The following is a 67,562-nucleotide window of genomic DNA, read 5'->3' as shown; positions in this document are numbered from 1 at the left end:
ATCAATAGTAAAATAATTGAATTTATCAAATTTAAATTTTGAATATACTGATTATAACTCATAAGTCAAACCTAACATGATGGCCTAAAAAATCTATATATAATGTTAGTGCACACAACTTGCACTAAAAAATAGAGTTATATTAATGCTTAACCTGCTTGGGTCATGCAGTGGTTTGGCTGGCAAATACTTTCTCCGTCCTAAATTATTCGTCCCAAATTTTTTATTTTGATTTTTCATTTTATTTGTCCTTTTTCATTAATTAAGAAGAGACAATTTTTTTTTTACATGTTTTATCCTTTACATTAATTACTTTTTTCTTCAAAATAAAATATAAATATCATTTAATAGGGACACTATGGTAAACTAGTCATGTTATTAATTATTTTTCTTAATTAATGTGTCATCTCAATTTGGGAGAGAGGGAGTATTATTGTATTATAAAGTGTTTAAACTTGTCCTACGGCTAATAGTTGGGTGTACAGTAGCCTCTCTTTTTGTTCATGCAGCTTTATTATTGTGTCTTATAAATAGCAAAGAGATTAAAAGATCTTTGGATTATAGGTTTATAATAACAGAAATCTCTTCAGCCAGCCGTCCCACCACCGAAATTCCAACTTCGAAGATTAGATTCTTTAGTACTTTCCACTTTGTCTGTGCTTATTTTTTAACTGGGTGGTTTATATGCTAGTTCTGACTTTTTTCATCACTTAAAATTCAAGTAAAATACATCTTATTCTAGTTCTTTAAAAAAAAGAGTTTATAGAACCAGTGGTTGAGCTACCTTATACCCAAGACTGTCTAATCACACACATTCACCGAAAAGTTAGGCCAAAATTTCAGTCTTTGTATTTGTGACACCCCAACTTAGAAGAACGAGTCTTACACTACATTGATAAAGAAATGGATCTTGAGCCTAACTGAACCTCAAAAGCTAGCTCATGAGGGGAGGATTGCACAAGACCATATAAGGAGACCAAGAACCCTTTAACCCACCGATGTGGGACTCCAACACTTCCGCACGCCCAGGGATGGACATCTGGAGCGTGGACAATATAAGACGGGGGGTCCAACATCGGAAACAATGAACTGGGTGGGCCTGACTCTGATACCATGATAAAGAAATGGACCTTAGACCTAACTCAACCTCAAAAGCTAGCTCAAGAAGGGAGGATTGCACAAAATCATATAAGGAAACCAAGGACCTTTAACCCACCGATGTGGGACTCCAACACACATCGGCAAAACGCGGAAGGGATGCTAGGTATATAAGTAAGCAAGTCTTACTCCCTAGTGATACGTTTTAAAGCCATGCGGTCATAAGCCCAAAGCAGACAAGATCACTAGTGGGTTGGGCCGTTACCGGGTCTCTGGCAAATCCCGGGGTATGCTGGGTATATCAGTAAGCAAGTCTTACTCTCTTACAGTGGTCTTGATGGTTCGGGATGCCCATCGCGGTTAAGACCTCGGCTTGGGTCATGACAATACTAAATGTTGACTATCCTTATTTTTTTATGTGTGTCTACTCTATTTCATATCGTGACATTTCTTAGTAAAATTTCTAGCTCCATCACTGTATGGTACACACTTATTGGTAGGAATAGCTTTTGAGGGAGTTCATGATTAGTTAGCTAGCTGTTGAAAGGTTAAGATTCCTAATTATGATTGCCATTATTTCATTTGTATACTTTTTATTTTTCAACTGTTAGAAAAGTCTGTGGAGGCTAAGAAGGTCGCTTTCTTATAATCTACTGAAAGTGGCTTTCTATGAAAAAGCCCGTTCTGCTCCTTTTCTCCCTCTCTTTAGAGCTCATTCTTATATTACATTACTCCTTGTGATACTTTGATCTCCGGCTGATGTATGTCAAGAAATTATAAGTTGAAGAGTATTTCTCGTATAATAATATTCATTGCTAATTTATATTAAATGATAAATAACCTGTTATAGCAATTTAAATTATCCTATATATCTGTGAATATACCTTTCGCCTATTGATGCATATTATTTTTGCACAATCATTACTACACATTGTAGAAAGAAATTCTCCATGTTGATGCTAAATTATTAATACATATATATTCCATATCTCATTGCTTTTAATTTTTCCTTTCTTGGGACTTAATTAACTTATCTCAATTGCAAGCTTCTTCCCTTCAATTGGCAGCTACAATTGATAGAATAAATTTCCCACATGGTGAATAATGGAATCTTGAGCACACCTTATCAGGTATGACTAGTCTTTCTTCCTTTGAGCTAATTTTTGGGTCGTAAAATAGATTCAATATCTAATTTTATATGGTATCTAATAAATAGCTCGTTGCTCCAAAGTAAAAGCACCAAGATATATGCGCCGCACGGGTGCCATAGAAATATCAAATATACATGACTATTGTTAAGAGGAGCACCTACCACTAACGAAAAAAGGATGAATTAAATTACTAATGGATGGTCTAGAGAAGCTGCTAATGAGAGTTGACTGATCATCAGCTAAGTGATCATTACTCTGTATTTTAATTTGTTGTGGTCCTTTTCATTTACTATATCTGTAATGCTTTGACTCTTCCTTAAGTACTTAACAAATTCAGGCCACTTTCATCTATTTTAGGATTTTTCAAATTGATGTGACATCTATATGTATGTTCTCGGATACTTTTACTTGCTACCACTTAACTCTTTTTAATTTATTTGTCTCATTTTAACTTAGATGAATTTAAAAACGAAGAAAAATTGAATTCTTTTTAATATTATGATTTTAAACATATATATACCATGTGAAAATTAAACTTAAAAGAGTTGCAAATAAATGAATGAAATGTTCTTTTTGAAACATAATTTAAAAAAAAAAATCAGAAATGAAAATAGCCACCTAGTGATATGGGGCCCTAGCACTCCTCTTTGTCTCAAATAGGTTATTGTACTGATTAGTTGTATCAAATAAGTCAAAATAAACCAAAGAAGTGGGATAAGCAATTCCATTGACTGTCCATTTCTCTCTATGGACTGAAAGTGGAATTAACGGAGAGGAGATTCTTTCCATAAGGACATCTTAAAGTTGGCTCCTCGAGTCCTGGAAGCCTCTCTTTAGCAATGGCCCACCAAATTGGGCAAAGACATAAAACATAGACTATAATATTACTCGAAAATAGAAAGCATGTCGTTTCAGCTTTGTTAGGCTGTGATACATAAGTGCTGTTGGCAGCTCAAATGGCTTTTACAGTACTCCATCTTTTCAATTTATTTGTTTGCTTTGACTTTAATATGAAGTTTGAGGAATTAAAGAGAGCTTTTGATTCTTATAATCTTGAATTAACGATATACAAAACATATATATTAAAATTATAATTAATTTTATAATTTTAAGCATATTAATATCACTTCAAATTAAAGAATTGTTAAAAACAAAATTAAAGTGATGCAGGATAATTTTTCAACTTACTCCTATCCCACTTTTATTGGCATGATAGTCTTTTACACCGGCATGCAGTATTTATTACCATTATAATTTTTCTTCCTCCTTTGCCTATTCTCAAGTTATATGGTTGATATTAGTTACGTCTAGCAGTTTTGGTAAAATATTCGGAGAAAAACCAAATGCCAAGCCCCAACTAACAAGGCACATTTTCTTAGAATTTTGTAGTGAGCAAATTTATTCAACTACTATATGTGGACTTGGTTTTCTGCTCACGAGAACCATCATTTTTAATGTATTTCTTTTCTTCCTATTTGGATTTGCTATACTTGAGCCGGTGGTCTTTCAAAACAGCCTCTCTACCTCCCCAAGGAGTGGTAAGGTCTGCGTACACTCTACCAAGAGACTTTTTTTCCAACATCGGCCTCGGGTAATTGCTTTAGAAAATATCACCATAATAAAGGTGATGTAGAATAATATATTATGGAGATAACATTGGAAAAACATGTTGATCATGGTATTTTGCATGCACTGACAAAAATCAGGGATGAAACAACTTCAATTTTTGAGAAGTATCATGATCGCCCAATAAGTACATAAATTGAACCGATATAAATAAGAGAGACCACGATTCAATTATGGGATATAAAAGTACAGTAAGTAAGTAGGGGGGAAAAGATGATCGAATATATCAGTATCTCATAATAGACTATTATTCTGCAAATATTATGTGAAGAAATACTAAAACTAAACCAGCCCAAGAGCTTCTTTTCAGAATTTCCGAATTTTTGACAGAAGTTTGAGGGGAACTATTTATTTCATACAATGATATCGAATATTATATTATAGTCTAAGTATTGAGATAATATATACTGTATATGTCCATATATGTAAAGTTTTGTGGACTTGTTTCGTGTCTGTTTTAAATATTAGTAATTAATTAAATTGCTCATTTGGACTGACTTATGAAGAGTAATGGGCAATTTAACTTATATCCACAGGATAAAGAATTTCAGGCTGAATTCATAGAATGTGATGTAACAACTAATGATACTTCCATTGAATAGCACATTTTTTTTAATAATAATTAAAAAGAAAAGAATTACATTGATACATAAATACAAAGTATGTATCTTCTTAGTTCCGTTTAAGAGAGTGACCAATACCAGGGCTATGACCAGGTCCTCCTGAAGACGCGAAACCGTCGGGATGACCAGGGGGTGGTGGCTGAGGCACTGTCTGAAACGGACTTGGTGGTGTTGGTGCTACTGGGGTTGCAAATGTGGCCACATTATTGTGAATTTGTGCCTTCTCTGTTGCATATTCTACTGTGTGAACATAGTGTCTAGAGGGATTATCATTTGTATCTTCGAACTTCAAGTGTCTTGCCTCAATAGAATGAATAATGTGGGTGAAGATCATGGCAAGGAAAAGGTTAGCAATAAGGATCAATATGAATAATTGAGCCATGAAGAGAGTGATAATAGAGAGATCAATGTAGTTGTTCTAGGTGTGCTTAAACTCTATTTTCCTTGTAGCTATTTATAGAAGAAAGGTAGCAACATGAGGGTTATTGAGATTATATTTCACATGCATTACACAAAAGAATGGACATGTACAATAACCATTTTCTTTTTTTTTTTTTTCCACAAAACGTGTAATATGGAGTTTTTTCTTTTTGTCCTTTTGTTAGCATGATGGTATTCAAACAGGTCCATTGGTACTGACGAATTCAGATTCGCATCAGGTTGGTGTTCTATAAAAGTTCTCTTTTCATGAGGTTCGAATTTAAGTTATGAACTGAAGCAGTCAGATGATTGTAATTGAAAGAGCTATTTTATTTAGCTTCAAGCAATCAGAATAAATAAAGTAGCAGTACAACTAAAACAGAAAAATGACGCTGAAAAAACTGCATAATGCCCAGAAAATAGGAATAACTAAACTAGGATAATGACTAAAAATAAACTGCTATCCCAAAAATCTGTTGAGGTCTTTTGACCCATTCCTAACAGCTACTGAAACACAGTAACATCTCCTCCTGGATCAGGAGCTGCAAATTTCCAGCTTTTCTCTAAGAAACTCGAACCTGCTAACATGAAATGACTTGGTAAAAATGTCCCCTACTTGATTATCTGATTTGCAATAGAGTAAAAACACTTCACTGTTCTTCTGCACTTCCCTCAAAAAATAAAACTTGATGTTGAAGTGCTTGGTCCTTCCATGAAACACGGGATCTTTGGATATGGCTATGGCAGCTTGATTATCCACAAAGATCACAGTGCTTTCTTCTTGCTCCAGCTGCAGATCAATCAAAATTTTCTTGAGCCATATTGCTTGATTAACAATAGCTACTGCTGCTATGAATTCTGCTTCAACTGTTGACTGTGCTACTGTTTGCTGTTTCTTTGAGCACCATGAGAAACACCCTGATCCAAAAGTGAAGCAATGACCGGAAGTATTTTTCATATCACCAGTTGAGCCGCCCCAATCACTATTAGAATATCCATAGAGTTTGAAGTTCTGACTTTTGCCAAATTTGATACCATAGGCTAGAGTTCCTTTAAGATACCTAACCACTCTTTTGGCAGCTATCATGTGCAACTCATTTGCACAATTTAAAAATCTGGATAAAACACTCAGAGGAAACAAAATGTCAGGCCTTGTTGTCGTAAGATACATCAAGCATTCAATTAAGCTTCGATGTGCTCCTTCATCAACTAGCTCAGCTCCATCATCCTTTTTCAACTTTTCTTTTTGATTCATCGGAGTACTCATACTCTTGCATTCTTCCATCCTAAATCTTTTAAGAATCTCCTTCATGTATTTCTTTTGACAAATAAAGACTTAATTTCGAGTTTGCTTGATCTCCATTCCCAGAAAATAAGTCATCTCGCCAAGATCAGTCATCTCAAAGACTTTCATCATCTCCTTGAATTCTTCAATCAAAGTTATATTATTTCCTGTCACAAGTAAATCATCGACATACAAAGAAATAATAATGATGTTAGAGTCAACTTTCTTGACATAAAGAGTTGATTCACTTAAGCTTTTTTCAAAGCCTAAGTCTAGCAAATGGTTATCCATTCGACTATACCAAGCTATAGGAGCTTGCTTTAGCCCGTATAAAGCTTTCTTTAATAGATAAACCATATCTTCATGTCCTGGTACACTAAACCCTTCTGGCTTCTCAACATAAAATTTTTCCTGCAGCACACCATTCAAGATGGCAGACTTCACGTCCATTTGAAAAATCTTCCAACTTTTTTGTGCTGCTATAACCAAAAGCATTCGAATTGTATCCAATCTAGCTACTGGGGCAAACGTATCAGAAAATCTACTCCCCAAACTTGTGCGTAGCCTTTCACCACCAATCTAGCTTTGTGCTTGTTTATCGAGCCGTCAGGATTGAACTTGGTTTGGAAAATTCATTTAACTCCAATCACTTTTATATCTTGTGGTCTTTTCACTAGCTTCCAAGTTTGGTTCTTTTCTATCATGGCCAACTCCTCCTTCATTGCATCTATCCATTTTTGATCAATTTTTGCTTCCTCGTATCCTGCAGGTTCAAAAATAGCAACATTGCATCTTTGATAAATATTAGAGAGTGACCTTGTTCCCCTAATAGGCTGATCATCCACCGATTCATCATAATCAAGCTTTAAATCATCATGTTTAACTTGAGACTCTTCATTCCAGTCCCATTGCTCATCTTCAAGGAATTGAACGTTCTACTTAGCACAATCTTGCCTGATTGAGGTTGAAAGATCCTATAAGCTTTAGAAATCAAACTGTAGCCAATAAAAACCCCCGGTTCAGTCTTCTCATCAAGCTTATCTCTTTTGACCTACGAAACATAAGAAAAACACATACATCCAAATATTTTGAGATTTTTTGCAATAGGTTTAACACCATACCAAGCCTCAAAAGGAGTCTTCTTTTCCACTGCCCTTGTCGGCAGTCTATTCAACAAGAAAATAGTTGTGTTCACTGCTTCTGTCCAGAATTTCTTCAGCAGGTTCTTCTCATGCAATAAGCACCTGTTCATCTCCATTATTGTTCTATTCTTTCTCTCACTCACTCCATTTTGCTGTGGAGAATATGGGACAGTGAGTTGGTGCTCTATTCCAGCTTCTTCACAAAAAGAATTGAACCTATCTGATATATATTCAGTTCCATTATCTGATCTAATGACCTGAATCTTGCAGCCGCTCTGATTTTTTATCCAAGCTTTGAACTTCATGAAAATTCCAACAACTTCAGACTTAAACTTCATAAAATAAATCCAATACATTCTTGTTAGATCATCAATGAAGATAATATAATACCTGCTTTCATTGAGCGATGGAGTTCTTTGTGGACCACAAAGATTGGTATGAATGAGTTGCAACTTCTCTGTAGCTCTCCATGTGAAACTTTTAAATGAAAGCCTAATCTTCTTGCCAAGCAAACAAGCTTTACAGCTTGAGAGATGCTCCTCCAAGTTTGGTAAACCACTTACCATTTTGCTTCTTTGCATAAACAACAAAGATTTGTGATGAAAATGCCCCAACCTTTTGTGCCACGTTTCTGCAACGGAGGACTAACTTGTAAAAGCTATTTGTTCCTCCACTAATGGATTCAAGGAAAAAAATTTTCCCTGCATTTTGATTCTAAACATTTCCTGACCACTAGGATAGCTAATTAGACACGCCTTGTTTTCTAATAATAATTTGAATCCATTTTTCAGCAGTCGTCCAACACTTAATAAATTTTGATCAAGTTCAGGAACAAATAAAACTTCGTAAATAAGTTTTGTACCTTTATAACTCTCAATTGCTACAGTCCCCTTTCCTGCCGCTGGGAGGTATTCTCCATTTCCGATCCTGATTCTTGATTTAACTGATTTGTCAAGTTCTCTAAAAATCTTTTCATCACTAGTCATGTGATTCGTACAATCACTATCAATAAGCCAGCTTTCACTTGAACTTTTGCTTGCGTAACAAGTACCCACAAATAATTGCTCCTCTCGCTCTTGATCTGCAATTTGTTCTTCATTTTGTTGTTGTAAATGCTTCTCTTTGCAGATAATCTCGGCATGACCAAGTTTTTGACACTTTCGGCATTTCATATCAGGCTTTCTCTAACACTTGAAGTGTGGATGATTTCTCCTCCCATAATGTTGACAAGAAGAATATTTGCCTTATTTGTTGTTAGCGGTGGCAGTAGCATTTTTTCCAGATGTAGCTTCATAGTTTCCATAATTTCCTCTTTCCTTTTCCTTTATTACCCTTAACAGCATCTGAACCAAGCTGCAACTTTGTTTGCAGGGCCCCCTCGATGGATCCCTCTTGCCTCATCATCCTTCGTTGTTCTTGTGCCTTCAGAGCACTCTATAACTCTGCCAAGGTAAGCCTTGACAGATCTTTAGTAGTTTCCAATGAAGCAATAGTTGCCTCATATCTTTCAGGTAAGGTTACAAGAAACTTTTGAACTATTCTATTGTCATTAAGTTCAGTTCCAAGTATCCTTGCCTTATTTGCAATCAGAAGCAACCTGTCAGAATAATCCTTAATGGTTTCGGATTCCTTCATTCTCTGCAGCTCGAATTCTCTGACCAAGTTCAGTACTTTCATTCCTCTGATTCTTTCATCTCCCTCGTACTCTTTCTTGAGGAAATCCCAAATTTCTTTGGCTGATTTACATGTCAGTACTCTACTGAAAATTATGGCAGAAACTGCAGCAAAGAGACATGATTTAGCTTTGGACTTTATTGTCCTCTCCTTGTAAGCTCTAATCTAAGCCATGGTTGGATTCTCTGGCAAAGGAACCACTTCATAGTCTTCCTCGACAGCCACCCACAAATCGCAGGCCTCCAAATAAGCCTGCATTTTTACTGCCCATGCTTGATAATTTTCTCCGTCGAAAACTGGCGGAGCCATAGCAGAAAAAGACCCTGCATTCTCCATTGTTTGAATGGTGTTTAGCAGCCATAAATTTGGATAAACACTCAGAAAGAAAACACTCACAAGTCTCTCACAAGTCCCTTAAGAAGTCAGACTCTGATACCAATGTTATGAACTGAAGCAGTCAGATGATTGTAATTGAAAGAGCTATTTTATTTAGCTTCAAGCAATCAGAATAAATAGAGTAGCAGTACAATTGAAACAGAAAAATGACTGCTGAAAAAACTGTATAATGCCTAGAAAATAGGAACAACTAAACTAGGATGATGACTAAAAATAAACTGCTATCCTAAAAATCTGTTGAGGTCTTTTGACCCATTCCTAACAGCTACTGAAACACAGTAACAAGACCGTTGACTAAGGGCAGAGGATGTCGACCATCCCATTACACCTCCCCAATGGTGCAGAATTTGTATAGTATATTGCTAAATGGTCCAATAACAATATTAATGCAACCACAAAGTACACAATGTAATCTCACAGTGTAATTCGCTGAATGTTGTTATGAGCCATGCAAGATTATATATCCCTCTTTACTGAGATAACTTTTTCCCGGGAGATTCAATAATAATCTCACATCATTTGGAGAAAGTTGAAATTCTTAATTTTATGTATTTAAGAACAGTACATACTTTGGTGGGCAAATTAAATTAGACTTCTGAGAGCCCGCCAGTCATGGAATCAAAATATTTTCCTTATTACTACTATATAGTATATGGATTGTTTGTATGTGCTCCACTGACTACCCTCTTTTTCAGTTCTTTATAGTACTATATACTATCAGTGAAGCATGCTCACTTTCCAACTGGAGAATCTCATAATATTCTGGTGTACTTTGCGGCCTACCTACTACTATTACTACCTCCCTTTCATTTTATTTGACACTCGCTTTGAAAAAGTATTTATTTGAGGTTTATTTTATTAAATCAATCTTGTTAGTTAAGTTTTGAAAATTTAAATACAAGTAGTGGTATTTTATATAGTTATTTAACGATGAGGATAGTATTGGAAGAAACTGATCAATTTACCTTGATTTGTTAAAGTGAACAATTCAAAATAATATTTTTGATATGAGGGTCAAATAAAATAAAACGGATGGAATATATTTTATTAATGTTCAACGAGCTCTTTGAATTCGCTAGTGGCAGAAATTGAACAGGCCGGAAGAGTTGCTTTAATTTGAGCTTGAAGGTGGGAAATTTTAATAGCTCAGTTGGTTGATTACCTGAATACTTCCTCCGTTTCATAGTAGTTGGCCCCTATTGATTTGACACACTCATTAAGAAAATAATAATTAGGGGTTTATTTTACCAAATTAACCTTATTAATTATACTTTGAAAATATAAATTTGAGTAAATACACTTTGTTTAGTCATTTAATGTTAAGGGTGATATTGGAAGAACATAATAAAATCCATAACAAAATCCTCTTGATTTCATCAAATGGACAACTAAATTGAAACAAATATTTTTAGAAAGAAGGTCAATTAAAACGAAACGGAGTAAGTATTTGCCTTGTTGGTGGGTAATGGCAATTCACTCCCCCATTTTTCATACCCCTGCCTCCAATTTATTTATTTATATTTTAAAAAAAAAAACTTGGAAGGAAATGTTGGCTGTAGTAACATGTGAAAAGTTCAACCAGAAGCACACTATATGGGGGGATCAACACGTTGGGCCAAGTACATTCTTGGCCCAGAATCAAACTGAATGTGGATAACAAAGTTGGGCTCGGCCCAGAATCAAACTGAAAAAAAGCTGGAATTTACGCTTACTTAACCGTACCCCTTCGGCCAAATCACATAAATACACAATTTTAGAAACTATATTACAAAATTTACCGCTATTATTTTTTATTTACAAAAGGTAGCTTTTATTTACAAAATCTATCAATTATTCAACTGTCATAAGTTATTTTGAAATAACTTTTACAAAACACCACTTTCTATACCATATTTATATTATAATATTTTAATATAGTTAAATAATTTTTAGAGAACACTAATTTCTATATCAATTTCATATTATATTTACAGAAATACCATTTTATAAATCATTTTTATATCATTATTTTAGAAGGTAATTATACCTCATAGAAATATACCATATTCAAATGTAGGTTTTTGACATAACCTTTATGGAAAATCAATTTCTATACTATATTTATATTATATTTTTAGGATATAGTTAAATAATTTTTAGAAGACACCAATTTCTATATCAAATGTATATCATGTTTATAGAAACATCAATTTCTACATTATTTTTATACCATTTACAGAATATATAACCTTTATGAAACACCAATTTCTACATTATTTTTATACCATTTACAAAATCTATAACCTTTATGAAACACCAATTTCTATACCATATTTATATCATGTTTATAAAAATATCCAAAAATATGTAAATAACCGGAGAAGATATAACAGCCACGATCTCTATCGCTACAAATCGGATATCACCGATAACAATGTACCCCCCCCCCCCCCCCCCGCCCCGCCATCGCGAAAAAAATCTGAGAGGGGGAGAAATCGGAGAGAGGAGAGTGAAAAATGACGGAAAACGAACTATTTCTCAAAGAAAGCAATCAAGATCTTGGAAAGTTATAGTAGCATCTAGTATTGCAGCTTTAATGGGAATAACTTTACGTATCAATTCATGATTTTGCCGGAATTGGCTGCACTGTTAATTCCCATCAAACAAACCCCCAAATCCGCCCCTAATCTTGGTTTTTCTAGTGATATCCATCGGAAAAAGGCGAACAGCAGCAGCGCAGAAACCATGTCCATCTCACACCAAAAGAAATCACACACTGAAAACACATAGAGACAAAGTGTTGGTGTAATATAACCAACATTTCAGCCACCACCATATTTTGAAATCACTTGTTCTTGATGAAAGTGAGGGACTTCAATGTCAAGCCTGTGAGAAGCCTATTTTTTAGCCCTTTCATGGTTGCATCTCTTGCAATTTCTACCTCCATGACAATTGCCTCAACGCGCCTCGTTCTCTGGTGCACCCTTCTCATCCTTCTCACCCTTTAACCCTTCTTCCAACTCCCAATTATTCGAGCCGATCTTTTACCTTTAACGCCTGTGGATCTGAAGGAAGGTCAAAATAGAATTTGTGGTATATTTTGTAATATAGACTACGGTATATTTTATAAAATAGAATCTTGTGGTATATTTTGTAATATAGACTCTTAACATTGTATATTTATGTGATTTTTCCTTAACCTTAAAGGTGGGTAGTCTTGAACTTTTGATCGGCTTCTCCATGAGTGAACTTTCAAAGTGTAAAGTCAAAACTTATCGAACTTGAAATTTTGCCCACAGGACAAGCAAGATTAAAATATAGGTAAACAGGTTGGGCTAAGTTCAATTCGTTCTTTCGTAATCGCATGGTTGATGGTCCTTTATTTTAGTGATGAAAATGGTTATTATTAAGAAGTAGATTTTGAACATGCCCCAACCTTTGGAACTTGGAAGGTGGGAAAAGGTTTTTAGGATTAGTATCAACATTTGGAAGGAGCAAAAGAACCAGAAAGCACATGAAAGAAATGAACATTTATCAAGCACACGATTCAAAAGGCCTTTTTTACTTACACTATTTGCCCAGTGGAAATTACAAAAATTGTTGGACCGTTAACAAGACTGCATTCAACATCATAAAGTACAATGCTAAGTAGAAAATAAGCTAACTACTTTATCAAATAACAGATAAAAAGGGGGGAAAGGAAAAGAACAAAGGAGAAAACAAGGAGAGAAATATTGCCTGCAAATCTATGCCTACTTGCCTTTGGCACTGCCCAACTTTAACTACTTCGCTATACACACTTCAAAGCGGAATAAAGTAAGTAAATAAAAAAAGGCTACAGATACATGAGAGTGAAAACTTGGTGCTACGCTGATTTCGACTGATCTTCAGAGGCAAATGCAGCAGTAAGCTTTTCCAAGTTGAGTGTATACCAGTCAGCTTTTGCAAGAAAAACAGCTGATATCTACACCTCCTTCATCGATCAATGAAAGTGACAAGTCAAAAATAATTAATAGTCAGCTCGGAGGAACTTCTCATAAGCTGTTCCACTCAAGGTCTTGTTTATGTCATCCCAGTTCTTGATATGCTTCCACAATGGCCCGTTATGTATCTTGACTTGACGGCTACTTAGATCCATATTTGGCAATCTTAGAAACTCAAGAACATCTACCAATTTCTGCATTAAAAGCACGAAACATGAGCAACACAGACGAAACAAGATTGCAGAAAATTATTGCTTTAGACGAGGCAAAAAGGGATTTGGTCTCTCCAGCATAGCAAGCTATGGAAGTTGGTCATCCAAAAAACTACTGAAAATACCCTTACTTTTTTCAGGAAGGGAAAGTAAAGAAGCTCGACTAAATTTACAGTATGAGTAAGTAATTAGGGAAGCTCCCTAGATTTTTTGAGGATTTAGAAATGTAGGACAAAAGTATTACAAGTTTAAGTTCTTACAGCTCGATTTCTGACTATATCTTCGTAATACAGAATCATATGCCGAGTGCTGTTAAAGTACTCCAGAGCCTCCGTGGCTGTTACCTCCATTCTCTTCAAATCTGTGATCAACAATGTTGTATTGATTTCTGGTTTATACTTTGCAAGAGTACCAGCCTAAGCAAAGCAGCAAAATGATTAGATTGTATAATTTTTTGTCCAAGTGCCTGCAGTGGTAAAGTGGGAAGGATGCAAGAAGATACCTCTTCAGGTGAGTGTACATGTGACTTATGTGTTCCGTTCAAGAGTTTGGCATATCGATCATAGGAATTTGAAAGCACAGAAACCATGCGTCGCAGTAGATTCTTTCTAAAGAGAAATATCACAGAAACACCCTTTTTATTGAAGTACTCAGCAATTTCCTTATGGTGTGCTATTAACCCCTGCAATTGCGATTATTAATCAAGTCAAATAACAACCCTCTTATTTCAAACAATCATTATTAAGTATCAAGTTCTTTATGACTATTACAAGAAATATAGCCTTCTTAATGAATTCTTGTGCTTTACATGGGTATAGCGCTTCCTGTAAACAAGGAAAACAGAAATAGTGGCCAACACCTCCATGAGTGCGTGAGTGTTCGGCTATCATCAATCCAAGCCATATGCAGAACAACGAACGAACAGTTTTAGGTGATAAAAGCATCTATTAATTGCAATATCTTGACAGGTATAGATGTTCTTAGCCCTTTTTATCTCTCAGATCATCACTAAACATGTCATTTAGACAATTAGTCTTAACAGTTTGGTGAAGCTTTCCAGTTTCTCGATGGAATGCATATGAGTTTCCTTGTGAATGAGTTCGCAGGTTCCTTTAAGTCGAGTGTAGCAAAGGGATTCTCCAAAGAGAAGCTCTCTTGTAATAATTAATTCTTTTCAACAAGTAAAACTTGACCTTCTACCCCAGGCTACAAGTTCAAGAGGACCTTTCCCCTTTTCAAAAGGGGAAATACTTTGGCGATGTGGAGTCACAGTTAACTATCTGGAAAAACTCTGGAGTCGTAAGGAGTTCAAGAGAGGCCTTAACTACTCCATATTCATCTCTACCTTCAAGCTTTCCAACATATAGAATCTGAAGCATGACAAGGGACACTTTTAAGGTAACAAAAAGTTATTACCTGATTAAACATCCATTTGAAGCCCACTGCAGCCGAGCAATGATTTTTGGAAGCACTCGTAAAGAAGTCCAAATTGTAAACTGTGTCCAATGTCCTCAGGATTGAAGAAGCATTTTCTCTCCTATCTTTGACAGAGAATATTTCACCATTGGAGCTTACATTCATATGACTATTCAATAGTGTCTCAAACCATCCACTCCCAGACCTCTGCATTGAGAGAATGGCAAAGAGCCGTACAGGATTACAGCCACATTCGTTCCTAAATCAAATAAAATGGAGGTGAATTGAGTCCAGGCAAATTCGTGTAAGACGAAAGCTTAAGAATCAAACCGAAATTTCTCAACTACATACCGGCTAAAGGTTTTTGGCTTCGGATAATGCACGTATGGAATTTGGGATCGATCCATGTCATAGTTATGACAAGGCCTTTCTATGACTTCAATGTTCAAGTATTTGCTCGTTTTCTCCATGTTAGTTTGTTTAAGACAAATTGAACAGATATAAATACCAAAGATCAGCGTAAAAGCTACAACCACCATCCTTAACAATGCTGGAGACTTCTTGGGAGGTTTTATGATGATACTATCCTGTCATTCAAATACAAGCCAATATTCAATATGAAACTGGAAAGAAAAAGACAAAGGCGAAGTTACTTATCACTTTAACCTTATACCACAGATTAAGCAAGATACAAGTTACCTTTGGGTTTATAAGCTCAATTAAAAAGCTACAACATAAGGAACAATAAAACCATAACCAAATTGTAAAGAAAGGTGATTTATTTATTGAAAGAAGAGATAAACAATCCCAATTAGTGACTGCAAAGGGAAAAACAGAACAAGTATTTCAAGGGAAAGCAATACCACCGGCACAAATTAGGTTACAAGATAAGTTATACTCAGCTAGTTGTCTCTGAAAGTATATGAATAAGTAAAATTTATATCTACTTGAACTTAGAAAACTCAAAATTTCTACAACCAAGGGTGTGACCCAGTCGTCCAATGAAGTGGGTTGCACACCATGAGGTCTAGGTTCAATTTCCAAATGAGACAAACACCAGATGATTTCTTCTCATCTGTTCTACAATGGTATACAGAGTTAGCTGGTACCTGTTGCCGGGGGGAGGAGACAGGTATCCAATCTGGCCCGGACACCACAGTTAAGTTATCAAAAAGGGAAAAAAAGAGTATTCAAAATTTCTGCTGAAGTTGAAAACGTTTTAATCAGAAATCCGAAGAACAAATACAAGAGGATGCACAAGTTTTTCCACTGTTTCCACACGAAGTACTGCACAAATAATAGTGAAATTATTTTTGTCAACAAGAATATACTCCAAGATAACTTTAAGTTTGAATCCACCAAAACATTCACTGTGGCACCAACAAAGAACCCAACAACAAGAGGGGGGAGCTGTGTTTCCAGCTCAAACAAGAATGTAAATTACCCAATTCCAAAGAACAAATTTTCAGCTGGATCTCAGCTTAACATACTCAAAAAGAGCTACAGAAAAGGAAAAGGGAACACAAATGTTTAGAATGAAAAACTAGAATGGAAAAGTTAAAAGCACAAACCTTTGCAAAGAAACAAATTTCCTCAACCATCTTATCTCCTACTTGTAAGTAAATAAACAAAGAAAAATGAAAAGGGTGTATAGAAAACTCAAAATCTTGAACTACTGTTGGCCCCTTTTTCTCACAGTATATATATACTCAGCAGTTCAAATGCCTGTGCTTTATGTATGTATCAGCTGTGTATGTAATGGAAGCAGAGGGTTTGAGGAAGAGGGCTTTAAAGGGTCAACAGCTGGAAGTGCACTCGCATCAAGAAAGAAACACCTCTCAAGTTTTGCTGCTGATGGTCTCTTTCAATTTAGATTTTCTAGGACAGAATTATGTGGAAACATGTCTATAGTCTCCTCCTTCAAATTTACTGTTTACTTATTCCGTCCTTTTCTTTTCTTTTTTTCCAAGTAGCCTGCGCTCGATAATTACGAGACTAATCCTTCATTCTTCAGTCAGCACATTTTACAGTAGAAAACTTGACATAGAGTTTACTCTATTCGCTAGTCTAGTCGCTAGAGATGAGGATCAAACCCTCGATCTCTTGCTTAAAAGACATAGCGCTGAACCACTATACCAATTTTAATGGTTATTCCGTTCTTTTCGTTTTAATTCATCATCTTGTTAAAAGTTTGTTTTCAATTAATTATTCTATTTAAAAAATAAAAAAAATATTGATATTCTTTTATTAAAATAACTATATAATGTGTATATAATTAAATTTATATTTTTAAAATATAATTAATAAGACTAATTTAATTAAATAAACTCCTAATAAATATTTTCTTAATAATAGTATAGAGTCGATTATTTTGAAATAAAGGAAATATTTCCTAATTGAATTTCCACTAACTTGTCATTTTTGACATATGAAAAAAGATAAAAAAATAAATAAATAAAATCCATTTTACCTTAAGTTTTTCTTGAATTTCCTACCTTACTTGGATTCTACCATAATTGTATTTTACTTCAAAAAAAATTTAGTGAAAAATATTTCCTAGTAGAAAAAGATCTCTTTCCTATTAGATTTCTATTAGGTTTATTCGTTCGTAGAAGAAGGATTTTGTAACCGAAGATTTCTCTTATCAAGTCATAACACAACTCTATCACAATGTAGTCTTTAAAAGTTTTGTTTAGAGAAAATTTTTCTCAATTAATTTTTATGTTTTTTATTTAGATTTTTAATATGTAGGCCTATTAGCCTAATCATACCAATAATATTATGTTTTAGTATATTTTTCTTGCCATTTTATTTATCGTCTCAATAGTCTGCAGCTATTAGCTTCTGCATGATGCACTCTCGATTTCGAACCTAACATATTCCTCAAACTAATTTAAGACACAATAACAATCATCAATTAATAGGAGTATTATCATAAAATGATCAGAACTAATAATTATTTTCTCAATGAATGTATTAAGTGAAATATGATAAGTAAAAATTAAAGTTTAGAATGTTAGCCAGTACACAATGACTCACAAAAGCAAAATAGAGAAAATGAATTTATAATTATTTAATTAAGGTGTAGCTAAGCTTAATTGTCGCACAAAAATAGAAGTTGGGAAAGTTTTTAACCATAAAAGGAAAAGGTAGTCACAAATTTTATATATAAATTGCAAGTAATTTCAAACCTATAAGAGAAAGATTCTTCAATTTATGTTTTTCTTTCCAAATTTACTAGGACAAGAAACTTTCTAAATCAAAAGAAATTATGAATTTTTTAAAATATATATAAAAAAAAAAGGTTTTTCTATCTACAAAGGCAATATATTATTCTTTTCCAAGTTTATTCGGACAATAAAATATTCCTAAACTAATAAAAATTAGGAATTTTCAAAATATAGAAAGGAAAAAATCAAAACACAACTAACATTAAATTATTGGTGGGGTGCTTCTTAGGTGCACTACCACTAATATAATGACCCCAAGAATGTGTATTTGAGTACTACTTGATTACTTGTCGTCATTCCTTTAAATTTTTAACGAGAGATTATCTCACTGAGTTTAATGAGCAAATATATATGCCTATTATCTATCAATTAGATATTTAAGGGGGAGTATTATAAATGTATCATATATATAATGAATATCTACTTTATCATATATAGTGAATACCTACTTTAACATATATTTTGTATGTCTATTTATGAAAAAGTTACAAACTCAAGATTAGTTTTCTCCTATAAATAAAGGTTCCTCTCATTGTAAATGATCCTTCAAGAGAAATGAGAATTATTCTCTCTATTCTCTCTACTCTTCTTCTTTATCCTTTAGGGGTCGTTTGGTTGAGTGTATTGGATTGTTAATGCATGCATTAGTTTAATGTATATTAGTAGTACCTTGTTTGGTATATTTTTTTACCCTATGTATAACTAATGCAGGTATTAGTTATACACTCTATTGTGTATTGGGGTATGTATTACTAATACCTCAAAAACCATGGCATTGGCAATGCAATGGATCTAATGCACGAATTAACATGCTTAAAGACCCTATTACCCCTCAAAAAAATTTTTGCATCCTTTCCAACATATATATTGAGGGTATTATGTGAATTTTTTTTAATTTTTTTAGAAATTATGTTATTCATGTTTTTTTAATACATTGAACCAAACACTACATAAGAAAAAATACAAGTATAACTAATGCAAGCATAACTAACATAAACATTACTAATACACCATATTTTACATTATTCTTATATACTCTAACAAACGACCCCTTAGTTATTTCATAACAACTTGAAATATATTGAAATAAATTTCTTCCATTTTGTAGTCCAAAATTACCATTTGAGTGATCACATCTTTTTCATAATATTTTTAATTTTAGAATAACACTTTGATTATTATATTTTTTTCATGTAATTTGTTTGATTACTAACTGATTATTCTCTTAATTGATATTTTTGATACTTTCTTGATTTAGTCAATTGTAATCAAATCATAAATGTTGATTTAGTCAATTGTAATCAAATCATAAATATTCTTTTTTATATAATATTATTATTTAAATTAATTATACACATATTTGAGTGATGACATTTTTTTCATAATATTTTTAATTTTGGAAGAACTCATTTGTCATAATAATCTTTTTTATATAAGTTACTTGATTATTAATTAGTTATGCTCGAATTAAATTTTTTGTAATACTTTCTTGATTTACTAAATTGTAGTGAAATCATAAATGTTTTTTAAATAATATTATTATTTAAATTAGTTGTGTATGTTTTTTTAGGGATAAAATCTTTTTCATAATATTTTTATTTTGAAATGACTTTTTGATTATTATAATCTTATTCATATAAGTTACATGATTACTATTTACTAATTGATTTATTGTAATATTTTCTTGATTTACTCAATTGTAGTAAAATTATAAATATCTACTTTTTATAATATTATTATTATTTATGTTGTTTAAATTAATTATTCACATATTTTAAGGAATGACATCTCTATTGAAATATTTTTTATTTTGGAATGACTTTTTGGTCATAGTAATTTTTTTCATACAAGTTGCTTGATTACTAATTGATTATTCACCAAAATAAATTTTGTTCCAACAAAATAGATTTTTGTTGCCAAAATACCAAGTGGTTAGTTCTCAATATGCCACTTGGCTTAATTTTAGGCTAATTTCTGTGCTTTATATATATATAGAGAGAGAGATTATTATTTGTGTTGTTTAAATTAATTGTTCACATATTTTAAGGAATGACATCTCTATTGAAATATTTTTTCTTTTGAAATGAGTTTTTGGTCATAGTAATTTTTTCATACAAGTTACTTGATTATTAATTGGTTATCCACCAAAATAAATTTTGTTGCCAACAAAATAGATTCTTGTTACCAATATACCAAGTGACTAGTTCTCAATATGTCACTTGGCTTAATTTTAAGCTATCTTCTTTGTTTTATTATACATATAGATGCAAGTAATCTAAATATGGAGTACATTTAATATTTTTCATCTCAATTTATTTGATCTATATTTTTGTTATTTTATTTAAAAAATAAAAAATTTAGCAATTTTTCAGTTGCTATATTTAAGATTAAAATTTACAAATTTTTGGAGTAATATATATTTTAGGTTTTGGATTCTCCTTTTTGGTCGATGTCCATGTCCAACTCATAAAGGCAATAGGAACTTAATAAAAACGCCAAAATTCTGGCATGCTTCAGGTTAGGTTTATGCCACCCTCTGACTTCACTTTTGTCTTTTTTTCAACTTTTACCATGTTTTTTGCAAGGAGGTTTATTTTTATACGTTTGATATGTTAAGTAAAGTTTCTATAAAAGTGCTATTAGTATTAATTATTGTAGGTGCAAATAAAATCAAAATTGATAATTATGAAGAAACGAAAGTAACATTTATGTGAGATGCATGAATACTCTTATGACTCTGTTCGTTATGCGATACATAATTTGACACTACCAAAAATACATAGCGCATTTAATATTTACTCAAAATTGATACTTATTATAGTTAAAGTGATATAATAAAGTGAAAATATGTATATGCATTAATTGATCATGGTCAAGTTTGTGTGCGTTTCAATATATATTCATTGTCTACGTGCGTAACGCTTAGCATTACTTCTATCGTGTATCTTGATATATATAACACAATGCATAAGTCATGCATATTTCAAGTGGAATAGAATGTAAAATAAAAAATACATGGATTAAAATTATAAAATAACCAAACTAGTCCTCATAATATACTGCATGAGAATTATTTTATTTAGGCATAAATATTTTAAAATTAATTCATGCTTTACTGATCCTTGTCTAACTAATTATTGTATAACTAATAGTACTTGCCTAACTAATTCTCTAATTCATATATTACTAATCTTCACATAATGAATGTCTGGATTACTAGGTCACACAACTTATGATTATGAAACCAGTAGGATCTTAATTATTCAAAACGAATACATGAAGAATACAATCTTTATATTAATTTTGTGTATAACTTAAACTCATTTCACCAAATGATTTTTTCTCGTCTCGGATCTTATAAGTAATAGCTAGGCCTTTATTGAATTAGCATCTTTTAACCATCAAAGATATGGTGCAGCGGATGGACTGCTCCTCTCTTAACTAGAAGTCATGGATTCAAGCACTGAGAATGATTTTTTTTTATAGGGAGCGCTTCCCCCTGAGTTGACTCTACGCAGCATGAATTCAGATTAATCGGGCTTCAATATGAGTACCAAACACCGTATGAGAAAATCAAAAAAAGAATTAGCATCTTTTAAGAATAAAGAAATTTATTTCCTCTCAAAAGACATTTCCTTGTCAACCCAGTACGAGCAAAAACCAACAAATTGAAGTGGAAGAAAGGTGGAAATATGTTGTCCTTTATTATCTTTTGGATTTGTACTTTTCTATTCCCTTCTTTAATAATTTTCTTCATTATTTCCATAGTCCAAATATGGGGTGGTTGGTAAAGAAGGGTCATAAATGGTTAAACTAATCTGTTAGAAGTTGGAACTGAAGGAAAGACAGGAAAACAAAATTTCTTCATGCAATCTACTATTCTCTTCATCTCAAGTTATCTATACTGATTTTTAAATAAGTAGTAATTATTTATCATCTTAAAACTTAAAAACGAAATTAATTATTTTATCTGTAACAATAATTGTTCTTAAAAACTACGTACTACAAACATCTCACTAAGGTAAATGTTTAATGAAGAGAAAGATTATACCTTAAGACATAGTGAAGGTAAAGTGAACAAAAATCCCTACTAGCTATTTAGTGTTTGTTCAAGGGGCATGTCAAAAAAAAATAAGAAAGTAATAGTAATACTAAAGCTCCATTTGACCATGAAAATAATACTTTTTTAAGTAGTTGGTGTTATGTTTGATCATGAATATAAGTTGAAGTTGTTTTTAAAATTTTGTGAGAGAAATAAGATTGAGAAAAGTGAAAATAAGTTTTTCAAAAATAATTTTCACTAAAATGAAATAATTTTTATAACCAAATACTATAATTTTTTATTTTTTTTACTAAAATAAAATAATTTTTCAAAAAAAGTGAAAGAATTTTGAAGGCCAAACACTTACTAAATGGATTTAATTAGATTTTACATTATCAAGAATCAAAATTGTTAGAAAAGTTAAAATTGGGAGTCGTGTTGGCAGTGTAAGATGGAAATTAAATTCCTTGGGACGACTATTTATTCGGCAATAAAAATCTCATGAAACTAACTCCATGCAATATTGATAGACACTTGTCTCATGCACGTTTTAAGTCTATTTTTGTCCTAAATTAAAATTACTTTAGTTACAGGGATTTGCTTAATTATACTTTCCATTAATTTAAGACGTTATTGAGATTATTTCCTTAAGCACAGAATTATTTTCCAGAACTAATTTGCACTGAAACACCTCAAGAAAAGTCGACACATGATAGAAATGATCATTACGAATCAACGTAATTGTAACGCAATAAGTTTAATGATTGTTGAATATGCTTTTTCTTTTGCTTTTCTTTCTTTTAAAATTTAAATTAACCTCCTCATTTTCGTTGTCTGTGAAGTGGTCCATCAAATCCAATGTTTTTTTTTTACTCATTCATAAGTTCCACTAATGATCAACGGTCATCATGACATGACATGCGAACTAAATGCTAGTATTTAATACTAGTAGTAAGTGACCTAAATAACATGTAAGTGTGCGATGAAAATATAATTTTTTGGAGTTGAAATTGAAGTTGTGTTTGACCATGAATATATATTAAAATTATTTTTGAAATTTTGTGAGAAAAGTAGAGTGAAAAAAGTGAAAACAAGTTTTTCTTGTTTTCACTTTTCCAAAATGGAATTTTCATGGCCAAACTTTGTGATTTTTACTAAAGTGAAATAATTTTTCGAAAAAAAGTGAAAAATACCCATGGCCAAACGACTACTTATTTGTGGTATAAGGGTCAAGACTCCGTAAACTAAAATGAGATGGAGAGAGTAGTACTACTCCTTCTATCTCAAATTAGCAGAATGTTTCTCTTTTACATGTCACTTAAGAAAACATTAGTTAATTAGAAGATTTCTTTAAAAAAATATTTTACCTTTTATTTATGTCGTAAAATATAATATCTCATTTCATTAAATATTTACGCTGTTGAAGTATTTGTAATCTTTAATAATAATTACTACAAAGGCTAAATTTAAGAAATTATTAAGTTTATCTTGAACTTTTAAAAATGAAAAATAATTTAAGATAACTATTTTTAGATAATCGGAGATGGAAAGAATATTAGTAAAGATAACTATATTTAGAAACCACGATGGATGATCGGAGATGGAGAGAGTATTAGTAATACAATTTCTCTTGTAATCGTTTGACAAATTGATATTTTTTTCTAAAATATTTAGCGTTTTAGCAAGTCAAGAAGTTATTGATTGATCATGTTATTTTGAAAAATGAAATCTATCCCTATTATTTCAATAAGTATAGTGTTAGTTAAGCTGTTAAGGGAATATTAGTTAAAACCGCGATTAAACAAAATTGTTTTGGAGAAATATCTTATGATTAAGAATAGTTTACGAGAACTTAAAGACATCAATAGACTTATTTTTGGCTTTCATGTCCGGTATTGCAGGGCTATTTTTAGGGGCGGCGCTCTCAATATGACCTTTTTTTTTATTATTATTTTGGTAGCTTGAACTTTGATTAAAGGTGAATGAATCTCAATCACTCCATACAACTCATGTTGGTAGTCATGAATAGATTAATCAAAGGGTAGAGTACTACAGTCGCAATTACAGCAATTCAACATATATATGAGGGTTACAATTTTGCAAATAGGTTCCGTAAGCTATCCACTTTAATATTAGTAATAATAATTGAGTCATTAATTATGGATTACTTAATCTATTGTTACTGAGTACAGCCTTAATTCTAGATTCTGACATCATGTGTACTGTTTTATGACAATTGAGTAATTGTTCAACCACGGGGCTGACTATCGTTTTCTTAATTACTATAACGGGTTCGTTTGGTACAAGGACTAAATTATTCTGGGATTGTAATACTAATTTATCCCATTTGAGAGATTGGATAAAATAAATCTCAAATCTGAATGTAATAAGGTAAGATATCTCAGGATTAAGCCTGAGATAAAATTTATATATGGCATTTGATAAGCAGTATAAATTTGTTGTGAACGGGTGTTAAAGAGTCAGTACATTTAATTTGTATAATCGGGAAGTGGAAATAATTTCTTCCTCCTTTTTACAGTGAAATGATGGCTAATCATAAGTAGGTATAAGAGTTTAGTGTAAGGTGTAAGCATATGAAAAAAAAGAGCATTTGATTTTTAGCATGTAGATTGTTTACCCACGATTAGCTAGCGTTGAAGTAACTTAAAAAGTTGTTGTCATATGATTAGAAGGTTATGAGTTCAAGTTGTGGAAAGTTTCTGACGAAATACAAGATAAGAATGCATGCAACATACCTTTATTGACCGACTCTTTCGTGAATCCTGCACATAGATGGAACCTGAATCTTAACAACCATGGTTTGATGCAAAAACTTTTTTGTTTTAGAAAAAAGAAAAAAAGAAGAGGAAAATGGCGTAGGAGATAAGTGAGGCGAGAAACAAGGTCCAACGTCGACAGGAAAATTTGGTCTTCTAGGACAACCACAATTACTACTCCCTCCTCCCAAAAATCATTATCCCATTTATTTTATTGTATGTTTGATTAAAAAAATATTAAATATAAGGTATAGTTTATTAAGTTACTTCTATTTGTTAGATGTTTTTTTTTGAAAATTTAGTATTAGTACTTCCTCTGACTTTAATATTTATTTGACTGCTATTAAATTGACACATATATACCTAAAAAAACAATAAATTATTAGGTAATTTACTACATAAATTTTTAAATATAATAAACTTAATGTGTTAAAAAATACATTGGGTAATGAATTGTATTAATATCAATGGTATAATGGCCATAAAATGCTAAATTATTAGTTGTTTTTTTTTAAAACTAGATAGGTATTGTTGAATATTTATTTTTATTATAGTGGATAAATAAAAATAAATAAGTAAAAGAAAATGAACGGAGTAACTAAACAATTTTTTTAGCAATTTGAGAATAAATTTGCTTAGGTACACTGTCAGGATCAAAATTGCTTGTTTAAATGATTAAAGATTGATATACTTATTGACAAGCATGGGGGATCAAAATAGGAAAAGGCAATAACATACCTATTTTTAGTGAAGTAAAGACTTTGTTTGACGCTCATATCCTAATCCTATTGGGCCTTCCAAAGGTTTGGACTAAACACAATTGGAACACTTTCTTGGACCCAAATTGAAGTCTTATTAGATGATCCAATTATTCCTATTTGGTAGACAAAAAATCACAGATTTAAGGTGGCTCCATAAAATTTCAATTTAATCATGAAGGATCTTCTAGTAATAGGATACATATTATTTTGTTTATAATTAAAGGCATAGTCTTCCATCGATTTTTGTTCGTTCAAGATTTTGTGAGCTCATAATTGATCAAGGATTGAACTCTTTTAATTAAAATAAAATTTAATAATAAACTCATGAATATTCTTAATCTATTTAATCATAATATTGTAGTCGATCGGGTGAAAACATATCAAAATTTTGTACTAGATGAAATTACTTAGTTGATTTTCCTGTTCATTTATTTTTTTTTACCAAATAAATACCGTGTAAGTGTGTATGTATGTATGTATGTATGTTTATCTTTTACTTTTTCAAAGTAGTCTGAAGCATGATGATATAGAAATTAGTTAAAAAAAATAGGAAATAATAAAAGGTCAAGTAACATCATAAATTTTTCAAAGGCAATAGCGTACGCAGAGTATGTATATGTTGAAGAAACTTTAAAACTAGGTTCCACGTAACAGGTTTGTATACATTATAATATAATATGAAACAAAATGGACTTCACATCGTAAGTTTTTCTAGCATACAATTATTATGACAAAGAACACAAAAGGGATCGTTTGGTTGGGAAATTGTTATCTCGAGATAATTAATACCGGGATTAGTTATTCCGGAATTAACTTATTCCCACCATGTATATGGGATAAGTTATCCCATCACTATGGTGTAATCGGTGGGATAAGTTATCCCACCATTGATTAATCCCTCCAACCAAATATGAGATAAAATGATCTTTTATTTTATCCCAAGATTACTTATTCAAGGCATATCCTAAAAGTAAACTTTGAATTTTTTTTTTAATGAAATAGATGAAGTGTCCACCACTTCTTTGCATAGGACTTTTTTTTGCTGTTTTCTTGCAAGTCATTGTGTATTGACATTTTTATTTTTGGCCAGGTTTTCTTGTTTGACTTTTCTCCATTTTTGTGAGTATTGTTACTTCTAATCTTTTCATCTGATTCTACGATCTTCTTGCACTACAAGCAAAATAAAATTTGTAAATATAATAAAACTACATTGCATGCATCTCCTGACGAAAGAAGGGATTTAATAACACCAACGACATGTATAGTTTATGCTAATTAAAAAAGTAATGGTCATGAAAACATATCCCAGGGAAAAATATCCAAGGAATATTGTAGCTATTTCCCCCCCTTAATTATTCAAGTGAGATCAAAATGTGAGAGAGAAAAAATACTTGCAAATTCAAAATGAAATTGTGCCAAATCCTTGTCAGTGTAAGTTGCAAAAAATAGCCTCAAATGATTGTTAACGTGTAAAATTGTGTATTTATGAATGAACAACAATTAATCTTCGAGGACTTGTAACTATTAAATAAATTTAAATTATTGGATGTTGCTTACAACATGGACAGGACGCTGAAGAAACTTAAAAATAACACTAGTAGTTCTCAACTATTACTCCATCTTATCTACAACTTACTCCATTAATTAATTAACTTAAACTCAATGTAGACTCTTCAATAATCTTTCAAGTGAAATTAATTATTAATTGGAAAGATGAACTCAAGAAGAAGAATCATTTGGGATTTGTTCATGAACTCTTCAAAGATCACTTTATATATCTTTGTTGTAATAATCATCGACAAAGACGTCCTCTTGATTAAAATATTTTTTTCCTTTTGTCTTTTTATTTATTATAATTCTCATCTTTGATACGCCTAGCACAATGTTTCTATATATTTATTCACATTATGATTAGCATATGAGATTGAACTAGAAAAGTATCGTTCTATCCATCTATCTATCTTGATATTCCAATGGAAAACGTAGCTGCAGGTGGATCATCTCGAGTAGCAATGCCCCCTCCCAACACAGGGAAGCTGATAACCATTCTAGCCATTGATGGAGGAGGAATTAGAGGAATCATTCCTGGGGTTATCCTTGCCTATCTTGAATCACAACTTCAGGTAAATTTTTAATTACATTACAAAAATAAAAAAAAAATGTTCAAGACTTGTTGGCTATGTACCCCTACACAATTTATTATGCATTTAGAGGTGGATGTTGTGAGTTTAGTAATAAGAAGGTTAAAATTTTAATTCATGATCAAGTTAATCTTGGATCCATTTCTGATTGTATTCGTTTTATTTGAAGGAATTGGATGGGAAAGATGCAAGAATTGCAGATTATTTTGATTTGATAGCAGGAACAAGCACGGGTGGGCTTGTAACAGCCATGTTAGCTGCACCAAACAAAGATAAACGCCCTTTCTATGCTGCCAAAGATATAGTACCTTTCTATCGTGAGCACTCCCCAAAAATCTTTCCCCAGAGCGGGTAACATATTTCTTGATTTTTCTTTTTCAATAATGGGGAAGTACGGATAATTTGCATGCATTTTTTGATAGTACAAGCATCGCATGTAATTATGCATACCAAAACTTGAGCATATGTGAAAAGGTCATTTCTTGTCTTGACTTGTGCTCTTATAATTTTTACCAACTTCATTGATCATTAGATCATCCTTGGATATATGTACTAGATATTATAATAACACTGTTATACGAGCAATTCATCTCAACTGTTCTGCTGGATACTTGCGACTTTCAATTCACCTAGCAATATTTTCGTCTCTACTAATATTTGAATTATGCACTGCTACAATTTTCACCCACTTCATGATTAACTGTTAGACCACAACCTTGAATGCAAGGTATATGTCTTGATTTTCGTAGGATTAATGTTTGCAGTGGACCATTTGCTGGGGTTATAAATCTAGCTAAAATGTTGAAGGGACCTAAATATGATGGGGAGTATCTTCATAAACTTATCAAGGGACTCCTAGGAGGTACCAGGTTGCATGATACCTTAACTGCCGTTGTAATTCCAACTTTTGACATCAAGAGACTTCAGCCAGTTATATTTAGCTCATATGAGGTGTGCCTTCTAACTTTCTACAACACGTGCCAATATATATAAAATTAATTATTTTAACCATTTTTTAGACGAAATCGAGACCTCATTTGGATGCCGAGCTGGCGGATATATGCATTAGTACCTCGGCAGCGCCAACTTTTCTACCTGCCCATACTTTCAAGAACAAGGATGCTCAAAACAATGAACGCGAATTCAACCTAATTGATGGTGGTATAGCTGCTAATAACCCGGTAAATATATTATATGACATAGTATAGTATAGACAAAATTCTTGAATCAGTAGTTTACAGTAGAAAATTCGATACTAATTGAATATTTAGTTTATGTGTATGATGAATTTTAGACATTGGTCGCAATTGGTGAGGTGACCAAGCAAGTAGTGATGAAGCACGAAGACTTATTCCCTATCAAGCCCATGGAATATGGTCGTTTTCTGGTAATATCACTTGGGACAGGCAATGCAAAGAATGAGGAAAAATACAATGCTAAAATGGCTGCCAAATGGGGATTGCTTAGCTGGTTAACCCATAACAACTCCACACCAATCGTCGAAGCTTATAATCAAGCAAGCGCTGATATGGTTGATCTTCACAACTTTGTGGTTTTCAAAGCTCTTCACTCCGACGATAAATACCTCCGAATCCAGGTACCTCGAGCCTCAATTATATACACTGAATGTTATGCTAGCTTACATTTTTCACTAACTTAAAACCGATTGTCATAATTTTACACTTGCTTGGTACCAGGATGATACTTTGACGGGGAGTTTGGCCTCAGTTGACATAGCCACAAAGGAAAACTTAGAAGGTCTAGTCAAGGTAGGAGAACGGCTGCTGGAAAAACCAACTTCCAGGATTAACTTAGACAAAGGAGTTTATGAACCAATTGAGAAAGGAGGAACCAACAAGGAAGCTCTTCGGAGGTATGTACACTTACCTGCTGCATCTATAGTTTATTAGTTGTTCAACATTCATTATATATAAACAGCTGATGATATACTAATTAGTGATCACCGTCTCGTTTAAAATCATGCAGGTTTGCAAAGATACTTTCGGACGAGAGAAGATTCCGCCAGTCCAATGTCAAGTAGTCAGTTGGTTTAAATGACATTGTATTGTTATTCACTTTGTTCCTACAGTGTGAATGTATTGTGTATTTCAGTTTTATAATGTACCCCTTCTATTCATTTTATTCCTTTATATGTTGTTGGGATTAAATCTTCATAACTTTTGTAGCATATCATTCTGTGGGCCAGTCAATGTTGCAATATGGCAACACCTTCTTATACATAAGAATAAATACATTTCTATAAATACAAAAAGTGTCGTCTTTCGTTTAGTCGAGTCTTTATAACACTATGCGTTCAGCTCGATTTGTTACTTGCAGGCCTTGAGCAGAGAAAAGATGACTAAAATATACACATGGAAAAACTGAAGTAATCTATAAGACTCTGTAACGTAAGAAAAACTCGTTCGAACACAAAGAGGTTCAACTTCATTTCCTGGATGCTCCTTCGAATTAAATATGCCGAAAGGAGCAATTTAAGCTTTATTTTCGACGGGTATTTACAGAGCACTTTACATAACCAAGCCTCTCATCAACTGATGTCATATTGACGTAGAAAAATTTTCAGGTTACACATAAAAGCCATCTCCTTCCCACCTATTTTTGTTGTTTTCTTTTATAAGTTATTCCACCCCCCTCTCAGCCTATAAAAAGCCTCAAAGGTAAGAATTTACGGCACTAGAAAATAAACAATGTAACAAATAAACGAATACCACTGTTCAGCTATAGTCTAGGGCGCTAAGCAAATATCTGCTGAATGACTGTCTCTGCATTCCCGTTGTATTGTGCAAGGAGATGAATTGCATCTGCTCTGGGCAATGCCAGAAATTCCTGCACAAAAATATTCACAAATAAGTCGCCGCTGCACCGAAAAATGATCTGCTGACAAGCAGAGACACGTGGATAGAATAGCATCAAGTAGAAAGGCTTTTGCGACAGATTCGCCGAGATGCAGTACCAAGGAAGCAAGCTTGAAAACCAGAACAAGACTCACCATAACTTTCAGTATTGCAGTTTCATCACACCCAACTTCTCTGGCTGATGACTGGGTTGGACTTCCATCATCCTGTTTCCTATTATTTGAGGAACCAGTAACTTGAGATGATCCATCAGTGCTCATGTCAACATCCAATCTAGAAGCATCAATAATCAATTTGGCACCAACTTCTTTCAGGGCATCGATCTTTAAGAGCCCTTCAAATCGATCTTTACACATTTGAAGTTTGAACCACTCACTGTGTGTATACAGCGTGGCCTTTATAATCTTCATAAGCTGGGGTTCTTCAATACCAAGCCTCCTACCAATAGCAACCTTTGCATGGACAAAATTGTGACAGTAAATCGGGTGGGCCAAGACACTCAAAAACACACATACAAAACCCCCTCCGAAGCCCATTTAGTATAATAGAGAAATGGAAAAAGAGGAGAAGCAACATCATGGTTTTCAAGTTCCCAGATCTTAAATGGATATGGAGGACAAAATACAATTCCAAGTCGTCGAAGAAAATAGAGTGCAAATGATTAAGAACCAACATTCAGGAGACTGAGGTGAGAAAGAGATAATGAAAACAAATCAGGTTTTTTTTTAAAATGACGGAAAACAAACCAGTTTCTAGTTTGCTGCCTCATTTACATTCATAAATCTATTCAATGCAAATCTACAGACCCTGTGATGTGGCACCTCCTCTTTGATAAGGAAACCAATTTATCTTTTACCTTCTAATTTTTCTACCTTTTTCTAGTTATAAAATGAAAAACTCTACTTGCTGAATTTAAATTATTCTGTTTAGTGAATAATAATAATAGAGAACTAAAGATGCACCCTATCGAACTGAAAAGGATCCTCATCGTTAATCACAAACACCCGACACTTCAATTTGGAACATAAGAGAAATTATTGTCTTCCTCTTTAAAAAGAGAGTAAGGGAGGATAGAAATGACAAATTTAAACACAGGCTTTTAATTGTAATAAAGCTCATCAGATATTTGGCTGGAGTGAAGATGTAAAAAATGTGAGTTGCGAAATTAGTGGGATATATAATAGCCTGTGTGATTGTTTGGTCATCACCTGTTGCATCCATGAAAATCATCGACCCGTGAAAGAAGATTTCATTATGGAATGAGAGAAAACAAGCATAAAGAGCACAAAGATTCTTCAATGTGCTGCTTCACAGAGAGTTTACAAAATGATCATCAAGCACTACTTGAGATTTTGTTGTGTTCTCAATATCTTACTATTTATATATTGTTTTATTTTCATATTTCTTATTCGTCATCTTTTGTCATAAAGAAAACAGTCATTTAGCCTAGAGAAATATAACGTATTCCAACAATATGTCAACACAAGTTCAACAGTACTATTTTCAGAAATGTTGCTTTTTGTTATTGTTAGAAATCCTGGATTTGATAGGCTCAACAAGGAAAAAAATATTAATGTTATGTTAAAAAAAAGTCAGAAGTCACTTTTCCAACTTTCTTAATTACAGCTTTTCGGTCTACCTTAAACGTTTCTAAGGATAATACTTGCACAAACTTGAAGTTATACATCACTTCACATTTTTTTTGTTCAACTTTTCATAACAGTTCCCATACAGAATTGAGAAAGATAACCATAGGCAAAATTAATCTGTCTACCTGTAGCAGAAGTACTCATACATCACGAATAGTGTAGTATCTTCTCTAAATAATTGACATTTATGAATTAACTTAAATATATATGGTGTCCGGGCCAGCTTGAGCGCACGTCGACTAATTCCACGGGTTACTTGACACCTCCCACCAGCAATACTAGGTAACTCTGTCCACTAAGGCTAGCACATCTGGAAAGAAATCACCTAGTGTTTGTCTAGGTTGGGAATTGAACCTGAGATCTCATGGTGCTCAATCCAACTTCTTGAACCACTACGCCACACCCTTGGGTGCCTTAAATATATATTGCTTACAAATGTTTTTGTTTTTATCGAAAAAAAGGTATAGTGTTTTTATAGAAAAAAGGTATAATAAATATAAACATGTTTCTATGACTGCGCGAAGCGCAGACAAATTGACTATTTAATGAGGAGCTTTGTTCTTCTAAAATAATTCCTCCAACTAAAAAGGGAAGTTTCATAAAACAGCCATTTTATCCTACAAATCTGTTTTTCCACTTTCACTGAAAAAGAACAAACAGAAGAATTTCCAAAATATTGGGCTTACTTAGGGGTGTCAAATAGGCGTGTTCGGCCTAATTTCGGCTGAATTAATAAATGAGTAGGTATCAACCCACCAAAGGTTAATTGGGCCGAAATGGGTTGGGTAATGGGCTAAATAATGGGTCACACCTCAACATGCCCAACCCTTCTCAAGGTTTTTTTTTGGGGGGGTTTATTTTCTTGTACCCCAGACCCCACCAGGTGGGAATATACTGGGTTTGTTGTTGTTGTTGTTTATTTTCTTGTAATTTGTTTAGTTAATAGTTTTATTTCTTTATTATGAGCACATAACATATCAAACCAAAAAATTCTTACTTGACAAGATTTTTCTAATGATCCATTTGTTATCAGCCCAACTTCTAAATCGGCTGAATTTGCCGGGTCAAAATGGGCTGAGGTGGGTTGCACGAGTCATGCTTCATGCTTTTATGGGCTAATTTTGTCACTCCTAGGCTACTGTTTGATATTTAACATTTTAATCACTATGTAAATTAGGTTTTATGGAAGTAACATTGACATGTTCCCAAGTTACAATTGTTTTGTGTTGAATATTCCCAAATCTTAATTGGCTAATAGCTGGGGTGTTTGGTCTCTTATATGATCTTGGGGAAATTCTCATGTAGCTTTTGGGGTTGAGTTATGTCAAAGACCATCTTCTTGTCATGGTATCAAAATCAGGTTCATATCAATTATGGGTTTGCCATGTTGGGCTCACATTTTTTCTCCGCGGTCCAATCCTGGGCATGCGAGGGGGTGTTGGAGTCTCCACAGTCTAGATGTCCAATCATGAGCTGGCTTACAGAGTTGAATTATGCCCGAGATCTATTTTCTTATCAGCAAAATGTTGGAAATCAAATGAGCAAAAGCACCCGCAACAAATAACGAGAAAAATGTTTTCAGTTCTCCCATAATCCTCAAGAAGATAGAGAAGCCCAGGGTAATAGTGGATTGCTCTTTCAACAAGAGACTTGAAACATAATAGGAGATTAAAGCATTGCGAAATAGGATGATACATTTTTCCAACAAAAACACCTATGTGTTTCTCGTGGTTATAAAAAATGAACCATCCAACCAGCAATAAGCCTTTAACAAGCCTTTGAAACGGTGTATTGAAAATCAGTATAACAGCTCAAACCAGACTATCACTCACTAAAACAACTATTTAATTCCAGTATCTTTATGTGTGTTAAGCAGATTTCACTTCATTCGTTCAGAAATGGTAAATCCCATCATTCTTGTTTATGTTTTTTCCACAGTCAGTGCCTTCTCTATGTTCTCTAGGAATCCCTGGTGAAAGAATTTAAGCATCCAACTCAAAGCTCGTTGTACACGGAGTAGCTCAGGATAAACCCCTATGAAACTACGGGGTGTTTATATCTCTAACACTATCCTACACAAGTAACCTGGTTCCAGGGTTCACTAGTTGACCTTGGCAGACCCAATCATTAGGGAGGATAGGGACAAAGATGGAGCCTTCTTTGCTGTGATGCAGGAGAGCAGAGACTCAATAAGCTGAGAAGTGGAAACGGAGCAAAGTTAGTGACTCAATTGGTTGAGTTGAGCAAAAAAATCCATAACGATAGAAACATGGAGACTAGAGAGAGCATGGTTATGAGAAGGAATTTGACAATGTTTTCCCCTGATACCATATGAATGAATATATGCATTCAAGTAAGAATCTGTAAGACAATAGGTAGAGCGTCCATTACTGTTGTAACCCCCTTTAGAAAACCTTACACACCTGATGTACGAGGTTCTATGTCTCAATCCACAAGCTGTTACTTAAACTACTTTTCTAAGCCTTAACAGTAGCCAAACAAAGTTATTCAACTTGTGACAAGAGTACTTTAAAGCACGGTACATTCTGGAATCAAGAACCAGCACTCCAGACTTAAATATATACGGACCCACAGACGAGGAGAAAAAGGGGAAGTAAGGATGGGAAAAGATTCGCAGGCAATGGTTCACCCGAGACCTGTTTTTACCATAGAGACCAGGATGTCATACCTGGAGTGTACTGGCAAGAGCACATAAGGGCAAGTGATCATTAAATGCCTCTTCACTAGGTTTGAGCAAAGCTAGCAAAGTCTCCTTCAATGGTTTTAACAGATCAGGATGACTAGAAGCCAAAGGACCAAGAAAAGAACAGGCTACCCTCAGTGCCTGAGTGTGATCCCCGGAGCCAACCAGCTTCAAAAATTCAACCTGCCCAGAGGATTATTTTGAAATTCCTTAATCGATATCAACATGCTTTATAACTTCTACTGATCTTTGCCGCAAGCAAAAGTTTTAACTTCAATACCTGCTTAAGTTGAAAAAGTAGAGAAGGGTTCTGCACAAAAAAATCCGAATCCATCTCATTGATCTCCTCAACAACCTCCTCTGTCATTCCTCTGCTAGCCAATTCCTTCAAGCCCAGCACAAGTTCATGCTTGTCCTCTTTATTCTTCATCCTATTCAGGAAGCACGATCTCGGAGAAACCTGTAATGAAAGGTGTCTACAATGTTTAATTTGAACACTACTCCTGCATCCTTTTTTCTTTTACTTATATGTTATGTGTTCTACTTTGAACCATTAAAATCAAAATACATGCCTGCTGATCTTTCAACACAGTTGTGCCGGTATTAAGATCTTCTCTGCTCCTTTCAATGGTAGGTCCAGACACAAATTCCGTGTTTTCATGTCTTCCCCGCCATCTTTTCCGTTTGTTTGTTTCACCAACTCTAAGACACTTATTTTTCTGCAGAACTTTTCCGAACTGAGGAGTTCCACTGGTACTGCAGTCTCCATAACTTGTTTCACTAGGGCAACGCTCTTCGGTATCAGTACTTAGAATGCTAGCCAAGTTGGCATTACTTTCAGGTGATCCCTCCATGATAACTTGAGTAGCAGAGGTGTCACTGCCAGAAAGTTTATTGTTTCCCTGCTCAACTTCTGCGGAACAGTTCTTTGATAATTGTCCAGACTCTGACTGATCATTGTTGATACTAAGCTGCATCCCTGGGTAATGGAAAAAAATAATACAATCCAGCCTTGAGGTACATATTAGTAAACAGAATGTAAGAATGGAAAGTAAATTTGATTAAAAACTTACCAGGAGCATCTACCATACTGAAGTTGACGAAACCCCTATACACACAATACTCATGAACAAGCTCATCAAACATGGGGTCGTCCAATCTTATCCGGCACAACTCATTCTGCAACAGAAAAGTTACAGGTACAATCTCAACATAAATACTTGTGATTTTCTACTATTTGACCTCAAAGCTGTACAATTAACAAGCTAGATCTATCTCATCAGCAGATCACAGAATATATGGAAAACAATAAGAAATAGAAAACAACTCAACAAGAATGCAAATAAGTAACGTAATCATTGCCAGTCCCATCCCCAGCTTTTTTACTGAGAACAGGCACTGGCAGCTACAAGGAAAGAACTACATAGTGATTTTCCATTTAGTGAAAATAAAATGAATTGGTGTTGAAGCAAAAAAAAAAAAAAATGATATGGCCCGATACGTTGATCAGATAACTATAACCTTTTCTTCACAATGTAATAAAATTCATTAAATGGGGGCAAAACTCAACCATTTACAAGAAGTATACAAAAAAATAGAGAACTTAGCAAATATACATGGTTTTCTAGTAATGACAACCAATCTTCTATACAAACAAAAACCTCATGGGTGCACCAAAAGGAAATAAGGGGTAAGAGGCTATTCCTCAAGTATACGAGATCCTTCTCTACTCCCATCAAAAGCAGATAACTTTAATTACAGCTTCATTTCGAGACACAGAAAAAACTCCAACATTAAGGGGCCATATTGAACACCATAAACTATGTTCTCAGCTTCACCAGTGATTACTAGCCATACATTTTGCATAAATCAATGCAACAGCAGGGAGGTGCTGAATGAGGACATCACTAGACTTCAAATTACCATCAGAAAGATGGAACCTATTGTGGAAGAAATAGTCTGATATGCGAGCTTCTATGAGAAACTAACCCAGTTTAAAGTATCGTTGAAGATTATGAAGATTTCAGCGAACAGTTACTATTGAATAGCAAATAATTCAGCATACTAACCTGAAATGCTTGATATAAGTCACCCTTGGCAAATCTCAAGCTATCAATAGCCCCTTGCCTTGTAAGCTCTACCGCATGAGCAAGAGCTTGTATGTCCACCTAATTTCATAAAATATTGATGAGACATGAAGCCTAGAAACTAAGAAAAGTTCCTAAAGTCTAGTCTCCCAAACAAAGAAGATATGGCAGTTTAAACTTCAACAAACGATGCACATTCTATTTAGTACCTAATCTTACTTCAAAGTAATCAAAAAAGTATAGAAACAATTACGCCTCAAACATAAACTACTTGTCAACTGTAATCATAATCTTTTAATACCCACCACTCTGATTGGACAAATTTTATTCCAACACCCAATAAGTTGTCTTTTTAAGGAAAATTAGGGTCTTTCTAACACCAGAGATTTTCTACATTTTCTAAGATCTCTAAACAATAAAATAAAATAACCAAACAGAATTACCACAGTTACAAACCACATTCATGTTCAATAACCAAAACCATTACATCAGAATAGTAAAAGAGTAGCTAAAATTAAACCTCATCAAATGGAGGTGCTTCGTAGGAACTATCAAGTGGTGTTGCAGGGGGGTCACGATCCTCGAGAAGTAATCTCTGTGTAAGATCTGATATAGGTGATGGAACTCCTTGACGAAAGCAAAACAACTTGTGTATGCTGCAAAATGAATGTGAAGTTAAATAAGAATAGAACGGGGACTTGGATCTCTGATGAAAGAATTATAAAATGTCTCCATTTCATAGATGTGCATCTAAGCATGTCATGCATCACCTGAAAGTTGTACTAACCTTATCAAGTACCTTAATGACATTGCAAAAAGAGGATCATAGGCACATAAATGGGCCCTTAAAACAGATGACAGCAGTCCAGCAATGTCAATCCTCCTCCTTGGAGACCACTGGAATAGTGAAGTGCAAAGACATTAGTCACTTTCACTAAAAGGAGAAATTCCGTATCTTAGATAACCCCCCAAAAGAAACTCAATAAACCACTAGGACATCTAATTGCTGCCAGATGAACATTTATGGAATTCTTAATCTCGATGCCAAGGAAATAACCTCTTACCTCACTCGCCACTGGAGAATTCTTATCTTCTTCGCCATAAACCAAGGCAAGAAGAATATGCTTAAATTCCTCATATGCTTCCTTAAGATAAAAATTTAAACATTCATTAGAATCCAAGTGTAAGGAGAACCATGTGAAGTGAAACGATTCTCACATACAGATTAAGAATACACATAGAAAATTGTTTTTGCAAATGAGACTATGAGAACTCGGATGTACTTATTTGAAAGTATTGGATTGATGAAACGGGATTCAGAGTGGTGAACCTGAGGATAGCGTGCAAGGCACTATCATCTAGCATATCCTGTATCTATGGAAAACAAGATTTATGACAAAAGAACCTAGGATGAGAAATTACATCCTTGGACCACAAAGAAACACCAGGAATGATCTGGTTAAATCAGATATTCTCTATGTGGTGCATAAACATGATTTATAATCTAGTTGAGAAACATAAACAACGACATGTAAATACATAAGTCATCTTGTATTACAAAAAAAGGGGGGGGAATGCTGACGAATCTAAGAGATGTTCACTAGTGTCAATGTTGATAAATGGAATCAAAATGAATATGCAGGGACCTACTGGATATGCATCCAATGCACAAGGTGCCAGGGACTCTCGGAGGCATCTAATGGCAGATTCTCGATCCTCTGCAGTTCCTTTCCTCAAAAGTTCAATAAACCTCTGCAGAAAAATAATGAAGAATACTTTCAAGGATCATCGATTATTTGTCCACATGAAGCATGGGAAGACAAGTTTAACTTAATTTTCCAATGAGTTTGTATGGACAGATATTAAACCTAAAAATAATGTAGGTGAAGCATATCACCTAGAAGTCTCTCTCTCTTTTTTTTTAATCACCAAGAAGTCTCATAAATCAACTGAAACTCTTAAGATTTCCCCAGAAAGTTTCTTCAGATTTTTGAAATCCAAAATATTGTTATCCAGTGATCACCACTCCATCAACTCAACAGCTGTTGTCTTAAGGTTATCACATAAAAAAGGAAAATAGTAGAGAAACACACCAAGAGACTCTTGGATTAAAGCATAATTAAAGTAGGCACTTCAATGAAGAAATACACAGTAAGGAGCATACGTCTGTGTGTGTTAAAAAGAAATATAATAACAAATGAAAAGAACAATTTATTGACAAGAGTTTGAACCCTAAATTAATGAAATATGAAGTTAAAACCTTTTTATCAAGTTCAAAAATCATTTTAATCGTCTACTGAGATGCAATATTTAGTTTTTTAAATTTTCTAATTCAGATTAATGACTAATTTTATCATGCTGAAATTCATACCTTGTGTATATAGTATTCACTTCTACAATCATCCGTAATATTATTGCTTTAACAATCAAAATATCTGTTTTTAGCTATGCTTACATATGCAAGTCAGTTTTTTTTTCTTCCGAGCTCGTCACACAGATATGCGTAAGGAGCTAGTAACTCAAAAAGCTAATCTCTTCAGAAATTGAGTCAATTAATCGAACTGGTTAAGTCGAAAAACTACGAAACCAGCACAATTTAAGCACAAAGAGAACTAATTCACTGTAATTAACAAAATCTAAGCGTTACCTGCTTCTGTAAACAGAAGAGAAGACGATGATCATCGAGAACAGAAGGCGCATGCACACGCAAGAGATCGATAGCGGCATCAATTTCACCACACTCTACTGACCGTCTGATCTGCCGGATAAGTAATCGTGATTGATATGAAGAAGACGATGATGATGACGTGGACGAAGACGGCGATGGAGACAGAGAAGGCGACGGCGAAGTGGACGGAGAAATTGAGTCTTCGATTAGGTTTTCGGATTTGACGAAATCGATAATTAGAGAGTCCAGTGCCTCCCAATTCACCGGTATAGAATCCATGGATGAAAAGTTCTCTTTTTCTTTTTTCTTTTCTTTTTGGTGTTCTAGAAATGTGGTAAGATTAAATGGAAAGGGAATTTATAGGTTTGACGATTTCAGTTTGGGCTGTTGGGCTTGGCGTTAAAAAAAGGGAAAATTTCCCAAATAGCAATAACTTTTATAATTATAGCAATAGAGTCTTAATTATAATTTTTATAGTAATAATTTTAAAATTATGAAAAATAGCAATATATATTCTGTACTTCAGTAAAAGATTGTTATAAAAATATATATACAAATAGGGTAGCCGTTCTTTATTTAACTCTAATCAGTTAGAGTTAAATAAGGAATGAAATTGTTCCTTATTTGTAGCCACTTTTTATAACTCTTTTACTTTTAACTTAACCATTAAAATACATCAACTTAATTTAAAAAACCTTTTTCATAAACAACAACTCAAAATCAAATTCAAAAATAAAAATAAAAATTGGGTGATTCCAACATCATTGGGCAACGTTTTTGAAACTGACGAAATATAAGTGAAAAAAATTCACGTTATTTACAGGTATGGATAAATAAATATTGAGATTGCTTCTTTTTTTTGTAATTGCGGAAATTTGTAGAAATGTAATAACAAGTTTGCTCAACATTCATAAAGTTCAATTTTTTGTAGCGTATTTTGAATTTTCTGGTTTAAAATTTTGTCAGCGATATTTTTTTTGATCAAATTCACAGTTTTATTTATCGTTATGTATTTATAGAGACATAAGTTACAATTCTTATATGTTAAATTTTAAATTTTAAAAGCATATTAAAAAAAAAATTGAGTGATTGGAATATCGTTGATGAACATCTGTACTTTACTAAGAACAATTGAATAAACAACACAACAAATATAGGTATGGATAAACAAACTTAATATCATATTTATTCAATTGCGAAAATTTTTGGAAACGATAAACAAACTAGATTTGATTTGTTATTTTCAAAAAATATAATTGCGAAAAAATCTGAAAATTGTATAACAAAATTGCGTAACAGTTATGGAATTCAAAAATTGAGATCATATTTTAAATTTTATCATTTTTCAAAAAAAATATTCTGAGCGATTTTTTTTCAAATTCAAAGTTATCATTATTTATGTCATTTGAAAATTGAGATATAATTATTATACGTTAATTTTGAATTTTAGTCGAGGATAACTACTATTTGAACTTATATTTGTTTCCAGATGTATGTATTTATAATATAAATATGTACTTTGTTTATATGTTCACTGGCAGTTACATATATTTTCAGTTGTATGTATTTAAAATATACATATCTAGTATGTTCATGTGTTCAGTGGCAGTTACAAATATTTTCAGCTGCATGTATTTATAATATACATATGCAACATGTTTATGTGTTCACTGGAAGTTACATATATTTCCAACAGTATGTATTATAATATACATATGCAGTATAGTTATGCGTTCACTAGCAGTTATGTATGTTTTCAGCAATATGAATTTATAATATACATATACAATATTCGTGTCTATAAACCATGTACTCTTATATGCATTTTTTTTTTCATATGCAGGCCATATAGTTCTATTGGCATATGGTGTACATGATTCTGAAAATAATGCATCTTGGACTTGGTTCTTTGAGATTCTAAAAGAAGAATGCGGTGAAAGAAATTGTTTTGAGAACGTATGATCTTCTAATTTATCCTCTACCACATAAAGATGACTGAGTAAAATCACAGAAAATATTGGAGGAGGTAGTTTTGCCCCCAAAACACAAGCGGCCCTCTGAAAGACCTCCAAAGAAGGATCATGAAAAATCCGAAAGAGATATGTTCGGAAAGAAAAACAAAAATTGTTGTAGTTCATGTGGGCTTAAAGGTCACAATAGACGTTCATATAGGAAATACAACAAATGAAAAGTTTGTTGATGTATTTAGTCAAAAAATAATTGTTGAATTTTTTCATTGAGAATTATGTTTTTCTAAATTTTGAACTTGTTATTGAACTTGTTATAGTTTTAATGTTGCATTTATTTTACCGAGCTTGATTAACTTAATTTATTTTGAATATATTTTGTAAGACATATATATATATATATACACATGCATATCATGAAAAATATATATTCATACTAGTAAAATACATATGTGTTAGTAAAACACGTCTGCATATAATAACAAGGATCCAAATGTATTTCTGAAAAAATGTATTTGCACTAGACATAAATACATATGCAAACTGAAATGAACATATGAATTATTCATAAATATGTATTTAGTCATAATTGGGATGAACATATGTATTTTTCATAACTGAAAAATACATATGCATTAGTCATAAATGCATATATATATGGTAAGATCTGTGTGTATTTAACTGGACAATTATATAGACATATGTATTGCAGAAAAATACATATTCGGACAATTATATATACATATGCATATCAGAAAAAAAAATACCTACAGACTTGTAAATTATCTATGCGTTAGAAAAAATACATATGTACACTGGAATGAACATATGTATTATTAATAAATACATATGACTCATAAATCTATATGGACTTGTGCATAACAATACAATAACTAAGTATTGTTCAAAAATATATATGCAAATCTGTAAAAAAAACATATGCATATATAAGCATAAATGGAAAATACATATGCATTAGACATAGATACATATGCAAGAACTAGATACAACAGAAGTTAATAAAGACATATTGCTAACATTTACATAAACAAACCACCAAAATATTCTATTTGAAAAGTTTAAACATCAAAAATCTAAATATATATCTAAACTGTACCATGTGTAACATTTAAATGTCAAAACGATTTAGTAAAATACATATGCGTTAGTAAAACATGTCTGGATATAAATAACAAGAATCCATACATATTTCTAAAAAATGTATTTGGATTAGACATAAATACATATGCAAATTGGAATGAACATATGTATTATTCATAAAGACAAAAATACATATATGAACATATTGTTCATAAAATGTAAGATTACAATTAAAAAAATACATATCTATACTGTAATAAATATAAATTTTACAATACCAAATACAAATACATATCTACATTGTAGCAAATACAAATCTTATCAGTACCAAATCAAATACATATATAAATACAAATCTTATCATTACAAAATACAAATACATATCTATACAGTAAAAATTACATATTATAGAAATCTCGTCGGAATATACTAATCCACCGCTATCACATCATCGGAAAACCCATAAAAACTGGCTAAGACCGGATCTGCAAAATCAGTGAATCATCGAATAAAATTCAACCCCTGTGATTGATTTCGGCTAATGCTCGTTGGTAAAACGCCATTACTGTCGCTGTTGATCACCGTCACGGTGCAATTCACCGGATAGACCCTCCCTCCGTTGAAAATTCACCAAAAAATGCCTTGCAAGAAACAAGCATATACCATGTCCCTAGTCTCCAAACATGACAACAAAGAGGAATGGGAAAGTTACTACTGTGAAAACACCAGGATTTACTTCCTGATATTTTGCAATCCTATAATGAACCACAGATTAGAGAATCTCGAAGGAAGTGTAGATACAAGTTACAACAGTACTCCCGTCAAAATAGTAAAAAAGCAAAATATTTTCCAGCAAGAGACCACTTGAAAACAACTTTCACTGATGGTCACGGTAATAAAGATGAGGAAATCATGTTAATAGAACAAGAAATGTTGAAAGATGGATTTCATAGCCTATGAGGCTATCTCATTGATAAGCAGTCTGAGGAACCCAGTTAAACTCACAATAATCTATGTGTTTATCAAAAATATGTTAAATCGGCGAGTCCAATCGAAGCCACCAACCTATCCATCGCCGAGAGCGGCATTCCTTGGCTGGAAAAACACCAAAAAAAAAAAAAAAGGAAAGCAATACGAAAAAAATAAAAAGAAATATAAATTATGTGAAAAGATGAGATGCAAATATTATGGAGCATACTGTTTATCAAAAGATTGAGAGATAAAAGCAGAAATTGAAAAAAATAAATAGAAGATGCGGTTAATTAGAGAGAGAGAAGTGACTATTGCGTGAAAAAAGGGAAAAGGCAAACTGATGGACAAATACACGCTTCTCTCTAAAAAGAGGATAAAGTATTGCTACTTTTGCTATAAGTTGTAATTTTGGAATAGTATTACTATTTATTGTAATTATAGTCTTTCGTTATGCTAGTTTCTATTATTTTTCCTTAAAAATACCAAACCAATAAGTGAAGCCCGTCAAACGCTGGTAAAGTCCTGTCTTCATATTTTATATACTATATATTAAAAAAATAAAAATCTTAGAAATATAGGTCCGCTTAATAAATTTTGCTCATGAGATAAGCGTTCATGAAATTTCAAATCAATGAACTGTACAATTAACCAAAAGGGCAAAAGTTGAACTTAAATATGTTGTCTATAAGGTAGATGTTCTAACTTTTGTAGATAAGGACATTTTAAAACAGTGAACCTCATCAACTAACAAGAAGTTATATGTTGCCTATAAGTCAAATTCTGAAAAGGATTAAATGAACCTGGAGGACCACCCTAGATATCCAAAACGAGATGGGGATTTAAAGTCGAACAAACTTTATTTCTATGGCACAAACCAAAAATATTACAACACCAAAACAATCGATATGAGAATTGTGTTTTTTCGTGTGTATGGTCAACATAAGAGCATTGTGGTTACCAATATAGAATTGTCCTTTACATAGAATGATGTTGCAGGACCAGCACTAGCACTGTGTTAGAATCTCAGCACCATCTTCAGTTATCAAAATGGTGTGCTCAAACTGTGCCGATAGACTACCATCTTCTGTAACAACTGTCCAATCGTCATCCCATATTACTCCATTTATGCTACCAATTGTCAGCATCGGCTCTGTACAGCACAGTCAAAAGTAACATTCAACACAGTAAAATCGTGCATGCAGAGTTGGAGTAATAATTTTAAGCTTCAAAAAGTAACAGATGCATCAAGTACGACAAAACTAGAGCTTGTCATAACATAAAGCATTGTGAAACCTCAGTTCTTAGCTAATCACAGAATACACAGCAAACAGACACGATGCAGTAGCTACCAGCTTCTGGTTAGTATCTATGAACAGTGTGTTCGAGCAGACATTTATTTGACATGGAAAAATTATTATGCAGCTATATCGCAGTAAGTCTCTTCAACGTTGTGGAAAATGAATCAGGAACTGTACATTACCAATAGTGAATGTCTGATTGAGCACCATTCGTCCATGATCATTGTTCCCTGAGAGCGAACAAATATAGCAATATGAATATTAATATGAACAGAATTACTGGGTATAGGAGGACAAGAATAAAATTAAATGCAAGCGAAAATGTAACTGTCTTCAAGTAGATTATTTCACAGAGACAACACTCTTAGAACTATGATCTCAATTCTCGTTTTGGAGAAAATCTCCTTAGAGTAAGATTTTCTCATTATTATGTAGTACTACACAACTGCTCAAGAGGATGGAAGTTGGCAAATGTGAATGAAACATTTTGTCAATTGATACAGATCAAACCAAGACCATGAAGTAACTTATTTCCGAATTTCAGACAATATGATAGTAGATTGATTCAGTTGTCAAAAGAGATTCAATATTTATGTTAGACACATAGCTTAAATATAACTATATAAGTATTTGGGTGCAATACAAACAAATTTTGAAGTGTGCTCTACTTTTAATCCCTGACACAACAGCAGTGTATTATTAAATCTCAAGAAAATATTAGTTTGAGGTGTCGTCGCAGCAGTTAGCATGCTGAATATGCACATCGACGTTGGAGGGAACAGGTGGAAAACTCAGCAAGAAGATAGTTTTTTTCTCATGCAAGCATTATGATTAGCAGACAGCATAAGATATGCAGCAAACAAATTAAATCCTATTGGCTCAGTATTGGTCATATTTCTTCCCATAGAAAGAGCAGTAAGGGGGTTAGTCGTCAAAATGTGGAAGTTACTGTAATGCAGAATGACTGGATCACTGTGGAAAGCACGTCCCACTCCATGACCAACAAACTGCTGCACAACCCCATAGCGATGTTTATCTGCAAGGTCACTACAAATAGAACATTAACGTCAACAAAATCTCCTATGCTAAACAAGCATATATTGATATACATATAGTAATTTACACGAAATATCAGAAATGCACGTGTCTTGTTCCTCAAATCAATTTGCCAAACTATGCCAGCTATGAACCTATGACATTAATTTTTCATGACAAATTCACCTTCATGCCAAGACAAATCCTTCTAATATTTAGCAGAACGCACAAGAACAAAAAAGATAAGAGGATCCAGGTAAATGTCTTACTGTATAGTCTTCCCAATTTTATTAAATTCCACTCCTGGTGCACATATTGATATAGCCTTGTCCAAGCATTCTTTAGTCACCTGATGCATCAAATAAAAATCAACAGGTGAGATTGCAGATGCATCTATACAACAATATAAGGGAAAAAGTTTTTTTTCTGGTTGATCAGTGCATAGTATAGTGCAGTATCAGTAATGAGGTCTTCCTTTTCCTCTAAATTGTAATTTATGCAGTTAAATATGAATTCGGAGCATGTTAAAAGAACATGTATCACACCATTGCCATTACCTTGATTTAAAAAAAAATAAAAATAAAAGAGCACGTATCACCTTCAATTACAAAAGAAAGACACTCTGTATCCCAATATACATGAAAGGATTTGTCATTGTTAATCTAAAATTTTTGACACACTTCTGTAATTAACAATATCCTGTACAACTTTCACTTTCTGCCAAGTATATAAATTCAAATGAAGATGTGGTCTTTTCTCAAACGCACTTCGACTATTACTTAAATATATTCTTCCACTTTTACCATTAAAATAATAATAATAAGCAAGTCTCATTAGCTTATTCAACAGCATGCCCTGTCAAACTTGTCAAATAAGGCGGGTTGACCGCAGGGGTGACAAAGATAAGGGGCAATATTTCATGTTCTAGAACCATAGATCCAGAAACTCAACATATGCTTCTGTAGCTTAATTAAGGACAAGTATGGGGTCAGATATGATCAAAAACAAAATGACTCATTAGAAATGTAGACACTGAAGAGATTATGCATTTGTTACTAATAATGTGATTTCACAATATATGGAGTCAACCAAATAAGAACCAAAAAATTTCTTATACAGCTGCGAGAAGCTTATCAGATTCATCAATGAAAAAAAAAAGTCGAATTTCCAAATTTCAGAGCCATAAAAGGAATATTCTCTTTGCTTTTAATGATGAACTCAAATGTTGAGTACATACAAAAAGAAAAGGTACTAATATCCCTATACCATCAAAAAGACATACCTGCACCAAGTTTTTGGCTTCCTCATCAACATTTCCTGCAAAAAACATCGCTGATGTGTCACCATGGTAACCCTGCATAACCAATCAAGCCAAGCAGAGAAACAAAGAGAAAATTGAGTTTCAGGAGTCATAGACTGCATTATTAAACCATGTACGATTAATTAAATATCAGGTGAGACACAGAAGACGAGACCAAGAAGACAGTGCATCATGAAAAGCTCATGCTCTATACAATGAGATGTCATCAATGTCCTAAATGAAACAAAGCTGGCTTTTTTAACAGAATAGGAGTAGGAATAGGAATAACATATAGAATCCTACTTGGAAAAAGATTGTAATGTAGTGTCCTATTTGGAAAAGGATTAGAATGTAGTGTCTATAAATAGGGTCTCAGTGTAATAATGTAGTTACAACAATTCAATAATATTTTTTACCTATATTTCTCATAACAAGTACCAATAGTTACAAATCTAGTAATTAAATCTAAATCAGCAGATAGGAAAACCAACACTAGAAGATTACATCAAAGATGACATTAGTGATGCAAAATACCCTGATTCTCAAGAATAAGGATGAGGACATCTTGAAGAAACATGAGGAACCAAAAAATTACATCATCATATTTATAAGCTACAAGAAGGCGTCTCATCCCATTTTCTTTCTATTGGTTTAAACAGAAAGTCGAAGCAATTAAGAGACACATGATGGTACTAATTAACTACAACAAACAACTTACATTAAGATAAACGGTGACATCAATATTGACAATATCCCCATCCTGAATCATTAAATATCACAGAGCATAAGAATGTTAGCCTGTCGCAACGTTAAATTCTTGGTTATAAAGGAAATCACTATTCAGTAGAACAAACCTCAAGTGGACGTGAATCTGGGATTCCGTGGCAAATGCACTCGTTAACTGATGTGCATACGCTCTTTGGAAATCCACCATAACCAAGAGGTGATGGATATGCTCCATTGTCAATGATCATTTGGTGAACGGCTTGGTCAATTTCGTCTGTCGTGATGCCTGGCTGCCAGAAGAAATAGCAACGTAGATTTAAAATGAAGCATACTTCAGACAACCTGTGAAACTACTGTGATTGTTGATCTTCTTGCACCTATTTAAAGACAATATCAGTCGGATTCAGTGGTGACTACTACAACATGTCAATAATACGCCTCAAACCCAAGCTAGGTGGAGTTAGTTGGCTACATAAATCCTCACTATCCATTTGTTCCATTTAGACATGTTACATTCCAAAATTCAATAATTGGGAGTTATCTGAAAGACTGACACTAGACATTCTTTACATGTTCCATTCATGTACAAAAAGAAAGAAAAAAGGGAAACATTTACTCCCTCATATTCTAACAACATATCCAGTGTGATTCCACAAAGTAGGGTTCGGGAGGGTAGAATGTACGCAAGTCCTACCACTATCTTACAGGTAGAGAGGTTGTTTCCAATAGACCCTCCCCCATATTCCAATTTTATAAGTGGTATTTGTGTGCATGGATTTTAATAAGTTAATTTGACATACATCAAATATTAGTGAAAGTTGAAGAAAAAAATTAAAGCAATGGCTAAAAAGTTACTTAATAGGGAAGATATCACATCAATGTTTCAAAACTTGATTAGTTTAATAAATTTGTGAAAGTAATATAAAAATGAAATGGTACTAAGCATTTTTGTAATATCCAAAAATATGAAGCATTCCTACAAATGGAACGAAAAGGACTGGTAAAAGCAGATTGTAACCTGTGGTGAAATCAAGAAAAGGGGCATTCAGAAGAAAACTAGAATGTCATAGTTGATATTTGAACTTTTGACCAAAAACGACTTTTGAACCCCCTTACCAATACACTAGAATTTTCCCTTATATCAAGGGGGTTCAACAATTTATACAAAAAAGAAATATTTCCACCCTACTTGTGCAATGTAATATCTCGACGAGGGGGGTTAATTGAACCCCTACCCTCTTACTAGCTACACCCTTGGTTGTAACGTGACTCCAAAGGAAGACCTAGAAGGAGCAAAAACACCAGGTAGATGTCTAATTTAATAAAGTCAATATCCAAACTTAGACGCAAGTAGATGATCATAGTAAAGACAGGAAATAGAGACTGTGGCTAATCGAAGTCAGTCACTGAAAGCCTTAACTGGGGCAAACACAACAACAACAACAACAACAAGCCAGTGTATTCCCACACAGTGGGGTCTGAGGAGGGTAAAATGTACGCAGTCCATACCGCTACCTCCGAAGAAGTAGAGAAACTGGGGCAAACACAAATTTTGATTTTTAACCTAAATGAAGCTTATAGGCGCAAGGAATTCCACATCGAGACTGAGTAGAAGGTACTCCATATATCACCTTGACTAATGTCCCAACATACTGAAGAACCTGAGCAGCAAGCCTTCCCGAAGCTCTCATCTTTTCTGTCCCCTTTCTATCATGCACTTCTGGGCCACTACCAATCCCAGGTGGCTTCCTAGACTTCACATAAGGAGGTCTTTGTATTTGTTCTGGAACTGGTCGGGGAGGAGAAATTTGACCTGGTCTTAAACGTTTGCGATTGGTGTTTGGAAGTTCATCTACATTTCTGCCAAATTTAGTTCAAAATTAGCATCCAAGGCATGCAGCAAACAAGCAGAAGCAGGAACATTACAGGAACTTTCAATTTGTTCAACCTTGTTCTCACATGATGGAAGATCAAATTCAAATTGTCCATAGTAACTTTTCATATTTCATCCGCCATTAATCCAAATCAATTAAGTATATGAATTACCCAAATGAGCAAAGCATAAGCAAGTCTCTTGTATGTCCCAGGGGACCTTCACGTAACCCTACAGAGATAGACAACACTATTCCCAGTACCAGAATCGTCTCATATCAGACAAGACAACTCAGAAATGAACCTACAATAAATGTGGTATTCATGTAATGCAGATCTTAAAAACCTAATAAGACTGTCTAAAATGTTTTAGAAACCATACAAATTAAGAGCTTAACTGTCTTTCCGATAAACAAAAGAGAATTCTTTCATTTGCACCAAGACAATGCCGAAAGTTAATTAAGTCACAAGTATCAAGCGTGATCTTTAAACAAACCTACACACCTATGAGGCTGTCCAAGACATTAAAATTGATAAATGAATTTATTGACTTCATCTCTACTATTAGGCCTACATATATTTGAGTAAAACCCTGCCCCAAAACACATGGCAACTCGACTTAAGATGTCAAATTTCGCACAGGGGAAGAAAATGCATGTTGCTCTCCGAACATGTTTCTTTTTGGTAGGATTATATGATAGAGCAGCATAATCTAGCATCACTGTGAGGCAAGGAATCCTTCAACTACTCCTCACCCTTTTGCCTCATGAAAGACCTAAAATGATATTTGAAGGTAAAAATGTTAATAGGGATATCAGGTGTCATTGACTCAAAATGGGCCTCTTTGCATTCCAACACGATAGCGGAGAAAAGCACAAAACAAGTACGCGGTTCAAGATATAGGACCAAAAGGGGAAGGAGGCCAAAAGGATGGGTAGAAGAAGCGAAGGAAGCCAATAATGCGAGGTAGAAGGCATACATTATTGGGTGCAAGGTAAGGTGAACTAGATAATTCGCTAATTTCCCTTTTTCTCAATGTTGATCCAAGACAAGTTCTAACTGCTTTCAGCCATGCCCTTGTAATGCTTTTCAAGTTGGCCACAGATGTAGCTAGGATCAAAGGGTTTATACTTATTTTCAGAACTTTACAATTCAATAGATGAACTCTAACAGAGCTGATTGAACCAAAACCTAAATATCAAGATTGGAAGCATGACAAACTTCATTTAGCCAAGATCCAGTAATGGTGTATACTAATCCCTCGTTCTCAAACCAAGTATGACATTGTCAATTTGAGGAATCTCCTAGCATTATACTACCAAGAACCAGGCGGAGAAAAAGGCGACATAAACAAAAACAGTTAGGAATTGAGGATGCAAACATGATAAATTTTTTTAATTACTTTTTTGGGCAGCTTTCATGCACCTTGACTAAATTCACCGAATACCTGCCCCCTCCCACCAACCAGCAGCAAGAACCAGGTAGATGCAAATATACTATTAACAGCAGAAAGGACAATATTTTAGACCAACGGTAACCAGCATGCTGAAAGACAATATAATCTTGAAGGTAAAATAACAAATACCTTCTGTTGAATAACAAATCCGTTAATCCACCAAATGTTCTTGAGCATTGCATAGACACTTGTTTATTCCCTGAGTAACCATGAACATTAAAAGTCAAAATGAGTACTTACATAGAATAAAAGATTCAATTTCTATTGAAATATAGATACAACTTTGTCCTCCTTAGCGCCATTATGAATAGCGTGATAAAATCTTGAGAGCAGAAGGCACAAAATTAGGGGTAAATTAGAAAACTTGAGTATGAAGCAAAGCAGTAAAAAAAAAAGGGGGGGAGACTAGCTGAACATCATGATAGAATGTTGAAGAGCACAAAGGCAAAATCTTGAGAAGAAAATAGCAGTTAAGAAAGAGGGACCTGGTTTGCAATGGAAGAGTGGGTGAATGAAACGGCAGTCGCCAAGAAATGTAGAGATGAAGCGGGGTTGAACACAGTAAACTCCTCCTACCATTCTTTCTTTTCTCTTCTGCTCTTTATCTGCTTCGCCAATAACAGCAATTTTTATTAGTAGTATTAGTATTTCCCTTTACTGCCTAAGATTCCCGATTCACTCTTTCTAGTTTTTCCTACCACAACTACGGAGTACTATCTTTTACCCATCCCATTTGAACACGAATTTCGGAAGCATATTTTGAATGCTTTTGCCAAAATGGGTTTCACTTTCAGCATAAAATCCGTTTAAATTTTGACAAGTTTTGAAAAGTAAAAGTTCTATGTTAGAATTAGTTTGATTCTTATACTCCGAATTGAAATAGTAGTTTTATTATTTACATTGAATCTTTATATTGCATTTATTTGTTTTTATATAGAGTGAGAATGTTACTTCATTTTTTTCTTTTTATAGAAAGCCAACAGGATTTTATTGGAGTTTTGTTTTTGGGTGGGTGTTGGATTATTTTTTATTTTTTTGGTTTTCCAAGGCCGACAGTCGTGAGATTAATTCTTCGTTTCTACGATCAGCGCACTAAGCGGTAGAAAACTGATCACAGAGTTTTTTTCGTTCACCAGAGGTGGGGATCGAATCCCCAACCTCTTTCTTAAGGGGTGTTGGATTATCTTTAAGTGATAAGAGTTTGTTTTTAATTTTTAGTTCCTCGCTCGATGTCTAATATCTGCATTGGAGTTGGACTAAATTCGTATTAATTTGCACAAAAAAATCTCACATTGAGGAGGGGTAAAGCACTACCTAATAAAAGCGACTTTGTGTTCAGGAGCACTCAAACATGAGACCTCCGGTAAGAGTTGATAATTCCAAGTGGATTGAGGGAGAAAATAACGCTCATTTGAACTATAAATAAAAGGGGGGAAGAAATAATTAAAGCTCAATATCTTTGGACCATTTAATTTATATAAAATATATACAGAATGTATACATAGTATATACGTTGTATACTAAATATACATATATTGTATATATCTATACATAATATATACAATCGAAGTGTAATAGATAGATAGTGTGTGCTTCAGTCATATTGGTAAATCAAATGGTCGAAGGGCATAATTTCCCTAAATAAAATGTCAAGTCATTTTAAATTGGCTAAATTTATAGTATTAAGTTTTGAAAGAATGCTTGATGAAATGGTATACATAAATATAAGTGATATTCTTGTTACAAACTATAAAAAGAAGGCTTTAAAGCCCTCTTTGCAATATCAGTGGACCAGCCCAATAACCTGATATGGTGGGCTGAAAATCTATCTTCGGCCCGTGACATGATGTAATCCAGAAAATTACATGTCATATATCCAAATATGGCTGACTTTAGATATTTGGCCCCAAATAAGAATGTCTTTGAAGAATAGTCTTCCTTACTTTTTAATATACTAAAAGTACCATTTTGCCCCTCTACACCTCAAATATATTTTTAATCTTTCCATACTCATTTATCTCTCAAATTTTATTTTTTATTATTTTCACTTTTAAATTTTTCCTTTATTTTTATTATTCTACTTTTTTCACTTTTTTTTTCCTTTAAATTTATTATTGTAATTTTTATTATTTTCAATTTTTATTTTTTCTTTAACTTTATTTTCATGTTTAATTTATTTGTCTCAACCTTTGTTTTTTTTTTCTCTTTTTCTTTTTTCTCAACCATTATCTATTTCTTCATTTTTTCCTTTTTTAAATTTATTTGTCTTTAACCTTTATTTAGAGTTTTTATTATTTCTCTTTTTTTTTCTCAGAATTTTCCTCAAATATTCATTCTCGTTCATCTTTTCCCCTAGTTTCTCAAATGCCCTTTCTCTTGCTCCTCTTTCTCTTCATCCGATTTCTCTCAAATTTTCAAATTGGATTAACAGAAAAAAATGAATGTTGCTTTTGATGAAGAAATAGAGCGTCTCTCAGTGGATATTGCTTTCAATTCTTCGGGACTTTTGCCTTCACACTTAATTGACATCATTGTTGATGTAAGTTTCTACTAAATTCACTTTATCATTTACATGTAATTTATCTTGATTTTTTTTTTTTGTGTGTGTTATTTTTGAATTGGGTGTTTGAATCTCTTTTTGTTGTTTACGTTTAAGGTTTTAGCTCATAATACAAAATTGTTGTATTTTTGGGAATTATGTTTAGGGATTTGTCAGCTTGGTGTTTGTATAGTTAAGAAGATTTAATTTTGTTAGTTGTGTGTTACTAAGTGAATTTTGAATAACCCTACATTCTTGATTTCATGGAAATAATAAATCTTGATTGAAATTAAAAGTTTTATGTTACTAGAAAATCTTAGTAGCTCGGTTGATTGACTATTTGAACTTTCTGCTATTGGGAAATCTCAGTAGCTTAGTTGGTTTACCTGAACTTTGTGCTAGGAGGAAACCTTAGCAGCTCAGTTGGTTGGATGGCGAAACTTTCACCTTGTTGGTGAGGGTTCGATTTTTCATCTTGTAATATCCTATCTCCAATTGATCCAAAAAAGTTTTATGCTACTAGATTTGAAATCTTTGATAATTTCTACTAGTACTATGTAATTTCTATTGTGTCAAGTTGGAGGTCTTGTAATAAGCCTTTGCAATGTGGATATCATTATTTTGCCTCTTAGATGATGGTTCGATTTCTTTTGATAAAATGCACATTTTTGTTTCGATTTTCGCACTTGTGGGATTACACTGAATTTTTTGTTGTTGTTGAAATGCAGATTGTTGTTTTGGTTTGTTATCCCATCGCAGTTGCTTTCGGTAGTTCAGTTTTTAGTTAAAGACTTTATGAATTTCTATTAAAGTCAATCATTTGATAGAAAAGACTTAATCGTTTCTACTTATTTAATCCTATGCATAAGTAGTACATGTAATTATACGGCATATTTAGTGCTCCTACTAGTTTTATACATAGTAATCACGACATTAACAACAGGAGTACTATTCTTATTCAATCAAGCACTATTAAGTACTATTCTTATTCTAACACAACCTATTCGTTAAATATAAAAAATTAAACCGTCAATAAAAGATAATGTCAACATTACTAGTGCACCCTACTAAACGACTCATGAGTGTATAATTTTTAAAGGAAAACTTGAATAGGGGATCTTAGACAAAGAAAAAGAATAATCTTGTAGCTCATGAAGCCAAACTCAAGAAATAACCTTTCCCATTCTTTCTCAGTTCTCTGCACTCCACCCCACCCCTGGCAAGAAGCACTGTCATCAGTACATTAAAAAGGAGCTTCACTTCAGTCATGTCTGCTTCATCTTCATCTCTATTCAATACCATGTCAATGATAAGGACCTTCCCTTTTCTTCCTTCATCGTTATATGTGCTAGCTTCTCTGCATCTTTATAGTATCTTCACACAATCTTCGTCGCTCCAATTATGCATAACTACCTGCAAAAAATCATATTTTCTCAAACATCATAATCAGTGACCTGTAGCCACTAATATACAAACTAGAAATACTCAGCGCTGCAAGAGTTCATTAGAAAATTACACTATATATACAAGATCAAAATCGTATTTTATTTCTATATAGTAGATGTTGAATCGCGTTAACTTTTTCATGTGTTTACTTTTTCTATTTTGAATACATTTAGCATGAAGCAAAATAGAACTTTCAAGGACATGTTAAGAATAAAACTTTACTGCATACCTTAAGCAAAATAGCATCAGTATGGGGAATAAACTGAAACATATCCCCTCATACAAAGCTTAAATTTTCAGTTTGTGGCATGTTTGCAACAACATGTGGAAGATCAAGAACGGTGCATTTCATGTGGAATAGAGGTTGTTGTTGTATTTATTTTCAAAGTCTTGTTGTTTGCATAACGACCTTCCCATGTACATTAGTATTTGATCAAGAACACCATCGTTGTTTGGTTTCTAAATAATTGTACTTCTGGAGAGTGCTGTTGATGAGTTCTGAGGACTCTCGACTCTCAAGAGCCTTATGGTAATTCTTCTTATTGAACACACGGCACACCACCCACCCTTCTTCTTGGTTAATTGATTCCGATGCCTGGATATTAATGAAACAATACAAGTCATCAGTAAACTATAATATAAGGCCGTCTTACTTATGTATGTACTGTAGCAAGCAGGTTACTGCCTTAGTTTCAAAGATGAAAAAGACGTACCGTGCAAAATTTGTTTACACAATCAGGACATTCTTTCTATACACATACATTATCGTAACATGGTATGAATGCTTATATTAATGTTGAGGGAGGGTGCTTACATGGTATGGGTGCTTACATTCTTTCTATATCATGTGCTTACATTAATGTTGAGGGCTCAAACCAAACAATCAGACACCGACTTCACTTACCATACAATGCCTAAAATGGGGCCATCTGAATAGTCAAAAGAAAGTTGTTATTATGCCCAAAATCCACCAAGGCTAAAAATTTATCCCCCTAACCTCCAAAATTCAAGACATAAGCACAAACCATATCCTTCAAAACTTTAAAAGTTTGCTCTGACTGCCTATCAATCTGAGGATAAAAGTCAGTTCTAAAGTCAACTTAGGTACCCAACTCCTCCTAAAATGTCATCTAGAAGCTAGAAGTAAACTGAGAACCTCCATCTAAAATAACAGACGTGGGCACTCTGTGCAGATGAACCACCTCTCGAATATAGATATGTGTCAATCTCTCTACAGTGTAAGAAATTTAAATATGGAAAAATAGGTAGATTTGGTGAATTGATCCATGATGATTCAATAGATATCAAAACCATGAGAATTTATTATTTTACTGTTATATCATAATTCAATGTTGAGTTTGTAACTTACTTTAGTAATTTTTTTTAATTTTTTTTTGCAATTTTCATGCAGAGAGTGACATCTTCTATTAAGACTCATCTTGATACTTCTTTAGATGGGATTATGAGCCGTATTACGGTAATTTTCACATTAGATTTTTTACTCAATAGAAACAACATTATTATATCAATAATTGTGTTGATTGTGTTGTTGACATTATTAATTTTTTTTATATAGTCTCTAGAATCCAAGTGTGATTCTATTATGGAGCTTATTCAGGGATTACATAAACCATGTGATGGGCGAGGAGTGGGTATTGTGAATTTTAAGGGGGTGAATGAAATGCAGGAACAAGATGTGCCTATTCTTGAAAATGAAGTCAAGTTTGAAACTGGTTCCCAAATTTGTGCCAAACTTCAAAGCGGAGAAATTAATCTTTCAACACCTCCTGATGACTTTCTTTCTAGGAAAAGAAAGCGGTGTGAAGTATCAGATGAAGATTATGGTCCTAGTTTTACTCTAATAACTCCAACGCCACCCGATGTGTCTGATCATATTTCTATAAAAGAAGAATTTTGTACGGCTGAAGACGTGGAAAATTCTTAAGAGGATTTAAGTTTGTCTTTTATTTTTTTATGATGTTTAAAGATAGTCACTCAAGTTGTAATTGACGGTGTTTACTTTCAACTAATTTTCCACGGTTTTTGCTTATCCTTTTGTAAATTGTTGCATTATTTTTTCTTGTTTTATTTTTCTTATTAGTTTACTACTTGCTCTTTCAACTTTTTAATATCAAATTTTGGATCTTGATCTTTTTTACTTGTGAGTTTATTTTTATCAAGTTATATAAAGGTCATTATATTCTCTTTTTTGAGTTATCAACTTATGTTAGAGTATCTCATAAGTTAGACATAGTGAAATGGTGTAAATTGTTTCACATACATTAACTTTTTGAAAAATTTTGTAAGATACATTTTGCCTCTAAGAAAAGAACTACATAAAATTCAACTAGTTAGACTTAGTAAAATAGTATAATTGTTGCCCTTGAAATATTCGTTAATTTTCTTAAAGAACTTGACCTATGTTTTGTCTATAAGCTAAGGTAACCATTACTATATGGTATGTCTATGGGTCTCAACTTGTTCCTTTAAAACTCCTTAGCGAACTCTTTTCGACATGATTCATAGAGTATCTCATAAATTAGACATTGTAAAATTATGTAAATTATTGTCCATGAGGAATACGTTAATTTTTAAAAAGTCAACTCTTGCCTATGGGGCACAACTTGTTATTTTGTGATTTAAAAGTCTTGCCTCTAGGGCAAGAGTTATAGATCATTTGCCAAAGTATTACAGACTTAAGGCAAAGCCAAATCTTGCCCATGGGGCACAACTTGTTCTTTTGTGATTTAAAAGTTTTGCCTCTAGGGTAAGAGTTATAGATCATTTGTCAAATCATTACAGACTTAAGGCAAAGTCAACTCTTGTCCATGGGACACAACTTGTTCTTTTGTGATTTAAAAGTCTTGCCTCTAGGGCAAGAGTTATAGATCATTTATCAAATCATTACAGACTTAGGACAAAGTCAACTCTTGCCCATGGGGCACAACTTATTCTTTTGTGATTTAAAAGTCTTGCCTATAGGTAAAGAGTCATAGATCATCTATCAAATCATTACAGACTTAAGGCAAAGTCAACTCTTGGCCATGGGGCACAACTTTTTCTTTTGTATTTGAAAGTCTTGCCTCTAGAGCAAGAGTTGTAGATCATCTGCCAAATCATTACAGACTTAATATAAAGTCAAATCTTGTCCATGGGGCACAACTTATTCTTTTGTGATTTGAAAGTCTTGCCTCTACGACAAGAGTTATAGATCATCTGCCAAATCATTACAGACTTAAGGCAAAGTTAACTCTTGCCCATGGGGCACAACTTGGTCTTTTATGATTTAAAAGTCTTGCCTCTAGGGCAAGAGTTATAGATTATCTGCCAAATCATTTGTCAAATCATTACAGACTTAAGGCAAAATTAACTCTTGCCCATGAGGCTCAACTTGTTCTTTTTGTCCTCCAGGGCAAAGTCAACTCTTGTCCATGAGGCACAACTTGTTCTTTTGTGATTTGAAAGTCTTGCCTCTGGAGCAAGAGTTGTAGATCATCTGTCAAATCATTACAGACTTAATTAAGGAAAAGTCAACTCTTGCCCATGGGACACAACTTATTATTTTGTAATTTAAAAGTCTTACCTCTAGGGAAAGAGTTATAGATCATTTGCGAAATCATTACAGACTTAAGTCAAAGTCAACTCTTGCCCATGGGGCACAACTTGTTCTTTTGTGATTTAAAAGTTTTGCTTCTAGGGTAAGAGTTTTAGATCATTTATTAAATCATTACAGACTTAAGGCAAAGTCAACTCTCGCCCATGGGGCACAACTTGTTCTTTTGTGATTTAAAAGTCTTGCCTTAAGGGCAAGAGTTATAGATCATTTGTCAAATCATTACAGACTTAGGGCAAAGTCAACTCTTGCCTATGGGGCACACCTTGTTCTTTTGTGATTTAAAAGTCTTGCTTCTAGGGCAAGATTCATAGATCATCTACCAAATCATTACAGACTTAAGGCAAAGTCAACTCTTGTCCATGGGGCACAACTTCTTCTTTTGTGATTTGAAAGTCTTGCCTCTAGAGCAAGAGTTATAGATCATCTGCCAAATCATTATAGACTTAAGACAAAGTCAACTCTTGCCAATGGAGCATAACTTATTCTTTTGTGATTTGAAAGTCTTGCCTCTAGGACAAGAGTTATAGATCATCTGCCAAATCATTACAGACTTAAGGCAAAGTTAACTCTTGCCCATGGGGCACAGCTTGTTCTTTTGTGATTTCTCAACTTGTTCTTTTGTCCTCTAGGGCAAAGTCAACTCTTGCCCATAAGGCACAACTTGTTCTTTTGTGATTTGAAAGTCTTGCCTCTAGAGCAAGAGTTATAGATCATCTGTCAAATCATTACAGACTTAATTAAGGAAAAGTCAACTCTTGCCCATAGGGCACAACTTTTATTTGGGTGGACTCTGTGTTAGACATTATAAAACTAGACATCGTAAGTTAGACATTATTAAATTATGTCGATACAAACTAATAATGTCTACTCTTACCCGCGTGGCATAACTTATTTTGTTGGGTCTAAGTTTTCCTCTTGCAGAACATTAGCTAATTTAATATAGATTAATAGTGTTAACATTTGCCAATGAGGCACAATTTACGATACATTATTTTATTAAAAATCAATTATTTTTTAAAAGCCATAATTTCTTTGCACCAAGTTTAAGTGAAAAATACATTTTTGTACTAAAAAAATGAAAAATATATTTACTCTATGCATAAAGCTAAAAGCAAGAAAAATTTCATCTCAAAGCTCGAAAACGTCGGATTAATATAGTACATTTTGTACCAAAAATAAAGTTAGAAATATATTTACCCATTGCAAAGCTTGAGCTTTGAATTTACGACAAATTTCATAAAGCTACAAAAAAATTTCATTTCAAAGCTCGAGCTTCGGATTTACGATAAAGTTCTTAAAGCTACAAAAAAATTCATCTCAAAGCTTGAGCTTCGGATTTACGACACATTTCACAAAATTACAAAAAGAATTCATCTTAAAACTTGAGCTTCGGATTTACGACACATTTCATAAAGCTACAAAATATTTTTATTTGGGGTTAAAATTTGAAAACCAAGCTGATTTGGGTCTATTTTTGAGATTCTCCCTTCACTGTCTTCGTTCATTAGAAAGTTAATTAAATTCGGTGGTTCAGTTCATACTTCAAAACAACTACTTGGAGTCAACTTCTGCTCATGCTTTGCAAGCTTATCAGCTATACTGTTGTATCTCCTAGATTCATGCAACATCATTGGGCTTCCCAGACTGAGAAGATGATCCCTAGAAGAGAGGGTTAAGTTATTGTTAGTTTGTGTGAGTGAATCCAAAGAGTTGATTACCTCTAGGAAATTCGTGTCAATTTCTATATAAGAGACCTACATATTAGTAGCAATAATAAGGCCAAAGAATAGACTAGTGCGTTCGGCTTCTAGAGGTGAATGGACATTAATTCTAGCACTCTAACCATTCACCCAAGATCCAAGTGAGTCACGAAAGATCCCCATCACCCTCCAACCTTAGTTAAATGATTATATGAACCATCAAAATTTAGTTTTAGGCCTTTATCAGGGGGTTTTCAAGTTATGTGAGGTTTTGGGCCTACATGAGGAGGATTCGTAGCCAGGAAGATGAATTCCGCAACTAGTGCAAATGGGGTGGAAAGAGGGATATTAATTTTTGAGTTATTGTAAAGATTGTTGTTTCTAATGAGCCATATATTCCAAATATAAAAGGAAAAGACGTCTTTCCAGGCTATTAATTATTTACTGGAGGTGCATGGATTTTACTACAAATTCGTAACCAGTCTGTGCGGTCAGAGGTCGCGATTGACTGGATATGTGGGAGGTGATTCCAGAACTTTTAAATATTGGTACATTGAAGAAAGATATGTTGCATGGTTTCAGGCGTATTGCATAAAGCTCAGTTAGACCAGACGTATTTCAGACTGGCCAATACTTAACATAAAAAATGTTGTGAAACATACCAACAAGCAAGTATCTCTGGCACATTCAACATTAATCAACACTGCCCCATTATTTCATTGTAGCACTAATTCAAACAATCTTATAGAACTATGGAGTCTAATTTACAAACTGTCAAATCTCCTGGAGAAAGAAATATATAATTTAGATCAACACTAATTACATGTGATTACACGTCGATTGAATGATGACCAATCTTTAAAGAAACTTTATTTTTCTATGTTCAGAAATCCTATAGTATTAAAGATGGTGAAAATATTAAAATTATTTTCACACGTTGAAGTGAATTGGGGTTAGTCAAATGAAGATGTATGTTCCTTAATCTCTAATGTTGAGCCATTGTCTGTTAAGCAACTGATCCTGTCAAGAAGATACATAGAGAACAATAAGAACTATGCGAAAATCAAATGACTAATCAGAAATCTGATGTTACTGATACATGGCAAACTTGAGCATTCGTGACAGCTAAAAGTGGCAAAATCAAAACTTTTTCAACAGATTAGACTACTGGAGTTTCGGAATAACAAAGAAACTAGGATATACTTACGAATTACCCCAATTGGAGTATCAAAAATATTGTTATTATTGATTTGAATGTGGCTCACTTCCATGCAGAAGCCGCTGAAGGAGCAAAGCTCAAGTCCAACTGGATGACTATTGATTTCTTAAAAAATTATATCTCTAATATAATCAACATACCGCATAATGAAATCTCACCATTGGATCTTGCTTCCTTGCAGCTAATAGCTACTTTTTGAAAAAATTTATTGGTAGCATCTGTAATATAGCAGTAAAAAGTAATGAGCAGTTAACTTCTAAGCAATGGGAATGGAAAAGCCAATAAGTTTACTATTGGTAGCTCATGAAATCAAATAGTTATACGAAAAAATTTATATTTTTTTGCAAATCGCTGTAAACTACAAAGGAATGTGAAATTTTCAGTATAACAATCCGTATGAGCCACCAATATATTAGACTGGTGAGAATTTACTGGTCTAATATGTCAACTCTTACTTATTCAAAAAAATTAGAAACAATTCTAGGAAAAAATTCTTCTCATAATGATTTTTACTTCAACATTACTAAACATCATCATAATTTGATGTTTTAAAGCCATTACCTTTCATTTTATTTTCACTTTCAATCGTATTCCACCTTTATGTTTATGTTTAAAATACTCATCAAGGATCCCATTTGTTTTGATTCACGGCATCTTCTAGCTTCCTCACGTTTTGACATTTTTTTTTGCGTCTTTATAGTAAAAAGGATAACATCAATCTTTTCAATAACTACTCTGGAGCATTCCTACCTCCCTCATATTTCCAAACCTATATTAAACCTCTCACTTAAAATCAAAACGGGTTCTAACCAAATATTTCACTACCTTTCTAGGGAAGGGGTTAAATGTTTAATCTCTTTTCTCCTCTTATTGTTCTCCATATTCATGTGGACAAGCATATGTAATTTAAACAAAGCAACTACAATCAGATATTCTAAAAAAAAACTTTTTCAGAGTCAGAATCCTCCATTTTAGAATCCTTCAAGATCCAAAACAGCCTAATAAAGATCTATCCTATTGTTTCTCCTCATTCCTTGAGTAAATACAAAAAGCTAACTATTGCAAGAGAGTTCAACATTTATTTTTTCCCTTCTTCACAAACAAATCAGTTTCTACTTCGATATACATGTATATGTAGCATTATATGATCATCTACATAACCAACCACTTTTGCTGGTATTCCTGTCACCATACTGCAAAACTAAAAGAAAGGCACATCACAACCAGTATTCCATGCTGTGTCAAAACTCCTTTACAGATAAACTAGAAGTTTAAAATATATAGTACTCGACCTGTGAAGAGGAACATCCTTTATTACAAGAGAATTTGCACCAACCATTGCACCTTCCCCTACTTTTATATTTCCAAGTATAGTTACACTAGCTCCAATAAGTGCACCTTGACCTATTTTGAGATGTCTATGACCAGTTTCTTTCCCGGTTCCTACTAAGGTTACACTTTGCACAAAATATATTTGGGTGGATAAGAAATTCAGATTATCTTCAAGGATTGAGGGAGTACATATGAACTTCTATATGAGAGTCAAGTTGCCCAGCTTATATAGTACGGATTAAAAATAGTCTAGGTGATGGAATGAATTATTTAGGTAATAGATGCATAATGTTTCCTTTTCCTTTCACGTAGAAGGATTGCACTAGTTACCACCTCTGTACATCGCTAGAGATCACTATACAAAAACTATACTAATGCCCTTCGGTGCAGAACTTTGTGACAGGCTTCCCACCGTGCCCACGATAACATTTTCTTTTGGGTGGGTGTATAAACTGATTCTTATATATGCAGTTTGACATGAGAGAAATGCAAGACTGTCCAACAAACTGAGACAACTAGAGAAGTCTGCAAGCAAGGTAGCTTTGTAGTTTGTGTTTAAGCTATAGAAATAATCAAACTTATTTTTGTGCCACCTTAACCTTATACATTTGGCCTTCCCAAAAAATATTGCGATCAAAGTTAACTCCCATATTAACAGCCTTTCTGATCAAGACCAAACCCCCGCAACTACTCAAATATAATTATAATCGCAATAACAAACTCCCCACAACCTGTTCGACACAATTCCTCATCATCTTCTAATGCTAATTATACCACTAGTTTGAAATACTTGGAACTAATTTCTTGTACCACCTTGACCTTATACGTTTGGCTTTACCAAAAAATATTGCGATCAACGTAAAATCTCATATTAACTTCCTTTCCCTCCAAGATCAATCCCCCGCAACTACTCAAACACAATTATAACCGCAATAACAAACTCTCCAAAACCTGTTCGACACAATTCCTCAATGAAAAATGTGTTACTACAACAACAACATAGCCCAACTTCAGCTTGCGTTCACCTCCCCAAAAATCAAATCAATATGTTAATTATATAACGAGCTAAAATTTACCACAATGCATCAATAAGCTAAAATTACCACAATGAATTTTGATGATGAAATTCATACCTGAAGAAACCTTACGACTAAAGTTGATTCTGCGAATTTGTTTGAAAGTCGATTCTGCGAATTTAGAAGAAAAAGCGGAAGAAAGAGATTTAACAATGAATATATTGGAGTAGGGGTAATTTCGTCCAAAAAATATCAGTTAACAAGTTAAGGCTATTTTAACAAAGCCTTTTTATTTGGGGCTAAAATTTAAAAGTCACCCTAATTTAGGTCTATTTTTGAGAATAACCCGATGGAATCTGGAAAGATTAAAGAAAATGAAAAGAGTAATATTCAACAATCAATTACAAATTAAAGAAAATGCAATAAAGCTAGCTTTTAATCTAGTACTATTTATAGGCCAATACTCCTAATATTAATAATAAGCTTAAAAATAGGCTTTCACTTAATGACGAGGAATTGCAAGGATTTACCTCCTACCTAGTTTATTTAGTTATAAAATCTACTTGTGCTTTTTGTGATATATGAAGTGGGAACTAATAGGGTAAGACTCATAAATAGTTTTCTTTTTTTTTTATTGGGGGTAGGGAAGGGGAAGGGGAAGGAGATTATAATGTGGGGAATCGAATCCTCACTAACTAAGTGAGAGTTCAGGTAACTAATCAATTAAGCTACTAAAATTTTCCAAGACTCATAAATAGTCACTTTCGGCAATGGAAAAATGATTATTATTGGTATTATTATGGCATTCCACTTTAATGTAAAACTCCTGATATTATGGGCACTGACTTCAGATATCTATGTGGCACGTAACAGCTAGTTCAATAGTACCAAGTTTGCTACGTAACGTACGGCATCTCTAATCATAAGTAATGGATGTGCTTGTGTTTAATCGATCACTAGTTTCTACCGTTGATATCATGCACAATAGAGCAAAAAGAAAAAGAAAAACGAAACTTAATTAGTCATTAAGTAAGTTGTTGCTGAAAAGACAGAAATATAGGGATGATTAACAAGTTAATTAACTAATGTTCAAGTAACATGTGTCGGTTTTCCCACGAACGTTTGTAATGACGATTAACTGGAATACTTTACAAAGTCTTACAAACTCATTATTGTTTTCAAAATTTGTCAAACATAAAGTAGCTGAAATGTTGTTTAGTGCAAAAGGTAGGGAACTCTCTGTGTGTGTGTGGGGGGGGGGGGGGGGCGGCTTATTCAAAGAAGTAGCACTGGGAGTCAAGTTGAACAAAAGGACAACATACATGCCCACCATAATCACAATTCACATCAATACAACGTACCCAGTTGAGTCCAGGAACTGGACCACGTTTTGAGATCGACACATGCATGAAATGTATAAAAATGCCATAATTGACTTACGAAGCTAAAATTTTCATTAAGGAATTCAAACTATAAAGAAGTAAATACACGATAAAAGCTAAAAATAACTAACATTTATTATATATATATGTATATATATATTAAAAAAAGCGTAATTTTCCGTAGAAGGAGATTGGAATGGGATCTTCCTACGGCCCTATCTTCTCTTCTGATCAGAACCAGGTCCTTACGTACATGCATACATCTAGGAGGACCACATTCCAATTCTCATCTCCTTGATGCTTGAGGTCATTTTCTTGATAGAGACTGAGTTGATGAAATTAATTAATTACGTACTAGTGCAACCACATTTTGTTGCTTTTATACATGTGTCCGGACGAGTGATGAGAAGAAATGTATCTTTCAAAGTAACATTGGACCATTTTCCTATTTACAGAATATATCAACACGTTCATTCCCCTGTGCTGGCCCTTAGCTTTCGGCCAATATGGCTTTCCTTCAAATTTTTGGGTTCACTTCACTTGTATTATTGGCAAATCTCAGTCCCAAGCACTATGTACCAACACCTTACCCACACATGACTGGTTAGTTTGGCCATGAAGTTGTACCAGCTGAAATATTTATATTTGATTCACTAGATTAAAAATCTAATGTTCTTGTTCATATTTTCACTATGATTTTGTTGTCATTAATTCTGAACTTCAATTTAACTTGCACCCTCAAAGATATTAAAACAGTTCAAGCTGAGAGGATAGTGTACCTCATGAATTCTTGAACTTTATCAAATCGAGCCCGAAATGAGAGGAACTCATGTCAATTTTTTACCTTTATTTAATGTATGAAAAGAAAAGGGAGTAACAGTTAATAGAGGAATATTTTTCTGTTTTCACGTAAATAGCATAGGAATAGAAAATGGAGAAAACGAAGTAGATACTGATCCATCAGTTTCAATTAATTGTCCAGTGTTGACTTTGTTGGAATCTTGAAGTTTTGATGAATGACAATATGAATAAAATAAGTTGATATGAGTTAATTCAATGCAACTGAAAATTTTAACTTACTGATCACATGGGGAATAGAACAAGTTGAATTTGATTCAAACACTTGATGATAAGGGAAAACACGTTGAGTTGAAAAAGGAGTCCTACGTAAAGAAGGAGTTTCACTTCTGAGTATATCTTGAGTGTGGGAGGAGAATTATTCTGATAAATTAATATGTGCTGATTTAAAGAATTGGAATTTGACTACAACACCAAGAAGACAAGAGTTGGAGTTGAAGAAGGAGTCTCACTTGAAGTAAGACTCTATGCAATGAGAGTTTTGATTAGAGGAGGAGTTTGAAATAAAGAATGACTCTTTGGAGAGCGGTGCTTAAATAGAAGATGCAGCAGTCAGAATAATTCACGCACTTAAAAAACAGAAAAGCACAATCGACAGATTGACTTTATGAAGTGCTACTCAATCACTGAAGAAACACGTTGAAGAACCTGGTCCTCAGTACAGAATCCAGCTAAGAGTTTTAGCGTTGATTTTTAGAGTTGTTCATTGTGTTTGAACTATTGATGTAATATTAGTTTCAGTGTGTTATAAACTAAACTAGGAGCTAGTCTTCGAATTGGGAAAACT

At 33.4% G+C, this 67,562-nt stretch overlaps 4 protein-coding genes across 9 annotated transcripts; 1 reads left to right on the top strand and 3 right to left on the bottom strand.

Annotated features, from left to right (window-relative positions):
* Positions 1-12,937: 12,937 nt before the first annotated feature.
* Positions 12,938-16,922, bottom strand: LOC107860315. The gene is made up of 6 exons (XM_016705630.2): positions 16,577-16,922; positions 15,357-15,592; positions 15,006-15,264; positions 14,092-14,271; positions 13,850-14,005; positions 12,938-13,571 (listed from the first exon to the last, which is right to left on the bottom strand). The coding sequence occupies exons 1-6, from the start codon at positions 16,604-16,606 to the stop codon at positions 13,404-13,406; spliced, it is 1,029 nt and encodes a 342-aa protein (XP_016561116.1). The 5' UTR covers positions 16,607-16,922; the 3' UTR covers positions 12,938-13,403.
* Positions 16,923-27,445: 10,523 nt separating this feature from the next.
* Positions 27,446-30,274, top strand: LOC107860314 (patatin-like protein 2). 2 transcript variants are annotated; one of them, XM_047407398.1, is made up of 7 exons: positions 27,446-27,938; positions 28,126-28,307; positions 28,706-28,907; positions 28,976-29,137; positions 29,251-29,553; positions 29,654-29,829; positions 29,943-30,274. In XM_047407398.1, the coding sequence occupies exons 1-7, from the start codon at positions 27,789-27,791 to the stop codon at positions 29,995-29,997; spliced, it is 1,230 nt and encodes a 409-aa protein (XP_047263354.1). In that variant the 5' UTR covers positions 27,446-27,788; the 3' UTR covers positions 29,998-30,274. The 2 variants fall into 2 exon arrangements, with proteins under 2 accessions (XP_047263354.1, XP_016561115.1); XM_016705629.2 differs by having other exon boundaries at positions 27,448-27,938; positions 28,721-28,907.
* Positions 30,275-30,378: 104 nt separating this feature from the next.
* Positions 30,379-40,282, bottom strand: LOC107860313. Of its 4 annotated transcripts, XM_047407397.1 has the most exons (13): positions 39,920-40,058; positions 39,170-39,314; positions 38,923-39,024; positions 38,337-38,413; positions 38,060-38,169; positions 37,793-37,928; positions 37,255-37,353; positions 36,259-36,364; positions 35,758-36,164; positions 35,466-35,645; positions 35,171-35,368; positions 30,967-31,284; positions 30,379-30,803 (listed from the first exon to the last, which is right to left on the bottom strand). In XM_047407397.1, exons 3-13 carry the CDS (start codon positions 38,966-38,968, stop codon positions 30,711-30,713), a joined length of 1,770 nt encoding a protein of 589 aa, XP_047263353.1. In that variant the 5' UTR covers positions 38,969-39,024; positions 39,170-39,314; positions 39,920-40,058; the 3' UTR covers positions 30,379-30,710. The 4 variants fall into 4 exon arrangements, with proteins under 4 accessions (XP_047263353.1, XP_047263351.1, XP_016561114.2 ...); XM_047407395.1 differs by lacking the exon at positions 39,170-39,314 and having other exon boundaries at positions 38,072-38,169; positions 38,337-38,417; positions 39,920-40,282; XM_016705628.2 differs by lacking the exon at positions 39,170-39,314 and having other exon boundaries at positions 38,337-38,417; positions 39,920-40,281.
* A 4,536-nt stretch (positions 40,283-44,818) lies between these two features.
* LOC107860311 (methionine aminopeptidase 1D, chloroplastic/mitochondrial) lies at positions 44,819-52,564 on the bottom strand. Of its 2 annotated transcripts, none has more exons than XM_016705626.2 (10): positions 52,153-52,564; positions 51,797-51,866; positions 49,971-50,199; positions 48,468-48,629; positions 48,332-48,373; positions 47,596-47,667; positions 46,583-46,662; positions 46,228-46,325; positions 45,461-45,508; positions 44,819-45,130 (listed from the first exon to the last, which is right to left on the bottom strand). In XM_016705626.2, the coding sequence occupies exons 1-10, from the start codon at positions 52,244-52,246 to the stop codon at positions 44,985-44,987; spliced, it is 1,041 nt and encodes a 346-aa protein (XP_016561112.1). In that variant the 5' UTR covers positions 52,247-52,564; the 3' UTR covers positions 44,819-44,984. The 2 variants fall into 2 exon arrangements, with proteins under 2 accessions (XP_016561112.1, XP_016561113.1); XM_016705627.2 differs by having other exon boundaries at positions 45,456-45,508; positions 52,153-52,546.
* Positions 52,565-67,562: the final 14,998 nt, after the last annotated feature.

The sequence above is a fragment of the Capsicum annuum genome, chromosome 2 (genome assembly GCF_002878395.1).
Source record: "Capsicum annuum cultivar UCD-10X-F1 chromosome 2, UCD10Xv1.1, whole genome shotgun sequence".
NCBI lineage: Eukaryota > Viridiplantae > Streptophyta > Magnoliopsida > Solanales > Solanaceae > Capsicum > Capsicum annuum.
Note: the sequence above shows the minus strand (reverse complement) of the source record. Positions and strands in the feature narration are given on the sequence as shown.

What these genes read in the sequence shown, in the direction of transcription:
- LOC107860315 (XM_016705630.2), bottom strand. Translation starts at nt 16,606, where the DNA reads ATGGTTGAGGAAATTTGTTTCTTTGCAAAG. An exon ending in AAATTTGTTTCTTTGCAAAG is followed by an intron (nt 15,593 to 16,576) that starts GTTTGTGCTTTT and finishes TTTGAATGACAG; the next exon opens with GATAGTATCATCATAAAACC. An exon ending in TCAAATGGATGTTTAATCAG is followed by an intron (nt 14,272 to 15,005) that starts GTAATAACTTTT and finishes TCGCAATTGCAG; the next exon opens with GGGTTAATAGCACACCATAA.
- LOC107860314 (XM_047407398.1), top strand. Translation starts at nt 27,789, where the DNA reads ATGGAAAACGTAGCTGCAGGTGGATCATCTCGAGTAGCAATGCCCCCT. An exon ending in ATCTTGAATCACAACTTCAG is followed by an intron (nt 27,939 to 28,125) that starts GTAAATTTTTAA and finishes TTTTATTTGAAG; the next exon opens with GAATTGGATGGGAAAGATGC. An exon ending in AACAAGGAAGCTCTTCGGAG is followed by an intron (nt 29,830 to 29,942) that starts GTATGTACACTT and finishes AAAATCATGCAG; the next exon opens with GTTTGCAAAGATACTTTCGG.
- LOC107860313 (XM_016705628.2), bottom strand. Translation starts at nt 40,219, where the DNA reads ATGGATTCTATACCGGTGAATTGGGAGGCACTGGACTCTCTAATTATC. An exon ending in ACTTATATCAAGCATTTCAG is followed by an intron (nt 36,365 to 37,254) that starts GTTAGTATGCTG and finishes TTTCTGTTGCAG; the next exon opens with AATGAGTTGTGCCGGATAAG. An exon ending in CAGTATGGTAGATGCTCCTG is followed by an intron (nt 36,165 to 36,258) that starts GTAAGTTTTTAA and finishes TCCATTACCCAG; the next exon opens with GGATGCAGCTTAGTATCAAC.
- LOC107860311 (XM_016705626.2), bottom strand. Translation starts at nt 52,246, where the DNA reads ATGGTAGGAGGAGTTTACTGTGTTCAACCCCGCTTCATCTCTACATTT. An exon ending in ATGTTGGGACATTAGTCAAG is followed by an intron (nt 48,630 to 49,970) that starts GTGATATATGGA and finishes TTCTTCTGGCAG; the next exon opens with CCAGGCATCACGACAGACGA. An exon ending in TCCAGTCATTCTGCATTACA is followed by an intron (nt 45,509 to 46,227) that starts GTAACTTCCACA and finishes GTTCGCTCTCAG; the next exon opens with GGAACAATGATCATGGACGA.